The 72,089-nt window shown below is 37.3% G+C and overlaps 5 protein-coding genes and 1 pseudogene across 6 annotated transcripts; all 6 read left to right on the plus strand.

The window, feature by feature from the left end:
- The first annotated feature begins 826 nt into the window (after positions 1–826).
- Positions 827–1,786, plus strand: LOC129151245 (olfactory receptor 52N4-like). Its single transcript, XM_054725410.1, has one exon. It carries the CDS (start codon positions 827–829, stop codon positions 1,784–1,786), a length of 960 nt encoding a protein of 319 aa, XP_054581385.1.
- A 10,253-nt stretch (positions 1,787–12,039) lies between these two features.
- On the plus strand, positions 12,040–17,749 carry LOC103302843 (putative olfactory receptor 56B2; annotated as a pseudogene).
- On the plus strand, positions 17,356–25,270 carry LOC129147090 (putative olfactory receptor 56B2). 2 transcript variants are annotated; one of them, XM_054725484.1, is made up of 2 exons: positions 17,356–17,433; positions 24,245–25,270. In XM_054725484.1, the coding sequence occupies exon 2, from the start codon at positions 24,246–24,248 to the stop codon at positions 25,203–25,205; it is 960 nt and encodes a 319-aa protein (XP_054581459.1). In that variant the 5' UTR covers positions 17,356–17,433; position 24,245; the 3' UTR covers positions 25,206–25,270. The 2 variants fall into 2 exon arrangements, with proteins under 2 accessions (XP_054581459.1, XP_054581460.1); XM_054725485.1 differs by lacking the exon at positions 17,356–17,433 and adding an exon at positions 22,935–22,952 and having other exon boundaries at positions 24,255–25,270.
- An 8,624-nt stretch (positions 25,271–33,894) lies between these two features.
- LOC129151306 (putative olfactory receptor 56B2) lies at positions 33,895–35,922 on the plus strand. Its single transcript, XM_054725668.1, has 2 exons — positions 33,895–33,912; positions 34,972–35,922. The coding sequence occupies exons 1-2, from the start codon at positions 33,895–33,897 to the stop codon at positions 35,920–35,922; spliced, it is 969 nt and encodes a 322-aa protein (XP_054581643.1).
- A 15,940-nt stretch (positions 35,923–51,862) lies between these two features.
- LOC129151307 (putative olfactory receptor 56B2) lies at positions 51,863–53,892 on the plus strand. The gene is made up of 2 exons (XM_054725669.1): positions 51,863–51,880; positions 52,942–53,892. The coding sequence occupies exons 1-2, from the start codon at positions 51,863–51,865 to the stop codon at positions 53,890–53,892; spliced, it is 969 nt and encodes a 322-aa protein (XP_054581644.1).
- An 8,701-nt stretch (positions 53,893–62,593) lies between these two features.
- LOC129151308 (putative olfactory receptor 56B2) lies at positions 62,594–64,620 on the plus strand. The gene is made up of 2 exons (XM_054725670.1): positions 62,594–62,611; positions 63,670–64,620. Exons 1-2 carry the CDS (start codon positions 62,594–62,596, stop codon positions 64,618–64,620), a joined length of 969 nt encoding a protein of 322 aa, XP_054581645.1.
- The last annotated feature ends 7,469 nt before the right edge of the window (positions 64,621–72,089 follow it).

The following is a 72,089-nucleotide window of genomic DNA, read 5'->3' on the forward strand; positions in this document are numbered from 1 at the left end:
CCAATATATAATAAAAATAAAACACTAGGTAATAATTTAATAAAAACAATTTAAAAGGAAAAAGGAAGTAAAAGTCTAGACAAATTATTTTAAAATAAAAAAGTCAATGCTAAGTAACTACCTGTGGGAAGGTGGAATTTGACAGTCTAATGATGGAGTTGGATTATATTTTATTTTCATTATTATCCTATAGCACTATTTCTTTCTAACACATTTCTTTGACAAAATTGAAAATAAATAATTAAAATGAGGTGGTTAGAGAAGGGCTGAGTGTTGGTATTAAATGTACAACAATTCAGACATAAAGCAGCCTTATCTCCTTAGGGCCTCCATTTACTCAATAATAAGGTGCAAGTTTATAAATGTAATTCCTAGGCTTGTGATGAGTATTAAATGAGTAATTTTTGTCAACTTCCTCAAAGAGCATTTAGTATATGAATATGAATCATTAAGAGTAATAAATTAGTGAGGATTGTATCTATGTCCTTTTAGTTTTAAAATAATGCAGACAATATATGTGATTGAGCCTGGGACATAGTGGATGGTAAATATGTATTTATTTAATGAATTAGTAAATTAATGAATTAACAATAAAAACTTACTTGGTTTTAACTTGTTGAAGTAAATATTTTCTCTCATTTAAACTATTTGTTTTATATTAAAATGCAGATTTGACAAAGAGAGAAAAAGAGAGAGTGAGAGAAAGAACAGGACTAAAATTGTGTTTTGTTTGTTTTTTTTCTAATCCTGGAGGATCAGAAAACAAAATATAAACTAAGAAACACACAAAAACTATAAGCTGCTTAATGTTTCTAACAATCTAATCATGCTAACGCTGAACCAAACAGACATGACTCCAGCCTCATTCATTCTTAATGGAATCCCAGGACTAGAGGACATGCACCTCTGGATTTCCTTCCCATTCTGCACGATGTATGTTGTAGCTGTGGTAGGCAATTGTGGACTTCTCTGCCTCATCCGCTATGAGGACTCCCTGCACAGGACCATGTACTATTTCTTGGCCATGCTTTCCTTTACTGACCTTGTCATGTGCACTACTACAGTCCCTAAAGCCCTCTGCATCTTCTGGTTCCATCTTAAGGAAATCAGCTTTGATGAATGCTTGGTTCAGATGTTCTTTATCTACACCTCAACAGGGATGGAATCTGGGGTGCTCATGCTTATGGCCCTGGACCGCTATGTGGCCATCTGTTACCCTCTGCGCTACTCAGCTATCCTCACTAATCCTATCATTGCAAAGGCTGGCTTAGCCACTTTTCTGAGAGTGGCATTGCTTTTCATTCCTTTGATGTTCATCACCAAGAAATTACCCTACTGCAGAGGCAATATAATATACCATACCTACTGTGACCACATGTCTGTAGCCAAGTTATCTTGTGGAAATATCAAGGTCAATGTTATCTATGGTCTAATGGTTGCTCTCCTGATTGGGGGCTTTGATATCCTATGTATCACAATCTCCTACACCATGATCCTACGGACGGTGGTCAGCCTCTCCTCAGCGGATGCTCGGCAGAAGGCCTTCAGCACCTGTACTGCCCACATCTGTGCCATTGTTTTTTCCTACAGTCCAGCCTTCTTTTGTTTCTTTTCCCATCGATTTGGAGGTCACATAATTCCTGCCTCTTGCCACATCATTGTGGCTAATATTTACCTGCTCTTGCCTCCCACTATGAACCCTGTTGTCTATGGTGTGAAAACCAAACAGATACGAGACTGTGTCATACGGATCCTTTCAGGTTCTAAGATTACCAAATCCCCATAACATATGAAAGGGACATTTGTCATGGAAGGGAAGAGAAGCAAAGTGGAAGACGAGTGAAGAGGAAAAAAAGAAGGAAATAGAACAAAAGGAATACTTCTTTGGTCATTTAGTCAGGTCTAATAATGCCTTCTTGAGAATACTGTTTGGGCTGTGACAAGGGAGGGTTTGATTCATGCATTCCCATTGTCTTCAGAATCTCATCACTGGCATGCCCAGAGCCCTTCCTGTGAGTTTTACATCTTCTCATCCTGTGAAGGACTGATCTCATCATTAACCAGTTCCCAGAAACAAGAGCCTAATGGGATGCTGAGACAATGGAGGGAAATGAAATCGACTTTGATGAATGCCTGATTGAAGGAGGTTATCTACAATCAGATGCAACCTTGTCCTATTTTCAAATAGTGATTGGACTTTCCAGTTTGAAAGATACTTTCCTTTGGAAAAAAAAAAAAAGCTATATTTTTCTCATCAGTACCAAAATTCCTGTTTTTTCACTGTTGTCTTCCTGATGAAAACGTTATGAAATATCCATGAGGTCATTAGTTTAATGAGGTTTCAGGTTCTGGTTTTTAGAGGGTCCAAATTTGGTCTTTGTTCATTTTACTTATAATTTTTCCCTTCATCAGATTTATAAAAAGTCTATCTATCTTAATATTTTCAGAGTCCATTTTTGTTTTTATTAATCTCCTTTAATTTTCATAGGTGTTTTTCTCTTTTTATTGCCTTAATTTTTACCCTTGTCAATTATTTGAATTAATTCACTTGCTCTTTACCTGGACTTCTGCATAAAATATCTGCTTTACTATTGCTAATTTGTCTTTTTCTTTTGATAGAGGTTATAAAAGCTTAAAAGAAAGGAAAACTTCTTTGGATATGTGTTTCAATTATGTCTTCCTCATTTTATCATGAAGTTCTTTAAATATAATTTATTTTTATGAATTTCCCTTTTCCTCCCCCATAAGTTATTTAGTAGCATACATTTTATTTTAATTTTAAATATTTATTGTTGAAACTATTACATATGTCCCCCTTTTTCTCCAATTGACTCCTTCTAGCTCTCCCTTGTGCTCCCACCTCCCACCCGAGGCCTTCACTACCCTATTGTCAGTGTCCATGGGTTATGCATATATGCATACAAGTTCTTTGGTGGATCTTTTCCCTTCCACTCACCCTCCCCCACCTTTCCTCTGAGATTCCACAGTCTGTTTCATGTTTCTTTGTCTCTGGATCTATCTTGTTCATCAGTTAATTTTGTTCATTAGATTCCACATATAAGTGAGATCAGGTAAAGCTTGTTTTTCTCTGATTGGTTTATTTCACTTAGCATAATACTCTCCAGATTACATATATTTTAGATTCTTGCTGAATGGTTCTTTTGTTATTAAGTTCTAATTTTATCCTTTTATAGTCAGATAATATACTTTATTGATGTGTATTTGGGTGATTGAGATTTTCCTTTGCACCCAATGTATTTTGATTTATGTGCACACATCTTGTGGTCTTGTTAATAGATGAGTTTTCTCATTGCTTGTAGTGTTCTACATCTCCTCTTTGCTCATACTTGCTATGTTATTTGTGTCTTTTTTATTTACATCTGTCAAACATAAGGTTTAATGTCAATAAAGGGGTTTTCTCTAGATATTTTATCACCATGTTCGTATTTTCTTAAATATTCTTAGTTATATACTTTCTTATTGATTTTTCTCTCCAATCATAAGGTTCTAAATGGGAAGAAATGTTTCCTTCTTGTTCAGCATAGTAACTGCAGGCACAGTTCATGTGTATGTATGCATACATACACAGGACATTAAAATATTTGTTGAATAAATAAATACATTGATAAAATTATCAATTTTATAAAAATATAGAGGTGAAAAATAATAAGAAGAGGGACTTTAGGAATAAGACCATCATTCCAAATTCTGAAGAATAATAATATCTAAAGAGTAGACATTAGAATAAAAGACCATTCAAGGTACTTGAAAGAAATGAACAGTGGACAGAGAAGAAGAATGAACCTCACTACTTGCAAAAATCTTATCCATGAAACAAAAGAGAGTATTAGAGTAGTTTCTTTTAAAATGAGAATAAAATTAATTGATAATTAAACATGTTGAATAGTTTGAGGGAGGTAACAGTAGAAATTGTAATAGAGACCATGAAAATGAAAAATGGATAAGAAAATAAGTATCCAAAAAGAGAAGAATGACTATGGGTATTAGCACAAAGAGGAGCTGTCACTTCCACAATAGCAGGCAGGCTGCTGGAAAGAGGTGGAAATGTGGCTGAGCTTATGATTTTGGTTGTAAGAAGTTGGTAATACAGAAATTTTTATCTTCCTTTATCTTTCTTTTATCCTCTCATTCTTTGGTATATTAGTAGAACACACTCTAAAATGGAACATTTTCTCATGATATTATCAACATACTAGAGGCCCAGTGCATGAAAATTTGTGCATTTTGGGGAAGGGGGCGGCAATCCCTCAGCCTGGCCTGCACGCTCTTGCAGTCCAGAATCCCTCAGGGGATGTCCACCTGCCGACTTAGGCCCGCTCCCCGGGGGACCGGGCCTAAGCTTGCAGTCAGACATCCCTCTGGCAGCCCTGGGAGCCCTCAGGGGATGTCTAACTGATGGCTTAGGCCCACTTCCCCAGGGCCTAGGCCGTTGGACATCCTTAGTGCTGCCGAGGAGGCGGGAGAGGCTCCTGCCACAACCGCTGTGCTCACAGCCATCAGCCAGCTTGTGGCTGAGTGGAGCTCCCCCTGTGGAGCAGACATTAAGCATCTGCCCCCTCGTGGTCAGTGTGCATCATAAAGACCAATTGTTCCCGGTCATTGCACCATTAGGGTCAATTTGCGTATTACCCTTTTATTATATAGGATTGGCTTTTAAAAAAACTTAATCCTTAATTGTTGTTATTGCAAGAGAATAAAACTAACATCTTATACAAAAATTATATTTTACCTTATGTATCTTGCCATACTTCCTGCACATACAATTCCTTGTATTTGAAACGCAATTCTTTTTCTACTTTATCTTTTTAGGGGTCTCCTGTTCACCCTCCAAGGCCCATCTCAAAATGTACATCTTCTGAGAACCATTTTTTCTTATTTAATTACTTGTAACTACTTATTTTCATGTGCAGCTAATAATATAGAAGTGTACATATATTGTATCATGTTATGGTATAATGTTATATTAGGTTATGTTATCTATAATAATAAAAGCATAACATGCTAATTAGACTGGACGTTCTTCTGGACAAAACCAGGGCCGTAAGGGAAGCCCAGGTCCAGGTGTCAGAGGGAAGCCCGGGTCCCAGATGCCAGAGGAGTCTGGTGCCAGCAGCCAGGGGAAGGAAGGCCTACTCTTGCATGAATTCCATGCATCGGACCTCTAGTATATTATATTATATTTATTATATTATATTATATTTATTATATTATATTATATTATATTATATTATATTATATTATATTATATTATATTATATTATATTATTATATTATATTATATCATTATATCATTATAATATACTAGAGGCCCAGTGCACAAAATTTGTGCACGGGGGTGGGTTCCTCAGCCTGACCTGCAGCCTCTCCAATCTGGGAGCCCTCAGGGGAGCCCTCTCCAATCCGGGATCCCTGACAGCTTAAGCCTACTCCCTGTGGTTCTCTTTTTTTTTTTTTTTTTAATATATTTTATTGATTTTTTACAGAGAGGAAGGGAGAGGGATAGAGAGTTAGAAACATCGATGACAGAGAAACATCGATCAGCTGCCTCTTGCACACCCCCTACTGGGGATGTGCCCGCAACCAAGTTACATGCCCTTGACCGGAATCGAACCTGGGACCTTTGAGTCCGCAGGCCGATGCTCTATCCACTGAGCCAAACCAGTTTCGGCTCCCTGTGGTTCTCTGCTCTCTGCAGGGCCTGGCCACTCTGTGCCCACTGCCCAGAGACTCTCCATGACCCAGAGGCCCTCTGTGGCCAGGGTGGGATGCTTGCCTTGTTGTGGGCTTGATAACCAGTTGGAGGCATGCAGAAGGCAGCCAATTGGTGATTCTCTCTCACCAATGATGTTTCTGTCTCTCCCTCCTACTCCCTTCCACTTGGAAATCAATGAAAATATATTAAATTTTTAAAAAAGAAGAAAGATGAATAAAACAAAGCAAAAAACATCCATTTCCCTGATCATTGTCCCAACTCCTTGAGATTCTGCTTCCTGGCAAGTGTGAACAGTTTGGCTCAAGTAAACTCATAAATGTTCTCTACAGGTGTGAATGTTTTTACATGAACATTTGATATCTAGAACTTACCAACCCAAGTATTTTCAGAGTACCTTCTCTTTCTCAAAATTAGACAAATCCTAAAGATAAAAATTGCAAGAAAATCCTTTTCAATTTCTGAATATATGAAACTTTTAAAATGTAAGGAGGAAGAGATCTTGTCCTTTAAAAAACCCCACAAAACAAACAAACAAAAAAGGTAAAAGGTGAATGAGGAATATAGCTTATAATATTGTGATGCTTGCACAATGGCAGATGATTAGTAAAATTTGTGGAGTGATGGATTGATCACATTGTAAGGTATAAAAGTATCAAATCATTACATTGTACATCTGAGATTAATATAACAAATATAATATTATATACCAACTATCCTATATAATAAAAGCCTAATGTGCTAAGTGTCTGACCATTCGTTCGACCATTGAATTGACCATTCGAACAGTTGGTATGATGTGCACTGACCACAAGGGGGCAGACGCTCCGACCGGTAGGTTAGCTTGTTGCTGGGGTCCAGCCAATTGGGAATGGGCGAGATGGGCTGGACATGCCCTGGACAAATCCATGCACTGGGCCGGTTTTGTCCTCATCCCCACAGGCCATGCTACAGATGCCACTGGTGCATGAATCTGTACAGTGGGCCTCTAGTATATAAATAAATAAATATCAACAAAAACTTCCAAAGGCTGTCTTTAAAGAGAAAACCATCCTTGGGGAGGAGTGGTGAGTAGGGGCTGTCCAGAAGGAGATAAAGGGGGGGAGTGGGAAATGGGAGATATCTGTAATACTATTATCAATAACAACTAGAGGCCTGGTGCATGAAATATGTGCACTGGGGGGGAATCCTTCAGCCCAGCCTGCACCCTCTCCAATCTGGGACCCTAAGGGTATGTCTGACTGCTGGTTTAGGCCCAATCCCTATCGCCCTAACTGCTCTCTCCTTCAGGCCTGGTCCCCCCACCCAACTGCCCTCCCCTGCAAGCCTGGTACCCCCCAACTGCCCTCTCCTGCAGGCCTGGTGTCCCCCAACTTTCCTCCCCTGCCAACCTAGTTGCCCCCACTGCCCTGCTCTGCAGACCTGGTGCCCCCCAATTGCCTTCCCCTGCCAGCCTGGTCACCCTTAACTACCCTCCCCTGCCAGCCTGGTTACCCTTAACTGCCCTCCCCTGCCGGCCTGGTCACCCACAACTGCCCTCTCCTGCTAGCCATCTTGTGGGAGCCATCTTTGACCACATGGGGGCAGCCATCTTGTGAGAGGGCCTGAGGGTCAATTTGTATATTACCTCTTTATCATATAGGATATTAAAAAAAAAAAAATATATATATATATATATATATATATATATATATATATACACTTTTAAAGAGAGGGAAAACTATTCTGAAACTTAGACATTTAAACGCATTGACACCTGTATCTGATAAAAGCTAGTTCCATCAAAAACACATCAGGTTATTAGTTAAGTGATGTTATTATCATTATTGCCCTTAATTACATCTCAGCCCTGGGTTTGAATGACTTCAAACTGACCTTGGGATTTACAACTCTAGGGAAGTGGCTTTCTCTCTCCTACAGGCCCTTGAGTTTCTCTCTACTGGTCATAAAATCCTAGAATCTATCTGCCATAGCTATAAACCAGCTCTGTGTATATTGAAGTTCACTACTTAAGACGAGTTGAGTACAGCACCCCCATGGGTCCAGAGCAAGTCTTGTAATCAATCTTTGGCAGAGATTTAGGGATGCCTTACAGAAGAGAAAGACTCTTCTGTGCTAGAAGCATCTGAATAAAATCCTCCAACGACTCTATGGAAATCATGAAGTGCACTCTGTGCCAAATTAATCTAAATATCAGAAATTTTTTTATCAAATTTAATATGACAAAATGATAGGATTTCTATAACCACTGTGGCCTAAAATGTAAAAAAAAATAATACTAAGAAAGTATCATAACACCAATATTCTTTAAAATTACATTGTTTTGTCAATTTTATTTTATTAAATACTTTATATCTATATAATACTTCACAGAATTTTCTAAGCCTAAGATTTACCTCGGTAAATCAGAAGTCATCATTCTCCAGCTCCTTTGAGTTTCTAGACATATTTATGCACATGTTTTTCTTCCTGACTCCTCATAAGCAGGTTTAAGGTATCAGGCATCGATGACAACTATCCTGAGTGAGGAAACATCCCTCCAGGACATTATTTCAATTAGCCAAATACATATAATTCTCTTTCTATTTTTCAAGGGTTTTAATAGAATTTAATTCTTAACACAAGCCCAAGAGCTAGAACTGAATTATCTTATTTTATAGATTAGAACAGAGGATCCTAGAGGGTAAGGTAATTTTCAAGTTCATGGAGCCACATAGAGCTACAGTTTCACCACAAATACTTGAATTTTTGCTGAACTATAAGAATGACACATGTGTAGGTTTTAATGGGAAACTCTGTAATAGAAAGGACACTTCATCCTCTTAAATATCAGGCAAAATATAATATTAATATTTAGCAGAAATCATTGGATAAATAAATATAATCTATTGTAAGAATATATTGCAGAGTTTTCTTCCAAGTAATTTTTCATGTTTTACATGGTTTTCTTAAAGTTGTCTGGTATTTCAATTTAGGTGATTACATTTTCTAAGATGTGCATTTTCTAAGAGATGATTATATTTTCTAAGGAATCGGTAAGGAAAGATTCCCTTTCCTTACCGATTCCTTAGCCTTTGGGTCTCCAATATGTGAATAAAAATTGAGATAGTGGGCATCCCTGTCTTGTTCATTAAATAAGTAAACTTTGACTATTGCTGGGTAATACCATATTAAAGAAGTTCCCTTTTACCCAGTTTAAATTGATTTTTTAATTACAAATAGATAAAACTAAATACTTCTTTGACCTATTTGATATATATTAATTTTACTTTACTTGTAAAAATGACTTTGGGTGGTGAAGGAGGATAAACAGTGAAGAAAAGACACTTAACTTGGAATAGTGAACACCCAATATAATATACAGATGATGTATTATAGAATTGCACACTTGAAACTATGTAAACTTATTAATCAAAACCACCACAAAATTTTTAATTAAAATAAAATAATTTTAAAATGTTTCAATAGACTTTAGTTTTAGAGCAATTAGATTCAATGCAAAATTGAGCAAAAGGTAGTTCCTCAACAATTAAAAACAGAGTTACATCATCCTTGCTGGTAAATATGTGGAGAAAAGGGTACCCTTAGGCAATATTAGTGGTACTGAAAACAGATGCAGCCCCCATGGAAAACAATATGGAGATTCTTCAAAACCCCAAAAAAATAGTCATACTACATGACCTAGCAATTCCACTTTTGGGTATTTCTTCAGTGAAAACAAGAATATTAACTTAAAAAGATATATTCACCCTTATGTTTACTACAACATTATTTGCAACTAGAGGCCTAGTGCACTGATTCGTGCACCAGTGGGGTCCCTCAGCCTGGCATGAGGGGATCAGTGGACCTCCGCGTTGCCACAGCCTGGCCTTACCTGTCAGCTTGTCAGGCTCCAGCCCACTGTCCATGTCGATCACACACAGCATGAAGTAGTGCATGAAGCAGCAGGTGGCCAGGGAGGAGCCTGACTCCTGGCTGGGCACTGCTGCTCTCGCTCATCCCGGCCCCGCTGCACCTGCTGCCACCACTCTGGCGGGCAGGGGGAGTGTCCATGGGAGAGGCTTGCACCATTGTAGCTGTGCTCAGCCTGGTGTCTGGCTCCCATCTATCAGCTAAGCAACGCTCCCACTATGGGGCCACACTGACCACCAGGGAGGGGCAGCTCCTGTGTTGAGTGTCTCCCCCCTGGTCAGTGCAAGTCATAGCTACCAGAAGGTCATCTGCTCATCCAGTCATTCGGTCATCCAGTCACTTAGGCTTTTATATATATACTAGAGGCCCGGTGCACAAAATTTGTGCACGGGGTGGCGGGGGGAATCCCCCTCAGCCCAGCCTGCACCCTCTCCAATCGAGGACCCCTTGGGGGAGGTCCGACTGCCAGTTTAGGCCCCATTCACAGGGCAGCAACAGTTAGACATCCCTCTCACAATCCGGGATTGCTGGCTCCTAACTGCTTGCCTGCCTGCTGGCCTAATCGCTATCTAACTGCTCCCCTGATGGCCCCCAATTGTCCTGCCCTGCTGGCCTGGTGGCCCCCAACTGCCCTGCCCTGCTGGCTTGATGACCCCCAACTGCCCTCCCCTGCCCACCTGATTGCCTCTAACCACCTCTGCCTCAGCCCCCACCACCGTGGCTTTGTCTGGAAGGAAGGTGGATGTCCAGAAGATGTCTGGTGACCTAGTCTAATTAGCATATTACCCTTTTATTAGTATGGATGGTTACTGAGCAGTCCATTCTGGGGACCATGGGGAAGTGGCCTTATGACTCAGAGACCAGGGACTTGACAGGAAGCTGGGAGGTCTGGTCTCACTCAGCAGAGGATGGGCCTGGGATCATGGGTGAGGCATGGACTGTGTTTAGCTCCGAGGAGCCTCCCTTCTCCAGGCACCACTTGCTCAGTGGCCTCCCACACACACCCCGACATGGGTTCAAACACGCAACCTTTCAATGTACAGGACGAAGCTCCAACCAATGAAGCCACCTGGCCAGGGCAGTTATTCTTAGCTTTTATTTTATTTTTATTTTTTACTCTTTTTTATTAAATCTTTATTGTTGAAAGGTTTACATAGGTCCCCTTTCCCCCCATTAATCTTTTCCAGCCTACAACGCCCCCTCCCTAGGCCCTCACCACCCCATTGTCTGTGTCCAGGGATAATGCATATATGTACACAGACCATTGGTTGATCTCTTCCCACCCACCCACCGTCCCCCGCCTTCCCTCTGAGGTTCCACAGACTGTTCTTGCATCTATGTCTCTGTGTCTCTTTTTGTTCATCAGTGTATTTGGCTCATTAGGTATTAAAAGTGCTCTGGTTGTGATCACTTGGGTTTTCTAAAGATGCAGTCATATCATGTACAAATCTTTTTTCATTTTCCAAATTTACTTGTGGACACATTGGGAATATAGATACCAGAAACAGAAGTCTGTGAATAAGTTGGGAATAGGATGCTTTTTCTTTCGTTACGTTGTGTATGTGATCCTGTGCTCCCACCGTGTTGAGAACACTGAGTACTCTGGCTGCAGGGAAGCTCTCCTTGGCAACTCATCCACATAGAGCCATAGCCTCCCTCTCCATCAGCCGTAGCTCCCAGGACAGACGCATGCACCCCTCAGCAGAGGTGGGGGCACTTGGCCACCTCCCGCAGGCTTGCCCCCTATCATCACCCGATTGGGGCCCACCTTCTGCATATCACCCTCTTGTTCCTACTCCCAGGCCATTCCATGCACTTCCTCTCAATCAGCCCCCTCTCTCCTCCCATCATGTCCGGAGCCCCAGGTGCTGTCCCTGCGAGGTCTGTGACACTCCCTACCAAACCATTTCATCTCATTCTTTCATGGTGTCCAGTGCTTTTTCTGCCTTGTTAACTTGGTTTGAATCTGAACGGAAATGGCTCCATCTTCTATTCCATTTGTGTCCTTTCCACCCCTAAGTTAATGCTGTGTCCTTAGTATGTGGCTATGAGATGTCTCTATGACTGAGCTAGGAAACCTTTCATGTTTCTCTTTCCTTTTCTTTCATCTCAGGATAACTGAGCTCTGTGGTTTGTGTGGGAACAAAGGCTCTGGGAATTCAATGCTGAGCCCTCTGAACTCATTTTATTCTTTATTGTATCATTTAATTCCTGGGGTTGAATTAAACATGAAAACAGAAGAAAATATACCCTTAGATATAAAATCCGAGTTATTACCCGGAGATTTCTGCGGGAGCTGACACTGAGTTATGAGACCCATGTGTTTATTGGTCAGTTTCCTCACCTATGGAACGAAGGTTGAACCTGCCCCTCGGATCCTTTGGAGGTTGGATATGATGCATCCAGAGGGATTAACTGGCAGCTCGGAGAGTAAGATCAGAAGTCAACAGACACTTGTTTCCTTTCCCTGGACAGAGTTAGAAAAACACAACTCTTTATCATAACACCTGGAAGGGCTATGCCTGTGGGAGGAGGTGCAGGGAACCGGGGCTTCCCCCTTGCTCCTGCCCTGCCCTCCCTCCCTCCATCCCTGCACTGGCCCAGCCGCCATCAGGGAGCCGCCCATCTCTCAGGGAGGAGCATGCGCAGTTTCTTGCAGACACTGAAGCAGCTGGGGAGTAGGGAGGTGGTGGTTTTTCCCCCCTGAGGAGGCGCTGAAGTCCTTGTTGAAGTCTCTGCTCTGGAGCCTCTCAGCTGTGAGTCCTCGTCCAGGAAGGCTGTGCAGTGGAGGCTCCACGTGCCTTTCAGAAGAATGTCAGCTGGGGGAGGGTGCAGGAGGTCTGCCTTGCACCCGCCTGCCAATCCCCAGTCCCGCTTCGCTGCCACCCAGCCCGGTTCCCTATGGCTCTCCATTGGCCATCCAGCCTGATGGGAGCCTGTGGGCCAGGGGTGGGGGAAGTGGAGGGGAGGAACCAAGAGGTGCTCCATGCACTTCCTGGTTACCGGTAGGCCTTTCTGGTCGTGATGACCCTAGGCTTTTGGCCTCTGATGGCAGGGTAGCCGGGTGTCTGCGCAGTGCCTCTCAACGGCCGGATCCGCGGCACCTGAGGGAGGCTACCCTGCTGTTGAGAATCACAGGGGGCGGAACTCGCCTCTCAACGGCCGCTGAGGGGTGCTGCCACGGACACCTGGCTACCCTGCCATTGAGAGGCGCAGCGGGTGTCTGCTGCAGGCCCCCTCAGCGGCTGCGGATCCTGCCCCCTGCGCCTCTCAACAGCAGGGTAGCCCCCCCCAGTGGCCGGATAGGCCACCCCGAGTCCCGCCCCCCAGCCTCCCGCTGCCCAATCGTGGGTGTAGCAGAGTGATGGTAATTTACATGTTATTCTATTATTAGATAGGATAGATAACCAAGATATGGAAGGAACCTAGGTACCCATTGGTAAATGAATGGTTAAAGAAGATGTGGTTTATATACATACACACATATACAATGGAATATTATGCAGCAATCACAAAGAATAAAATCTTGCCATTTGCAACAACATGGATGGATCTTGAGGTTATTATGCCAAGTGAAATAAATCAGCAGAAAAAGACAAATACCAAATTTCACTTTCATCTTGAATTTAAAAAGAAGAAAACAAATGAACAAACAAATAAAAACAGACTTATAGTGCGCATGGAATGCCATTACTTGGGTTAGGATGAATATATCCACCAAGCGTATATCCACACTGCTCCTCTATGGTACTATAATTTTGAACCACAATATTTTTCAAATACTTTATGCTTTATATTAAATCCATAATATTTCAAAAATAAAAGGAAACAAGTAATAGCATACATTTGGTAGAAACATATCATGAAAATCTGTCTCAGATTTTACATTAAAAATAAATGAATATTTTAATTTGACATAGTCTCAATTGTTTATTTTTGCTTTTGTTGCTTTTACTTTTGGTGTCAAATAAAAAGTAATAATAATAATTACCAAGAGTGATACTAAGAAGCTTATTGCCTATGTTCTCCTCTAGGAGTTTTATAATTTAAGGTCTTACCTTCAAATATTTAATCTATTTTGAGTTAATTACTGCATATAATGTAAGATAGTGGTCCTTTTTAATTATTTTGCATTTGGCTTTCCAGTCTTCTCAACACAATTTATTGAATAGACTATCCTTTCTCCATTATATATTCTTGGCTCCCTTGTCATAAAGTAATCAACCATATATATGTGAACTTATTTCTAGGCTCTCTATTCTGTTACATTGATCTACAGTATATGTCTATTTGTAGGCTGATACTATACTGTTTTGATTATTATAGCTTTGTAATATAGTTTGAAAATAGAGAACATGATGCTTCCAGCTCTGTCCTACTTTCTCAAGATTGTTTTGGCTATTAAGGGTCTTTTATGCTTCTATACAAATTTTAGAATTATTTTTTCTATTTCTGTGAAAAATGAAATTGAAATTTTGATAGGAATTGCATTGAATATGTAAGATTACTTTGGGTAAGATGGACATTTTAACAAATTAATTCTTCCACTCCATGTGCTCAGGATATTTATTTATTTGTGTCTTCTCTAATTTCTTTGTTTGTTTGTTTGTTTGTTTGTTTGGAAACAATCAACAAAATGAAAAGGCATTCTATCAAATGGGAGAAAATATTTGCAAGTCATATATTGATGGGAGGTGAAGATCCACAATATATGAAGTATTCATACAACTCCATAACAACAACAAAAATCCAATTAAAAAACGGGTAGAGGAACTGAGTAGACATTTAACTAAAGACAAACAAATGGCCAATAGGTACATGAAAAGGTGCTCAGCACCATAATCATCAGGGAAATACAAATCTAAATCACAGTGAGATATAACCTCATACCTGTTAGGCTGTCAACCATCAAAAAGACGAGACATAGCCTGTCAGGTGTAGTTCAGTGACTGAGCTTCAACCTATGAACCAAGAGGTCCCTAGTTTGATTCCCAATCAAGGCACATGCTCAGGTTGCAGGCTTGATCCCCAATAAGAGGCATGCAGGAGGCAGCCAATCAATGATGTTTCTCTCTCATGAATGTTTCTATCTCTCTACCCCTCTCCCTTCCTCTCTTTATAAAAAATAAATAAATAAAAACATATTTTTTAAAAAGACAATAGAACGTGTTGGCAAGAATGTGGAGCAAGGGGAGCCCCACCCCTGGAGTTTTGATGAAATAGGTCTGGGGTAGGGCCAAAGTCTTTACAAGTTATGAAATGTTCTAACAAGTTATGAAATGTAACCCATTGATGCTCATGCTGCTGGGCTGGGACCTCAGACTGACACCTGGCTCTCAGATCTCAATCTTCTTTTAAGGGAAACTCTCTCTTTATTTTTCTTGGATTCTTCCACTGCTCCATCCTAAAGCTTATTTTTTCAAACTTTCACTAGTTCCTGATTAACTCTCTGACTAACAGAGATAGGCTTTTTAATGTCTCTCAGCCTTTGGCTTTCTAGTAATTTCATTGTGTTGTTTCTCTATTTAACCCCAAAATTTAGAATAATGGTTTATTAATAAAACACATTTATGTTTCTTGAAAAAATGAATGAATTAAGTAATTTCATATTAGTAATTTGATAGAGTAATTTCATATTAGAAATTTGATTTTTTAAATATATTTTTATTGATTTTAGAGAGGAAGGGAGAAGGAGAGATACATATAAACATCAATGATGAGAGAGAATCATTGATTGGCTGCCTCCTGCAAGCCACACAATGGGGATGGAGCTCACAACCCAGGCATGTTCCCCGACTGAGAATCGAACCATGACCTCCTGGTTCATAGGTGGCTGGGCAGTAATTTGATTTTTAAAACATCTCATTTTTAATTTTTCTTTATTTTTAATATTTTTTATTGATTTTAGAGAGGAAGGAAGAGGGAGAGATAGAAACATCCATGATGAAAGAGAACCATGGATCGGCTGCCTCCTGCAAGTCCCCCACAGGGGATTGAGCCCACAACCCAGGCATGTTCCCTTGACCAGAATCGAACCTGAGACCTTTCAGTTTGCAGGCCAAAGCTCTAGCCACTGAGCCAACCCGGCTACAGCAAAACATCTCATTTTTTAAATGTCTACTTTATTCATTATACTATGTGTATATCCTCCACATGACTATAAAAAAATAACTTTGTCCAACTAGAAAAAAGGACTCAAAACCAGAATCAACTGGATTTAAATACTGAGACTCCTAAAGCATATTTCTCTCTGCCGTGACAGCTTGGCTTTAAGCAAGTCATTGGCAATTTTAAAATGCAGCTTCCTCACTAAAAAATAGGTATATTAACCTCCATTATATATCATATTTTTAATATGTTTTTTAACTGATTTTTAGAGAGAGAAGAAAGGAGAAGGAGAGATAGAAATAGCGATGAAAAGATTGGCCACCTCTTGCACACCCCCACTGGGGATGGAGCCCACAATCTGGTCATGTGCCCTGACCAGGAATTGAACCTATCACCTCCTGATGCTCAACCACTGAACCACACTGGTGAGGCATGTTACATATTTTAATTAAAAGTAAATTATATTCATGAATACTTCAAAAATTTTTATGTTCTTGAAAAAAAGTTTTTAATATTCTATAATGTAATCTGTTACCTGAGTGTTACAATGCATAAATTTTTCCACTCTCAATTCTATACATTAAGACTCTAAGTAAAGATACTAACCCTTTAGAAAAGCCTAAGTTAAGAGGCCCAGTTGTGATACCAGGTTGTTTTCCTTTTGTCCAGTTTCCATGACTTAAAACATAGAATTTAATGACCAAGATTCTGATATCTCTAATGTTTTAATTCTCATTTATAAGAGGGGAGAAATAATAGGACTTGTCTTATGGAGTTGTTGTGATGATTAAAGAGGCAACAAAAATGTGCTATCATAGTTTCTGCTTCATTTAGAAATGTTCAACAAAAGTTAATGGCAAGTACTACTATGTGTAATACTTTAAACAATAAAATAAAAAAATAAAAAAGTTAAAGGCAAAATGAGAATAATAATTGATGATGAAACCTCCCCCTCTTTTTGGTAGAATGAACCTAGGAAATTCATTTGAAAATACTATCACAGATATCCTTAAGAATAGTAAAATTGAATATTGTTCCTCTTAGTGAATAGTGTTGCAGAATCTCAGAGATACCAACATCACTAAGCTCCAGGTCTCAGTTCATTCTGAAGGAATTTCTAAGCATTAACAACTGGCAACACTGGCTTTCAGAGCCCAGGGTTCTGCTCTATCTCTTAGCTCAGGGCCAACATTCTTATCCTGATCAATATCAATCAAGGGGCAATAATGTGCCAGGCTATGTATCATTTCCTGGGCATGATGGCTGTGGTGGACCTGGGCCTGGCTACCATTATCATGCCCAAGATATTGGTAATTTTATGGTCAAAGTTAAGGCCACCAGTCTTCCCAATTGTTTTCTGCAGAAGTATGTCATACTTTGTTTTATGGGCATGGGGTCAGGTATCCTTGCCTTCTTGGCAATAGACAGATATGTAGCTATTTGTCAACCACTACGCTATCAATAATTACTGAATCTTTTGTGGTCAAAGCAACTGTCTTCATGGCACCCAGAAACACCATAACTACTATCTCAGTGCTGGATTGGCTGCTCAGAGACACGACTACTCACAGAAAAAAAAAATAGAGCATTGTCTGTGCTCTAATCTCAGCATCACTAGTCTATCCTGTGAAGACACTACAATCAACAGCATCTACCAGCTACTTCTGACATGGACATTCTTGGTATGTAATCTGGGTTTGATTATTTTATCATATGCTTTGATACTTCACTCTGTGCTAAGCTGAACTCAGCAGAAGCTGCATCCAAGGCTCTAATTACCTGCACGCCCCACCTCATCTTAATCCTATTCTTCTGTGCAGCTGAAATTTATTTCCATCACCCATAGTGCAACAATGGCAATTCCCATTTTCCAGTACTACTCAATGTACTGCATCATGTCATTACTCCTGCCCTCAACCCATGGTGTATGCAGTCAAGAATCACAAGCTCAGGCAGGGTTTATATAGGCTTCCTAAGCTATGCATCAATGGCAGCTAATATGGAGAAGTTGTTCACTTATGTACTTTCCTTGCATATCTGTCTATTCTCCTAATGTTGAAAATGGCAGAACTAAAGAATATGTACACAGTGGCAGCTTTTCAGTTAGTATAATGAATCAGTGGATATCTATGAAACTTAAAAAGAAAAGTGGTTAAACTAATATTTAAAATCTGTATTACCAAGTAAAAGTCAACAAAAAGAATAACACAATAATGCTGATTTTCTAAAAGAAATCATGGAAAGGACAATTGAAATATGCATTTTATTTTCTTATTGAGAATTCCAGACACTGTTGAGGACAGTTAGATAGAGAAGATATCTGCCAATTGCTTCATTTTAATTGGCATTTAATTTATGTATATTTGATTTAATTATTAATAGCGTAAGATTTAATCTGCCATTAGTCTGTTTGTTTTCTAATGTGTGGTATCTTTTTAAATAGACAAATGAGTTGAAAAGACCTTTCCTTAAATGTGCAATGGCCAACAAACACAAGAAAAAATGTTCAACATCATTAGTCATTAGTAAAAAATCAATAAAAACCGCAGGATACCACTATGTTCCTAAATTGACTGTAACTTTTTAAATTAGCCAGTGGTGGAGATTTTATGGAAGCTTTAGAAGTGAGGATGTAAAAATCACACAAGAGATGTGGAAAAGAATGTAACAGTTACTCAAAAAGTTGAGCACAATTATGGTATAACTCAGCAAGTCAATTCCTAGGTGTACTTCAAATAATTGAAAACATATATTACAACAAAAGCAGGTATACAAATGTTCATAGTAGTATTATTGACCCAAAATGGGCCAAATGTCCATCAGCTGCTGAGAGGATGAAGCCTTATTATAAAGGGATTATTATTCATCTATAAAAGGAGGAAGTACTGATACATACTGTGACATGAACTCTGAAAGCATTCTGTTAAGTGAAAAAAGCCAAACACAAAAAGGTACATGTTGTATTATTCCACTTACATGGAATGTCCAGAATAGGTATAACCATTGAATCAGAAAGCAAATTAGCTTTTGCCAGGAGCTGGAGGGAAAGGGCTTTAAAGAGTGACTAATGAAATGTTATGGGGTTTTCTTTTGAGGTAATGGAATTGTTCTAAAATTCTATAGTGCTGATTGAATTTGCACAGAATTTCAAAAGTACTAGAAGACACTCAATTGTACATTATCGAATGGTTTAAATGGGCAATTGTTTGACAGGTGAATTTCACTCCCCAAAAAAAGATAAAGCAGAAAAATTACTGCTAAAGTGTTCTCTAAATATGTATTTGCTATACCATTTTCTTTAAAATAAAAGAATATATATGTCTAAAAATTCAAAAAGGTTAAAGAAATTGTGTAGATAACTATGATGTACTTTTATATGATAATATTACTGAAACATCCTGTTTTTAATGTGATCTTTATAAAATATTAATTGAAAATAGTAGCATTTTTAATCAAATATGGTATTATACAATCTTTTTAAAAAAACATACACAGCACAGTTATATTTAGAAATGTACCAGAAGATACCTCTACTGGTAGATTGTGAGTTCTATTTATCTCTTTCTTACTCATTTTATATTTTCTAATTAATGAAAATGTACAGAAATGACTCTTACTATAAATTAAAGTCATATAAAATAGTGTCAATTATTGTGTTTTATTATTATTGCTAATATCACCATCCATCATGATCTCAAAATTGGAGCATCAAGATATTCCTCACATATATGTATGTATAATAATTTGAACTTTTGATAAATCTCTAAAATGACATGGTATTCATTGACAACATTACTTGAAGGAAAAATAAATAGGAGGACATATGTGTGTGAAAGTGATGGAAACTTCCAGAAACATTATAAGTTGTTTCCACTTGTGTCCTAAAGGGTCTTCCATAAAAAGAAACAAACTCTTCAATAAATATTAAGATTACTAATTTTCATTATAATTTCTTATGTTCATTCTTTTTCCCCAGATATAATTCTTCACATACAAGCACACTGATATAGATACATGCATAAGAAATTATTCTCTTATTTGTAGATCATCTTGTTGACAAGCAAGAATTTAAAACTTCCACTCTTCCTCCTCCAATAGTGTTAACTTGATTCTTATACCAGCGCCTGTGTCTCTAATATTCTGCAAGATCCCCAGGAAATATACAACACATTTTTTTCTTTAAACACTCAGCTCATAATATGATATCAAGGGAGTTAGAGGTTAATGTCCATGCTAGTATATATATGGCAGAGTCATGAGGTTTACTAACCAATACCCAGAGCACCTGGACCTAATTGCATTCAGCCAACTGTTTATCAAGAATCTCAGGTATTAAAGGGCACACAAAAGTGGGACCACAGACAAGATTTTTAATGTTAGTTGTAAGATAAATTGGAGGGTCTTTGAGTGTTTATGAATTGATTGTAGTCTCAGAAATACAGATTTGATTACATACACACATTTGAAGGCATATGTGTTGAAAAAGATTGGGGCTTTTTTTGGAGAATATTTGTTGCCCAATTCTCAGATTGCAATACAGTGTCTCTTACCATCTTAAGTATGAACATTTTTGTTATTTTCTAACCTATTAGAGATTATTGATTCTGTCATAGTGGAAGTTCGGTATGATTCACCACCATGATTCACAAGAAGAAATGTAACAAGTAGAGAACAGTTCTCAACTGTGGTCAGAATGCTCTTGTTTTTCAGCTGCCCTCCAACTGATCTCAGAATGAGAATCTAATTAACTTGCTCTTATTCTAGACAGTTATTTGTGCCTGGTTCATGCACTTTATAGGGCAAAACACACCTAGAGGAATCTACTCACCTATTAACAAAAGACCTGGGATAGTAAAATTAAGGATCATCTCGTGATAAGCCATGAGGCTCAGAAATGAAAATAGACAGCAAACAATATTACTACTAAACTATACTGTCTAAATGACAATATTTGCATATTAATGTTACTATGTCAACACATCTGCCCACCCACAACATAATCTGGGTCCATTTTCCTTGCAGAAAAGTTAAGATTTAAAGTATGAAAATCATTTAAATTTATTTTAGAAATAGTCTAACATAATTTGTGGTTAGTATCATATTATTTTGTATATGTTTTATCTTTAACTCAGGGTTTTGCAACTGTATTGGATATGAATGTGAACCATTCATATAACAATAACATCAATTTTATTAATCAACACTAGGAAAATAATACAAGAGAGACATCAGTAAAATATTGATCTCATATATAGAAAATATCTTCTTAAGAATAAAATTGAAAAAAAAGAATAAAATTAAAGTCTCTCAGATGTATATTTTTTATTCTTAATATATGGGCATTATGCTTTCCCTAACTTTTGTACTTCCTTCTGTTGCATGTACACAGTGTTAAGAATCAACTGTTCAAATGTATTGTAAGGGAGTAATGAGTAATGATGCCATTTTCCTAACATTTTGACAATTTGTATGCTCCAGTCAAATATTGGTAATTTGTATAACTAGTCAAATATTTATCAATAAAACATTTCAGTTGTTTTTCCACTTTAATTAATTATAAGTGCATGGAGCTCTATATGTTTATACATACGTAGGACTTGTTATACTTTTCTTTCCTTATGACAGTTTTTAAGAGAAATGTAAAAATAAGATGTTGTATACAAATGTGAAGTAGAAATTTTCAAGCCAGACAAAAAGAAACTTGATGACAATTTTGATACATAAGAAAGAATTCTTGTATTGTAAACTCATATATATATATATTGATTTCAGGGAGGAAGGGAGAGGGATGGAGAGATAGAAGCATCAACAATGAGAGAGCATCATTGCTTGGCTGCCTCCTATATGCCCCTACTGAGGGGGATCGAGTCTGCAACCCGAGCATGTGCCTTGGCTAAAGTTGAATCTGGGACCCTTTAGTCCAGAGGCCTACGCTATACCTGCAAGTTACAAGGCTTTTGTTAGTCTTGTAATTATTAGCTTCAATCTTCCAAACAGGAAATTGATGGCTAGCTAGTAAGTTGCCATTTATTTAAATGTATTTAGCATTTTAAAAATTCCTGCCATGAACTAATGAATGGAAAAGAATAATTTCAATAATTTTAGTATTTTGTTTGTGGAAAAACTTATCAAACTTGGAAATGAAACTATTTAACAAAATCAACATTAACTGCACCATGTCAATCAATCATGTCATCTAGTATTTCTCAAAGTGATCTTGATCCAACCTTTAATATTTGATTTCCATTTTGTCTGACATTAATATTTCCTCATTGAAATGGGACCATGTGTTTGGTTTTTTAGTATAATTTTTATTAGTCAAAAAAACATTATGCATACTTTGTGTATGGTTTACTGTGCACATTTTTTATTATTTAAAATATATTTCAATTTTTACATGTAGGTACTTATAGCATAAATTTGAATATAAAAATCTCTGTAATGTATGACCAATTTGCAGTATATTTTAATTAATTGATCCCTATTGTACAAACCAAAATATTTCCTTTGTGTGCTGACTTATTCTATTTCCTCTCTTTTGAAAATTTATTTTGATTTATCTATGTTATGAGGGGAAATCATTTTCTTTATTAAATTAGGTTTTATGTTGATTCATAAAATAAATATCATTATTTTATTTTTTTCTGGTGGTTCCCCTTATACTTTCTTAAAAAATATTGCTTAGACCACAATATAAAAATTCTTAAAACTTATTATGAAAATTGAATTATTGTCACATTAATTTGTACATTTATCATAAACATCTTTTAACATCTAGAATGTGTGTGATTTCATGCTAAACACTGCAAATAAAAATGTAAATACAATATGTCTACATATTAGAGGTTTGGGTAAAATGTGATAGATCCAAGAATATAAATAAGTTTTAAATACCATCATGTTAAAATACAAAAAATAGATTGACCCATCAACAAATATATTCCTTGCCTATGAGGCCTACCACTTTTCCAATTCCATCATGTTAACAAGATTTAAAGGATGACTTTCTATCTTCCCTGAAGGAAACTTCAGTCTTCCTAAAGAAGGTGATGGTTGAGGCTAGATTTGTGGTGTGAATGCACAAAAGAAAAGAGAGGGTTGCTAAATCACCAAGCTAAGAATAGCAGTGTAATGTGAGAAGAGAATAGCAAACAGTAACAGTAGAGAACTCTAATCTGGCAGAATGCTAACCATACTTCAGGTCTAAGAGCCTTTGCCTTTTCCTCTTTGAAAAATGTCCTGATCTACAAATTTTTGCATCATTGCTATTCTGTCTATGACTGCATGACTCAGTTTGTGATGCTACCAGATCAGTCTTGAAGAGCATGCTTATTATTTCATCTTCCTTGGGTCACTTTGCTGTTTCCAAAATAGTTGCGTGTTGAAATATATAACCTTTTATCCTTTACTGTGAATAGAGATAAAACAGGGATGTAGGGATACAAGCAGAGTCAGGAAACACTTCATCTCTTTGTTTCAACCATTATTGTAGATTAAAAATTGATGTATTTTTCAAAAATGTTTGTTCTTTTTTATTAATATATATTTTATTGATTTTTTACAGAGAGGAAGGGACAGGTATAGAGAGTTAGAAACATCGATGAGAGAGAAACATCGACCAGCTGCCTCCTGCACACTCCCTATACTGAGGATATGCCCGCAGCCAAGGTGCATGCCCTTGACCAGAATCGAGCCTGGGATCTTTCAGTCCACAGGCCGACGCTCTATCCACTGAGCCAAACCGGTTTTGGCATGTTTGTTCTTCAAAAATGTTTTTTTTTTTTTAAGTTTTTTTTAATAGTATAGGATATTATCTGTTAGTTACCTAAGTGCTTTCATGCATAAATTACACTCAATTCTATACAGTAAGACTCTAAATAAAGAAACTCTTTAGCAAAACCAAAGTTAAGAGGCAAGGCTATAACATCAGATCATTCTCCTCTTGTGCAATTTCCATGACTAAGAATATAGAAGGTGATGAACAAGGCCCTGATATCTCTAATATTCTAACCCATAATTATAAGAGGGTGGAGATAATGTGACCTGCCTTAGAGAGTTTTTGTGATGATTAATTGTGTTAACAAAAATGTGCTACCACAGTTCCTGCTTCATTACAAATAACCAATAAATGTTAGTGCAGAATGAGAATAATGAAGATTAATAATGAAGAATCCCCGTCTCAATGTAGTGTTTACCAGAGGAAAAGTAAGTGGGGAGGGGGTAAAAGTTAAAGGGGGTCAAATACAAGATGATGGAAAGAGACTTGACTTTTAATGGTGGGAACACATGCATTATATAAATAATACATCCCAGAAGTACAAACTGGAAACCTATATAATCTTAATAAATTTAATTAAGAAATAAAATAATTACTATGAAAAACAAATAAAGTAAAAAATTTAAAGTTCTTAATTGTCTATTACTTCTCTTCAAATACTATCATTTATATTCTTCAAAATTGTAACCTTGAATATTTTTTTTCCCTTAATAAAGAATGTTCCAGAATCTCAAAGCCTCCAACATCTCTAAGATCCAGATCTCTGAATTTATTCTGATGGGATTCCCAGGCATTCACAGCTGGCAACACTGGCTCTCCCTGCCATTGGCTCTGCTCTACCTCTTAGCCCTCAGTGCCAACATCCTTATCCTGATCATCATCTATCAAGAGACAACACTGCACCAGCCTATGTACCATTTCCTGGGCATCCTGGCTGTGGTAGACATGGGCCTTGCCACCACTATCATGCCCAAGATATTGGCCATCTTATGGTTCAATGCTAAAGCCATCAGTCTCCCTGAGTGCTTCCTGCAGATGTATGCCATACATTGTTTTGTGGGCATGGAGTCCGGTATCTTTGTATGCATGGCTATAGATAGATATGTAGCTATTTGTCGACCACTACGCTACTCATCAATAATTACTGAATCTTTTGTGGTCAAAGCAACTGTGTTCATGGCACTCAGAATCACCATAAGTACCATCCCAGTGCCTGTATTGGCTGCTCAGAGGCACTACTGCTCCCAGAACCAAATAGAACACTGTCTGTGTTCTAATCTCGGTGCCACTAGTCTATCCTGTGATGACAGAACCATCAACAGCATTTACCAGCTTCTTTTGGCCTGGACGCTCATGGGAAGTGACCTGGGTTTGATTATTTTATCATATGCTTTGATACTTCACTCTGTGCTGAAGCTGAATTCAGCAGAAGCTGTGTCCAAAGCCCTAAGTACCTGCACGTCCCACCTCATTCTGATCCTATTCTTCTATACAGTTGTCATTGTCGTTTCCATCACCCACAGTGCAACAAAAGCAGTTCCCATCATTCCAGTGCTACTCAACGTACTGTACAATGTCATTCCTCCTGCCCTCAATCCCATGGTGTATGCTCTCAAGAACAAGGAGCTCCGGCGGAGTTTATACAAGTTTCTTAAGCTAGACATCAAGAGCAACTAATATACTAGTACAGAGGATGCTTGTTTTTATAAGATATATACTCAATGTAATATCCAGCAAGTGCCTAATAGCAGAACAACTAAAGAAAAGTGGCACTGTTTCAGCTTTCAGTTATTATAATGTATCAGTGGCAAAAACTAAAACATAAAGTGGGCCCTGGCCAATCTTCTCAATGGTTAGAGCATCAGACAGTGCAGTTTTCCTCCAGCACTGGGGACCAAGGCTTTGGCTCTGGCCACGACCTTCCGCCTTCTTTCAGGGTCGGGGCTTGGACCCCGGCGGCGGCAGCATGGGGCGGGCGCTGCCCGGTCCCGTGCCGCCATCCGCGATCGGGGTGGCACCGCCACCCGGGTCCCTCAGCGACAGGAGGGACCCGGCCTCCGCCGCTCCCACCACGATCGCTGAGGGGTGGGACCCGGGCACTGCCGCCACTCCCACCGCTATCGCTGAGGGACCCTCAGCGATCGCTATCGGAGCGCCGACGCTGCCCAGGTCCCTCAGCGATGGGGGACAGGGCAGCGCGTGGGGGCTGCCATCTTTGCTGGGTTAATTTGCGTAGCGCCCTGATTGGCTGTGGGCGTAGCGAAGGTATGGTCAATTAGCATATTACTCTTTTATTATGTAGGATGTCACCCCAATAAATCTAATAAAACAAACAAAGAAAAAATGGTGACACATTTGAAATTTTGGCTTTTCAACAAATTCTGTTTTTTAATATATTTTATTGAATTTTTACAGAGAGGAAGGGAGAGGGATAGAGAGTTAGAAACATCCATCAGCTGCCTCCTGCACACCCCCTACTGGGTATGTGCCCGCAACCAAGGTACATACCCTTGACCGGAATCGAACCTGGGACCCTTGAGTCTGCAGGCCCACGCTCTCTCCACTGAGCCAAACCGGCTAGGGCTCAACAAAATTTTAATAAAAAACAGTAACATTATGTTGCCTCTTGTCTCAAGGAATATAAAGGAAATTCAAAGAAATACTATTAAATACTATTTATCTTCTTTTTCTATACCATGTCTGCACTTTTTTTTCCCCTGTGGAATATCTTTCTACATTTCTCAGTTCACAAGAATGAAAATACTTATTGCCAAAATTGATTATTCCTTAGTTCAAGACACTTTATAATCAGTTGGAAAAATTTTTTTATTACAAATGCCCATTGAAATTTTTTTTAGTTTTATGTTTTGTTTGAGAAATGCTTTCTGAAATAAGTAATCATTGTCCAAGAGCCATTTTCTCCATGCATCACTCCATAGGGGAATAAATATTTATTTGGATACCAGTAAAACAAGAATTTAAAATCATGAGAATAGTAAACCTTTTTAAAATTTCTTTATTGATTAAGGTGTTACATATGTGTCCTTATTCCCCCATTACCTACGATCCCCCCCCCCCACACTTATGCCCTCACTCCCCTATTGTCTGTGTCCATTGGTTAGGCTTATATGCAGGCATCCAAGTCCTTTGGTTGATCTCTCCCCCTTACCCCCACCCTCCCCCACCTTCCCTCTGAGGTTTGACAGTCTGATAGATGTTTCTCTGTCTCTGAATCTGTTTTTGTTCATTAGTTTATGTTGTTCTTTATATTCCATAAATGAGTGAGATCATGTGATATTTATCTTTCTCTGACTGGCTTATTTTACTTAGCATAATGCTCTCCAGGTACATCCATGCTGTTGCAAATGGTAAGAACTCCTTCTTTTTTACTGCAGTGTAGTATCCTATTGTGTAGATGTACCACAGTTTTTTAATCCACTCATCTGCTGATGGGCATTTAGGCTGTTTCCAAATCTTAGCTATTGTGAATTGTGCTGCTATGAACATAGGGGTGCTTATATCCTTTCTGATCGGTGTTTCTAGTTTCTTGGGATATATTCCTAAAAGTGGAATCACTGGGTCAAATGGGAGTTCCATTTTAAGTTTTTTGAGGAAACTCCATACTGGCTGCACCAGTCTGCATTTCCACCAGCAATGCACGAGGGTTCCTTTTTCTCCTCATCCTCACCAGCACTTGTCCTTTGTTGATTTGTTGATAATAGACATCTGACAGGTGTGAGAAGTGTCCTCATTGTCGTTTTGATTTGCATCTCTTGGATGATTAGTGCATTTGAGCATGTTTTTATGTGTCTCTTGGCCTTCCTTCTGTCTTCTTTCAAAAAGTATCTATTTAGGTCCATTGCCCATTTTTTATTGGGTTGTTTATCTTCCTTTTGTTAAGTTGCATGAGTTCCCTGTAAATGTTGGAGATTAAACCCTTATCAGTGATAACATTGGCAAATATGTTCTCCCATGCAGTGGGCTTTCTTGTTTTGTTGGTGGTTTCTTTTGTTGTGAAAAAGCTTTTTATTTTGATGTAGTCCCATTTGTTTATTTTCTCTTTATTTTCCATTGCCCTAGGCGCAGTATCAGTGAAGAAATTGCTTTAGCATATGTCTGCGATCTTGCTGCCTGTGGGTTCCTCTAATATTTTTATGGTTTCCTGTCTTATGTTTAAGTCCTTTATCCATTTTGAGTTTATTTTTGTGTATGGTGTAAGTTGGTGATCTAGTTTCATTTTTTTGCATGTATCTGTTGAATTTTCCCAACACCATTTATTGAAGAGACTGTCTTGACTCCATTGTATGTTCATGCCTCCTTTGTCAAATATTAATTGAGCATAGTGGCTTGGGTTGATTTCTGGGTTAATAGCATTTTATAGTTGAGCACATTGGTTTATAAAGTCAGTGCTAATCTTTTCCTGTTTTCTGAAAAAAAAAAGATTGGTTTTACCTCTTTTATATGTTGAAATTATTTATATGGCATGATTTGAAAAGTTTTCTACTGCTTAAAACTAGTGGTTAAAAAACACTTATATAGAAATCCTAAGCTAAATCATGTCCTATCCAAAATACAAAAAAAAAAAAAAAAAATGAGAGAGAGAGAGAAAAGAGAAGCAATCAGAATTAAAACTTTGAAAAAGGCTATTATATAGGAAAGATTAAATTAAAACAAGAGATTTTATAAAATAATTTTTGAAAAATCTTAAAATATATAATATAATACTGTGGTAAAATGAATGATTCAAGTTCATAATCTCAAAACAAATAATAACTAAGGAAGGTCTTTTAGAAACACAGGATAAAGAAGAATTTTCTCAAGAAAAATATTAAAAAGTCCTGGAGTCTTATTATTTTCATCAAAAGCTTTCAGACTAGATCCTTGTCTCAGAATATAGAATAAATGTGGAAAGCTAAATCCCCTCAAAAACTATTAATGAAGATTCCGTCTTATCCAATATAAACTTTCATAGTCATTTGGGGTCTAAAAATAATACACCAAGAGAAGACATAAAAATTATAAACATTTTGAGACATAGGTCATGTTTTTCCACATAGAGATTTGAGAAAATTAATAGAAATGATGGGAATTAATTAAAGCTCAACATTGTCATTTGGTAAAATCTGAATACTAAAATCTTTAATGTTTTCCAGAAGTAATTAGAGATATAATGGAAATTGCACATGGCCATGTTATGTTAAGTTGCAGCTAATATATAAAATTTTAGCCCATCAAATCTTCTGTCCTTGATTATTCTGAATTGAGAAAACCCAGACTTGCCAGGTTTAGACTTGTAGATAGATAATCTAAGCCCCACAATACCTATGTGCGATCAGTAGATGCTCATATAACTTGATTGGCTATGACCCAGTAGACACATCTGAAAGGACTTCTTGGAAGAAGAAAAATTATAAGAGGATTGAAGAAAATATGTTTTATTTAAACAAGGTCTATGATTTGGAAATTGGTCAGGTATTAATGACTGGCTTGGGAATTTAGGCAGGTAATGTAGACAGAGTATAGAGTACAGTATAAAAGTAAGACCAGGGTTTTGTTATTATGTTTGTACTATGCTTACATCCTTTCAATTCAGTCACAGGCTCAAGACCTCTAAGTAGAATCAAAGAACATAGTCTGGGTACAAAGAGATGAGTTTTCTCCTAAAATTATTATTCATGGTATGCAAAAAAATACTTGTTCATCTTTTGTCTCTGGCTGACAATAAAACCACTATGATCTTGTATAGGGCATCTTTCTTAATCATTAAGGTAACATGCTTTGCAATTGACCATTATGCATGGAGCCAACAGTACCAGCCTGACACCAAGATACTTCATCCTCAATGGGATTCCTGGGCTGGAAGCCTCACACATCTTGATCTCCCTGCCATTCTGCTTCATGTACATCATTGCTCTTGTGGCGAACAGTGGACTCAAAGCTACATTTCTAGAACTTTTCAGTCATGAGGAGGCCCTACACCGACCCATGAATTACTTCCTAGCCTTTGTCGTTTACAGATGTTAGTGTGTGTATTTCATTTGTCCCTGATATGTTAGGTATATTTTGGCTTAGTCTCAAAGAGATTGACTTTGATGCCTGCCTTATGCAAATGTTTTTCATCCACATGCTGACAGGCATAGAGTCTGGTAAAGCAAAAAACAAATTAACAAACAAATAAAAAAAGAACACATAATGGAGCAAAGATAGTCTATTCAATAAATTGTGCTATAAAATTGGACAAATACATGCAAAAAAAATAAACTAGACCACCTCTTAGACCATACACAAGAATAAACTCAAAATGGATTAAAGACATAAATGTTAGACTCAATATCATAAAAATTCTGGAAGAAAACATAGGCAATAAAATCTCAGACATTTCTCATAGCAATATTTTTTTCTGATATATCTCCTCAGGCAAGGGAAACAAAAGAAAAATTCCGGGCATGTGCCCACAACCAAAGTACACGCCCTTGACCAGAATCGAACCTGGGACCTTTCAGTCCGCCGGCCCAGGCTCTATCCACTGAGCCAAACAGATTAGGGCATGTTTATTACTTTTAAAAAAGATGAAATGAATAAAGTTGGATGAATACCAAACTGTTTTAAAATATCAATTCAAGTAGAACTTCAATTTTTTAAAAGAAGTGTTCATCACTCAAAAACAAATACGTTTTGCCAGGAGCTGGAGGGGAAGGGCATTAAGGAATGACTGATGAATGGCTATGGGGTTTCCTTTGGAGGTAATGGAATTGTGCTAAAACTACATAGGAATGATTGTTGTACAGCATTGCAGAAACACTGAAAGACAATTGCACATTTTTCAAATGGTTTAAATGGGCAATTTTTTGATGTGCATTTCACCCCCCTCCAAAAAAAAAAGGTAAAGTAGAAAAAACACTGCTAAAGTATTTTCTACATATATATTTGTTGTATAATTTTGTGTAAAATTAAAGAATACATATGTCTAAGAACATTAAAATGTTTAAAGAAATTGTGTAGACAACCGATGTACTTTTAATCATAGTATTACCAGACCATCTTGTTTTGAATGTCATTATGGTATAATATTAATTGAAAATGGCAGAACTTTTGTTCTAGTATGGTATTGCCCAATCTTTCTAAAAAACATACTGTATAACAAAGGCATATAAAGAAGTGTACCAGAAGATACCTCTTCATATAGATTATGAGTTCTATTTATCTCTTTCTTAATCATTTAAAATTTTCCAATTAATAAAATTATACAGGAACTAGAGGTCATGTGCATGAAATCATGCACAGGAAGGGTCCCTAGGCCTAGCCTGCAATCAGGGCCATCTTGTGCCCATTTGCCAGTCCCCAGTCCCTTCCCACTGCCACTCACCCCAGTTCCTCATGGTTCCCCATTCTCCATCCAGTGATCGGAGCCTGCAGGCAGGGGTAGGGGAGGAACCAAGAGATGGTCAATGCACCTCATAGTGACTGGTCAATCAGTTGCTCTGGCCATTATGGTTGCTGGCCTTTTAATATATAGGATGACTCTTAGTATTTAATTCAAGTCTTATAAAATAGTATCTTATAATTATTGCAAAAATCACTATCCATTATAATCTCAAAATTGGAGCATCAAGGTAATCCTGACATATATGTATGCATAATAATTTGAAGTTTTGAAGGAAAAATAAATAGGAGAACATATATGTGTGACAGTGATGGAAACTTTCTGAAACATAAGTTCTTTCCACTTGTGTCCTAAACATTCTTTCAGAAGGAAACAAACTCTTCCATAAAGATTAAAATCACCAACTTTCATTATAATTTCTTGTTCATTCTTTTCCCCACCCCCAGATATAATTCTTCACACACAAGCACACTGATATAGATGCATGCATGAAATTATTCTCTTATTTGTGGATCATAGGGTAGACAGTAAGAATTTAAAACTTTCACTCTTTTCCTCCTCCCATAGTGTTTAGCTTGATTTCTAAACCAGCACCCATGTCTCTAATATTCTGTAATATTCCCTGGATATCTACAACACATTTTTCTTTAAAAACTCAGCTCAATAATATGATATCAAGGGAATTAGAGGTTAATGGCCGTGCAAGTATATATATGGCAGTCATGATGTTTTTTAAATAATACCCTGAGCACCTGACCTAACTGCATTCATCCTACTGTTTCTCTACCAAGAATCTCAGGTATTAAAGGGCACACAAAAGTGGGACTGCTTAAGATTTTTGTTGTAGTTAGTACTAAGATTAATTGTAGAGTTTTTATGAATTGATTATAGTCTTAGAAATCCATGAATTTAATTGCATACACACATTTGAAGGCATAAGTGTTGTAAAAGATAGGTGAGGGGGGCTGGAGAATGTTAATTCCCCAATTTTCAGAATAAAATTCAGTGTCTCTTTCCATTATGAATATAAACATTGTTGTTATTTTGCCAACCCGGAAGGGATTATTGCCTCTGTCAAAGTGGAAGTCAGGTACGATTCACCATCATGATTCACAAGAAATGGAACAGCTAGAGAATGATTCTCAATTTTGGTCAGAACACTCATGCTTTTTAGCTGCCCTCCCATTGATCTCTGAATATGAATCAAATTTAGTTGCTTTTATTCTATACAGAATTATTTGTGAGTGTTTCATCCACGTTATAGGGCAAAACCCAGCTGGAGGAACCCACTATCCTATTGACAAAAGACCTTGAATGGTAAAATTGAAAATCATCTAGTGAGAAACCATGAGGCGTGGAAATGAGAATAGAGAACAGGCAATCTTAAACTGTACACAGGACATTGAAGGTTAGCTAATAAGTTGCTATTGATTTACGTGTACAATTTAAAAATCTCCACCATGAACTAATGGAGTGAAAAGAATAATTTCAGTATTTCTATTATTTTGCTTATGGAAAACCTTAGCAACCCTGGAGAGGAAACAATTTAATGCAATCAGCATAAACTCCACTGTTAATTCAATCACATCATTTACTGTTTCTCAAAGTGATCTTGATCCAATCGTCATTTATTTAACTTCCATTTTGTCTGACATTAATAATTCCCAACTGATTTGGAGCCAGTTGTTTTTTTCTTAGTATAATTTTCCTTCACCAAAAAATCTTTATGCATACTTTGTGTATGGTTTGCTTTGCACATTTTTAATTATTTAAAATATATATTTTTTAATTTTTACATGTATGTACTGATAGCATACATTTGTATTTAAAATCTCGGTGAAATATGACCAATTTGTAGTATATTTTAATTAATTTATCTTTATTGTCCAAACCAAAACATATTCATTGTGAGCTGACTTAGTCAATTTCCTCTCTTTTGAAAATTTCTTTTGATTGATCTATTTTAAGAGAGAGAAAATTATTTACTTTAGAAATTTAGGTTTTATGTTAATTCATGAAATAGACATCATCACTTCATTTCTTCAGGTGATTCCCCTTATGCTTTCAGAACACATATTGCTTACACTACAATATAATAATTCTTAAAAGTTTATTATGAAAATAGAATTAGTTCTATATTAATTTATACATTCATTCAAAAACATCTATTGAGATCTAATATGTGTAAAATGTCTTGGTAAAAACTTCAAATAGAAATGTAAGTACAATATGTCAAAATATTAGAGGTTTGGATAAACTTTGGTTGATTTAAGAATATAAATAGGTTTTATAATACCATCATGTTACACTTTAAAAAAAGGGATTGACTGCTGTTGTAAAAAGGAAGGAACTACCAATTGCAACAGCATGGATGGAGCTGGAGAGCATTATGCTAAGTGAAATAAGTCAGTCAGAGAAAGATAAATATCACATGCTCTCACTCATTTCTGGATTATAATGAACAACATAAACTGGTGAACAAAAATAGATCTAGAGATAGAGAAGCATGGATCAGATGCTCAAACATCAGAGGGAAGTCAGGGGAGGGTGGGACTAAGGGAGAGAGATCAACCAAAGGACTTGTATGCATGCATATAAGCATAACCAATGGATACAGACACCTGTGGGGGGGGGTTGAGGGCATGAGTGGAGAGGTTGGGGTATAATGGGGAGATAAGGACACATTTGTAATACCCTAATAATAAAGGAAATAAAGGGATTGATCCATCAACAAATATATTCCTTTCCTATGAAACCTGCCACTTTTCCAATTACTTCATGTTAACAAGATTTAAAGGATGACTTTTTACCCTCTCTGAAGGAGAATTGAGACTTCCTAACAAAGATAATGATTTTACCTAGATTCAGTGGTGGGAGTGCACAAAAGAAAATAGAGGGTTGCTAAATCACCAAGCTAAGAATAAGCAGTGTAATGTGAGAATGAATAGCAAATAGCAACAGTAGAGAACTCTAATCTGCAAAATGCTAACCATGCTTCAGGTCTAAGAGCCTTTGCCTTTTCCTCATTGAAAAACTTCCTGAGCTCCTACACATTTTTGCTCTGTTACTATTCTGTCCGCTACTGCTTGATTCAGTTTGCGATGATACTACATCAGTCTTAGAGGAGCATTATAACTATGTCTTTCTTGGGTCACTTTGCTGTTTCCAAAATAGTTGCTTGTTGAAATATATAACCTTTCAACCTTCATTGTGAATAGAGATAAAACCCGGATAACAGCTGAGTCAGTAAACACTTCATATCTCTGATTCAACCACTGTTGTAACATTAATATTATTGATGTATTCTTCAAAACTGTTGATGTTCTTAAAATAAGTTCTTTTCAATAGTCTTGATCTGATGTGTTATCTAAGTGTTTCCATGCATAAATTTCTTTACTCTCAATTCTATACATTAAGGCCCTAAATAAAGTCATCCTTTAGCAAACTAAAGGTAAGAAGCAAGGCCACACAGCAGGTCACTTTCGTGTTGTCCAGTTTCCATGACTTACAATATGGAAGGGAATGAACAAGGCCCTGATATCTCTGATACTCTAACCCATAATTATAAGACGATGAAGATAATGTGACCTGCCTTAGAGAGTTTTTGTGATGATTGTGTTAACAAAAATGCACGATTACAGTTTCTGCCTCATAAATATCCAATAAAGTTAGTGCAGAATGAGAATAACCAAGATTAATAATGAAGAATCCTCATCTCAATGAAGTGTTTACCAGAGGGAAAGGAGATTTGGAGGTGGTAAAAGTTAAAAAGGGTCAAATACATGATGATGGAAGGAGATTTTGAGTGGTGGGAACACATGCCAATATCCAGATAATGTATCCTAGAGCTGTACCCTTCAAACTCATATAATCTTATCAACCATTGTCATTTCAATAAATTAAACTAAAAAATAAAAAGAATTACCATAAAAATAAACAAAGAAAATAAATAATTTTTAAAAATCTTAATCTTCGAATCACTCCTGTTTAAATACGGTCATAGATATTTTTCAGAATGGTAATCTTGAATATTTTTTCTCTTACTAAAGAATGTTCCAGAATCTCAAAGCCTCCAACATCTCTAAGATCCAGATCTCTGAATTTATTCTGATGGGATTCCCAGGCATTCACAGCTGGCAACATTGGCTCTCCCTGCCATTGGCTCTGCTCTACCTCTTAGCCCTCAGTGCCAACAACCTTATCCTGATCATCATCTATCAAGAGACAACACTGCACCAGCCTATGTACCATTTCCTGGGCATCCTGGCTGTGGTAGACATGGGCCTTGCCACCACTATCATGCCAAAGATATTGGCCATCTTATGGTTCAATGCTAAAGCCATCAGTCTCCCTGAGTGCTTCCTGCAGATGTATGCCATACATTGTTTTGTGGGCATGGAGTCCGGTATCTTTGTATGCATGGCTATAGATAGATATGTAGCTATTTGTCGACCACTACGCTACTCATCAATAATTACTGAATCTTTTGTGGTCAAAGCAACTGTGTTCATGGCACTCAGAAACTCCATAACTACCATCCCAGTGCCTGTATTGGCTGCTCAGAGGCACTACTGCTCCCAGAACCAAATAGAACACTTTCTGTGTTCTAATCTCGGTGTCACTAGTCTATCCTGTGATGACAGAACCATCAACAGCATTTACCAGCTTCTTTTGGCCTGGACGCTCATGGGAAGTGACCTGGGTTTGATTATTTTATCATATGCTTTGATACTTCACTCTGTGCTGAAGCTGAATTCAGCAGAAGCTGCGTCCAAAGCCCTAAGTACCTGCACGTCCCACCTCATTCTGATCCTATTCTTCTATACAGTTGTCATTGTTATGTCCATCACCTATGGTGCTGCAATGTCAGTTCCCATCATTCCAGTGCTACTCAATGTACTGCACAGTGTCATTCCTCCTGCCCTCAATCCCATGGTGTATGCTCTCAAGAACAAGGACCTAAGGCAGGGTTTATATAAGGTTCTTAAAGTACACATCAAGAACAACTAATGCCTAGAGGATGCTTCTTTTTCTCATTTCTCCAGATATATACTCAATGTAATATCTAGGAAGTGCTTAATGGCAGAAGAACTTAAGAAAAGTGGTACTGTTTCAGCTTTCAGTTATTATAATGTATCAGTGGCAAAAACTAAAACATAAAGTGGGCCCTGGCCAATCTTCTCAATGGTTAGAGCATCAGACAGTGCAGTTTTCCTCCAGCACTGGGGACCAAGGCTTTGGCTCTGGCCACGACCTTCCGCCTTCTTTCAGGGTCGGGGCTTGGACGCCAGCGGCAGCAGCAGCGTGGGGCGGGCGCTGCCAGGCCCCGTGCCGCCATCCGCAATCGGGGCGCCACCGCCACCCGGGTCCCTCAGCTATAGGAGGGACCTGGCCTCAGCTGCTCCAACCATGATCACTGAGGGGCGGGACCCGGGCACTGCTGCTGCTCCCACCACAATCGCTGAGACACCCTCAGTGATCGCTATCGGAGCGCCGACGCCGCCCAGGTCCCTCAGCAATGGGGGACAGGGCAGCGCGCGGGGGCTGCCATCTTTGCTGGGTTAATTTGCGTAGCACCCTGATTGGCTGTGGGCGTAGCGAAGGTATGGTCAATTAGCATATTACTCTTTTATTATGTAGGATGTCACCCCAATAAATCTAATAAAACAAACAAAGAAAAAATGGTGACACATTTGAAATTTTGGCTTTTCAACAAATTCTGTTTTTTAATATATTTTATTGAATTTTTACAGAGAGGAAGGGAGAGGGATAGAGAGTTAGAAACATCCATCAGCTGCCTCCTGCACACCCCCTACTGGGTATGTGCCCGCAACCAAGGTACATGCCCTTGACCGGAATCGAACCTGGGACCCTTGAGTCTGCAGGCCCACGCTCTCTCCACTGAGCCAAACCGGCTAGGGCTCAACAAAATTTTAATAAAAAACAGTAACATTATGTTGCCTCTTGTCTCAAGGAATATAAAGGAAATTCGAAGAAATACTATTTGAATTTCCATTTTTTATGTATCTTCTTTTTCTATACCATGTCTGCACTTTTTTTTCCCTGTGGAATATCCTTCTACATTTCTCAGTTCACAAGAATGAAAATACTTATTGCCAAAATTGATTATTCCTTAGTTCAAGACACTTTATAATCAGTTGGAAAAATTTTTTTATTACAAATGCCCATTGAAAATTTTTTTAGTTTTATGTTTTGTTTGAGAAATGCTTTCTGAAATAAGTAATCATTGTCCAAGAGCCATTTTCTCCATGCATCACTCCATAGGGAATAAATATTTATTTGGATACCAGTAAAACAAGAATTTAAAATCATGAGAATAGTAAACCTTTTTAAAATTTCTTTATTGATTAAGGTGTTACATATGTGTCCTTATTCCCCCATTACCTACGATCCCCCCCCCCCACACACTTATGCCCTCACTCCCCTATTGTCTGTGTCCATTGGTTAGGCTTATATGCAGGCATCCAAGTCCTTTGGTTGATCTCTCCCCCTTACCCCCACCCTCCCCCACCTTCCCTCTGAGGTTTGACAGTCTGATAGATGTTTCTCTGTCTCTGAATCTGTTTTTGTTCATCAGTTTATGTTGTTCTTTATATTCCATAAATGAGTGAGATCATGTGATATTTATCTTTCTCTGACTGGCTTATTTTACTTAGCATAATGCTCTCCAGGTACATCCATGCTGTTGCAAATGGTAAGAACTCCTTCTTTTTTACTGCAGTGTAGTATTCTATTGTGTAGATGTACCACAGTTTTTTAACCCACTCATCTGCTGATGGGCATTTAGGCTGTTTCCAAATCTTAGCTATTGTGAATTGTGCTGCTATGAACATAGGGGTGCATATATCCTTTCTGATTGGTGTTACTAGTTTCTTGGGATATATTCCTAAAAGTGGAATCACTGGGTCAAATGGGAGTTCCATTTTAAGTTTTTTGAGGAAACTCCATACTGTTCTCCACAGTGGCTGCACCAGTCTGCATTTCCACCAGCAATGCACGAGGGTTCCTTTTTCTCCTCATCCTCACCAGCACTTGTTGTTTGTTGATTTGTTGATAATAAACATCTGACAGGTGTGAGAAGTGTCCTCATTGTCGTTTTGATTTGCATCTCTTGGATGATTAGTGCATTTGAGCATGTTTTTATGTGTCTCTTGGCCTTCCTTCTGTCTTCTTTCGAAAAGTATCTATTTAGATCCATTGCCCATTTTTTATTGGGTTGTTTATCTTCCTTTTGTTAAGTTGCATGAGTTCCCTGTAAATGTTGGAGATTAAACCCTTATCAGTGATAACATTGGCAAATATGTTCTCCCATGCAGTGGGCTTTCTTGTTTTGTTGGTGGTTTCTTTTGTTGTGAAAAAGCTTTTTATTTTGATGTAGTCCCATTTGTTTATTTTCTCTTTATTTTCCATTGCCCTAGGCGCAGTATCAGTGAAGAAATTGCTTTAGCATATGTCTGCGATTTTGCTGCCTGTGGGTTCCTCTAATATTTATATGGTTTCCTGTCTTATGTTTAAGTCCTTTATCCATTTTGAGTTTATTTTTGTGTATGGTGTAAGTTGGTGATCTAGTTTCATTTTTTTGCATGTATCTGTTGAATTTTCCCAACACCATTTATTGAAGAGACTGTCTTGACTCCATTGTATGTTCATGCCTCCTTTGCCAAATATTAATTGAGCATAGTGGCTTGGGTTGATTTCTGGGTTAATAGCATTTTATAGTTGAGCACATTGGTTTATAAAGTCAGTGCTAATATTTTCCTGTTTTCTGAAAAAAAAAATTGGTTTTACCTCTTTTATATGTTGAAATTATTTATATGGCATGATTTGAAAAGTTTTCTACTGCTTAAAACTAGTGGTTAAAAAACACTTATATAGAAATCCTAAGCTAAATCATGTCCTATCCAAAATACAAAAAAAAAAAAAAATGAGAGAGAGAGAAAAGAGAAGCAATCAGAATTAAAACTTTGAAAAAGGCTATTATATAGGAAAGATTAAATTAAAACAAGAGATTTTATAAAATCATTTTTGAAAAATCTTAAAATATATAATATAATACTGTGGTAAAATGAATGATTCAAGTTCATAATCTCAAAACAAATAATAACTAAGGAAGGTCTTTTAGAAACAGAGGATAAAGAAGAATTTTCTCAAGAAAAATATTAAAAGGTCCCGGAGTCTTATTATTTTCATCAAAAGCTTTCAGACTAGATCCTTGTCTCAGAATATAGAATAAATGTGGAAAGCTAAATCCCCTCAAAAACTATTAATGAAGATTTCGTCTTATCCAATATAAACTTTCATAGTCATTTGGGGTCTAAAAATAATACACCAAGAGAAGACATAAAAATTATAAACATTTTGAGACATAGGTCATGTTTTTCCACATAGAGATTTGAGAAAATTAATAGAAATGATGGGAATTAATTAAAGCTCAACATTGTCATTTGGTAAAATCTGAATACTAAAATCTTTAATGTTTTCCAGAAGTAATTAGAGATATAATGCAAATTGCACATGGCCATGTTTTGTTAAGTTGCAGCTAATATATAAAATTTTAGCCCATCAAATCTTCTGTCCTTGATTATTCTGAATTGAGAAAACCCAGACTTGCCAGGTTTAGACTTGTAGATAGATAATCTAAGCCCCACAATACCTATGTGCGATCAGTAGATGCTCATATAACTTGATTGGCTATGACCCAGTGGACACATCTGAAAGGACTTCTTGGAAGAAGAAAAATTATAAGAGGATTGAAGAAAATATGTTTTATTTAAACAAGGTCTATGATTTGGAAATTGGTCAGGTATTAATGGCTGGCTTGGGAATTTAAGCAGGTAATGTAGACAGAGTGTAGAGTACAGTATAAAAGTAAGACCAGGGTTTTGTTATTATGTTTGTACTATGCTTACATCCTTTCAATTCAGTCACAGGCTCAAGACCTCTAAGTAGAATCAAAGAACATAGTCTGGGTACAAAGAGATGAGTTTTCTCCTAAAATTATTATTCATGGTATGCAAAAAAATACTTGTTCATCTTTTGTCTCTGGCTGACAATAAAACCACTATGATCTTGTATAGGGCATCTTTCTTAATCATTAAGGTAACATGCTTTGCAATTGACCATTATGCATGGAGCCAACAGTACCAGCCTGACACCAAGATACTTCATCCTCAATAGAATTCCTGGGCTGGAAGTCTCACTCATCTTGATCTCCCTGCCATTCTGCTTCATGTACATCATTGCTCTTGTGGCGAACAGTGGACTCAAAGCTACATTTCTAGAACTTTTCAGTCATGAGGAGGCCCTACACCGACCCATGAATTACTTCCTAGCCTTTGTCGTTTACAGATGTTAGTGTGTGTATTTCATTTGTCCCTGATATGTTAGGTATATTTTGGCTTAGTCTCAAAGAGATTGACTTTGATGCCTGCCTTATGCAAATGTTTTTCATCCACATGCTGACAGGCATAGAGTCTGGTAAAGCAAAAAACAAATTAACAAACAAATAAAAAAAGAACACATAATGGAACAAAGATAGTCTATTCAATAAATTGTGCTATAAAATTGGACAAATACATGCAAAAAAAAAAAATAAACTGGACCACCTCTTACACCATACACAAGAATAAACTCAAAATGCATTAAAGACATAAAAGTTACACTCAATACCATAAAAATTCTGGAAGAAAACATAGGCAATAAAATCTCAGACATTTCTCATAGCAATATTTTTTTCTGATATATCTCCTCAGGCAAGGGAAACAAAAGAAAAATTCCGGGGATGTGGCCACAACCAAAGTACACGCCCTTGACCAGAATCGAACCTGGGACCTTTCAGTCCGCAGGCCCAGGCTCTATCCACTGAGTCAAACCGGTTTCGGCATGTTTATTACTTTTAAAAAAGATGAAATGAATAAAGTTGGATGAATACCAAACTGTTTTAAAATATCAATTCAAGTAGAACTTCAATTTTTTAAAAGAAATGTTCATCACTCAAAAACAAATACGTTTTGCCAGGAGCTGGAGGGGAAGGGCATTAAGGAATGACTGATGAATGGCTATGGGGTTTCCTTTGGAGGTAATGGAATTGTGCTAAAACTACATAGGAATGATTGTTGTACAGCATTGCAGAAACACTGAAAGACAATTGCACATTTTTCAAATGGTTTAAATGGGCAATTTTTTGATGTGCATTTCACCCCCCTCCAAAAAAAAAAGGTAAAGTAGAAAAAACACTGCTAAAGTATTTTCTACATATATATTTGTTGTATAATTTTGTGTAAAATTAAAGAATACATATGTCTAAGAACATTAAAATGTTTAAAGAAATTGTGTAGACACCCGATGTACTTTTAACCATAGTATTACCAGACCATCTTGTTTTGAATGTCATTATGGTATAATATTAATTGAAAATGGCAGAACTTTTGTTCTAGTATGGTATTGCCCAATCTTTCTAAAAAACATACTGTATAACAAAGGCATATAAAGAAGTGTACCAGAAGATACCTCTTCATATAGATTATGAGTTCTATTTATCTCTTTCTTAATCATTTAAAATTTTCCAATTAATAAAATTATACATGAACTAGAGGCCCGGTGCACGAAATCATGCACAGGTAGGGTCCCTAGGCCTAGCCTGCAATCAGGGCCATCTTGTGCCCATTTGCCAGTCCCCAGTCCCTTCCCACTGCCACTCACCCCAGTTCCTCATGGTTCCCCATTCTCCATCCAGTGATCGGAGCCTGAAGACTGGGGTGGGGGAGGAACCAAGAGATGGTCAATGCACCTCATAGTGACTGGTCAATCAGTTGCTCTGGCCATTATGGTTGCTGGCCTTTTAATATATAAGTGATACTTGACTTAGTATTTAATTCAAGTCTTATAAAATAGTATCTTATAATTATTGCAAAAATCACTATCCATTATAATCTCAAAATTGGAGCATCAAGGTAATCCTGACATATATTTATGCATAATAATTTGAAGTTTTGAAGGAAAAATAAATAGGAGAACATATATGTGTGACAGTGATGGAAACTTTCTGAAACATAAGTTCTTTCCACTTGTGTCCTAAACATTCTTTCAGAAGGAAACAAACTCTTACATAAAGATTAAAATCACCCACTTTCATTATAATTTCTTGTTCATTCTTTTCTCCACCCCCAGATATAATTCTTCACACACAAGCACACTGATATAGATGCATGCATGAAATTATTCTCTTATTTGTGGATCATAGGGTAGACAGTAAGAATTTAAAACTTTCACTCTTTTCCTCCTCCCATAGTGTTTAGCTTGATTTCTAAACCAGCACCCATGTCTCTAATATTCTGTAATATTCCCTGGATATCTACAACACATTTTTCTTTAAAAACTCAGCTCAATAATTTGATGTCAAGGGAATTAGAGGTTAATGGCCGTGCAAGTATATATATGGCAGTCATGATGTTTTTTAAATAATACCCTGAGCACCTGACCTAACTGCATTCATCCCACTGTTTCTCTACCAAGAATCTCAGGTATTAAAGGGCACACAAAAGTGGGACTGCTTAAGATTTTTGTTGTAGTTAGTACTAAGATTAATTGTAGAATTTTTATGAATTGATTATAGTCTTAGAAATCAATGAATTTAGTTGCATACACACATTTGAAGGCAGATAGGTGAGGGGGGCTGGAGAATGTTAATTCCCCAATTTTCAGAATAAAATTCAGTGTCTCTTTCCATTATGAATATAAACATTGTTGTTATTTTGCCAACCCGGCAGGGATTATTGGCTCTGTCAAAGTGGAAGTCAGGTATGATTCACCATCATGATTCACAAGAAATGGAACAGCTAGAGAATGATTCTCAATTTTGGTCAGAACACTCATGCTTTTTAGCTGCCCTCCCATTGATCTCTGAATAAGAATCTAATTTATTTGCTTTTATTCTATACAGAATTATTTGTGAGTGTTTCATCCACGTTATAGGGCAAAACCCAGCTGGAGGAACCCACTATCCTATTGACAAAAGACCTTGAATGGTAAAATTGAAGATCATCTAGTGAGAAGCCATGAGGCGTGGAAATGAGAATAGAGAACAGACAGTGTTAAACTGTACACAGGACATTGAAGGTTAGCTAATAAGTTGCTATTGATTTACGTGTACAATTTTAAAAATTTCCACCATGAACTAATGGAGTGAAAAGAATAATTTCAGTATTTCTATTATTTTGCTTATGGAAAACCTTAGCAACCCTGGAGAGGAAACAATTTAATGCAATCAGCATAAACTCCACTGTTAATTCAATCACATCATTTACTGTTTCTCAAAGTGATCTTGATCCAATCGTCATTTTTTTAACTTCCATTTTGTCTGACATTAATAATTCCCAACTGATTTGGAGCCAATTGTTTTTTCTTAGTATAATTTTCCTTCACCAAAAAATCTTTATGCATACTTTGTGTATGGTTTGCTTTGCACATTTTTAATTATTTAAAATATATTTTTTAATTTTTACATGTATGTACTGATAGCATACATTTGTATTTAAAATCTCTGTGAAATATGACCAATTTGTAGTATATTTTAATTAATTTATCTTTATTGTCCAAACCAAAACATATTCATTGTGAGCTGACTTAGTCAATTTCCTCTCTTTTGAAAATTTCTTTTGATTGATCTATTTTAAGAGAGAGAAAATTATTTACTTTAGAAATTTAGGTTTTATGTTAATTCATGAAATAGACATCATCACTTCATTTCTTCAGGTGATTCCCCTTACGCTTTCAGAACACATATTGCTTACACTACAATATAATAATTCTTAAAAGTATATTATGAAAATAGAATTAGTTCTACATTAATTTTCATTCATTCAAAAACATCTATTGAGATCTAATACGTGTAAAATGTCTTGGTAAAAACTTCAAATAGAAATGTAAGTACAATATGTCGAAATATTAGAGGTTTGGATAAACTTTGGTTGATTTAAGAATATAAATAGGTTTTTTTTTTTTTTTTTTAATATTTTTATTGAGGTATTATATGTGTACATATCTTACCATTACCCCCCCCCACCCCACACCCACACATGCCCTCCCCCCCAGAGTTTTGCGTCCATTGTTTATGCTTATATGCATGCATACAAGTCCTTCGTTTGATTTCATAACTCCCCCACCTTTCCCAAACTTTCCCCCTGTACTTTGAAAGTCTGTTTGATGCTTTACTGTCTCTGTATCTATCTTTTTGTTCACCACTTTATAATGTTCTTTACTATCCCTAAATGAGTGAGATCATGTGGTATTTTTCTTTCATTGACTGGCTTATTTCACTTAGCATAATGTTCTCCAATTCCATCCAGGTTGCTGCAAATGATGAGAATTCCTTCTTTTTTATGGCAGCATAGTATTCCATTGTGTAGATGTACCACAGTTTTCCGATCCAGTCATCTGCTGATGGGCACCTAGGCTGTTTCCAAATCTTAGCTATTGTAAATTGTGCTGCTATGAACATAGTGGTGCATATATCCTTTCTGATTGGTGTTTCTAGTTTCTTCGGATATATTCCCAGGAGTGGGATTACTGGGTCAAATGGGAGTTCCATTTTCAGTTTTTTGAGGAAACTCCATACTGTTCTCCACAGTGGCTGCACCAGTCTGCATTCCCACCAGCAGTGCACGAGGGTTCCTTTTTCTCCGCATCCTCGCCAACACTTGTTGTTTGTTGATTTGTTGATGATAGCCATTCTGACAGGTGTGAGATGGTACCTCATTGTTGTTTTGATTTGCATCTCTCGGATAATAAGTGACTTTGAACATGTTTTCATGTGTCTCTTGGCCTTCCTTCTGTCTTCTTTTGAAAATATTCTGTTTAGGTCTGTTGCCCATTTTTTTATTGGATCATTTATCTTCCTCTTATTAAGTTGCATAAGCTGCCTGTAGATGTTGGAGATTAAACCTTTATCAGTGATAGCATTTGCAAATATGTTTTCCCATGCAGTGGGCTTTCTTGTTGTTTTGTTGATGGTTTCTTTTGCTGTAAAAAAGCTTTTTATTTTGATGTAGTCCCATTTGTTAATTTTCTCTTTAGCTTCCATTGCCCTAGGGGCAGTGTCAGTGAAGAAGTTCTTGTGGCATATGTCTGAGATTTTGTTGCCTGTAGATTCCTCTAGTATTTTTATGGTTTCCCGTCTTATGTTTAAGTCCTGTATCCATTTTGAGTTTATTTTTGTGTATGGTGTAAGTTGGTGATCTAGTTTCATTTTTTTGCATGTATCTGTCCAGTTTTCCCAACACCATTTATTGAAGAGACTGTCTTGACTCCATTGTATGTTCATGCCTCCTTTGTCAAATATTAATTGAGCATAGTGGTTTGGGTCGATATCTGGGTTCTCTATTCTGTTCCATTGATCAATATGTCTGTTCTTGTGCCAGTACCAGGCTGTTTTGAGAACAGTGGCTTTGTAATACAGCTTGAAATCTGGTATTGAGATCCCACCTACTTTATTCTTCTTTCTGAGGATTGCTGAGACTAGTCGGGGTCTTTTTTTATTCCAGATGAATTTTTGGAGAGTTCTTTCTAGGTCTGTGAAATATGCTGTTGGTATTTTGATGGGGAGTGCATTGAATCTGTAGATTGCTTTGGGTAGTATGGACATTTTAATGATGTTGATTCTACCAATCCAGGAACATGGTATGTTCTTCCATCTGTTTACGTCTTCCTCTATCTCTTTTTTCAGTGTCCTGTAGTTTTCTGCGTATAGGTCTTTTACCTCCTTAGTTAAGTTTATTCCTAGGTATCTTAATTTTTTTGGTGCGATGGTAAATGGGATTGCTTTTTTAGTCTCTCTTTCTGTAAGTTCATTATTGGTGTATAGAAAAGCCATAGATTTCTTGGCGTTAATTTTGTATCCCGCTACATTGCCGAATTCATTTATTAAGTCTATTAGTTTTTTGATGGAATCTTTTGGGTTTTTTATGTACAATATCATGTCATCTGCAAATAAGGACAGCTTCACTTCTTCTTTTCCAATTTGGATGCCTCTTATTTCTTCTTCTTGCCTAATTGCGATAGCTAATACTTCCAGTACTATGTCAAACAGGAGTGGTGAGAGTGGGCATCCCTGTCTTGTTCCTGTTCTTAGGGGAAATGGTTTTAGTTTTTGCCCATTGAGTATGATGTTTGCTGTGGGTTTATCATAAATAGCTTTTATTATGTTGAGGTATGAGCCTTCTATTCCCACCTTGTTGAGAGTTTTTATCAAGAAAGGGTGTTGGATTTTGTCAAATGCTTTTTCTGCATCTATTGATATGACTATGTGATTTTTATCTCTCAATTTGTTTATGTGATGTATCACGTTTATTGATTTGCAGATATTGTACCATCCTTGCATTCCTGGAATAAATCCTACTTGGTCATGGTGTATGATCTTTCTGATGTACTGCTGGAGCCGATTTGCTAGAATTTTGTTGAGGATTTTGGCATCAATGTTCATGAGGGATATTGGCCTGTAATTCTCTTTCATTGAGTTGTCTTTATCTGGTTTTGGTATTAGGGTGATGCTGGCTTCATAGAAGGAGCCTGGAAGTGTTCCTTCCTCTTGAATTTTTTGGAATAGTCTGAGGAGGATAGGTTTTAGTTCTTCCTTGAAAGTTTGATAAAACTCTCCTGTGAAGCCATCAGGCCCCGGGCTTTTGTTTGCCGGAAGCTTTTTGATGACTGCTTCAATTTCTTCCATAGTTACTGGCATGTTGAGCTGTTTAGAATCTTCCTGATTGAGTTTTGGAAGGTTGTATTTTTCTAGGAATATGTCGATTTCCTCTAGGTTGTCCAGTTTGTTGGAATAGAGTTGTTCGTAGTATTTTGTAACAATCCTTTGTATTTCGTCGGGGTCTGTTGTTATTTCACCTCTTTCATTTCTGATTTTGTTTATTTGGGTCCTCTCTCTTTGCTTCTTGGTGAGCCTGGCTAGAGGTCCATCAATCTTGTTTATCCTTTCAAAGAACCAGCTCTTGGTTTTGTTGATCTTTTGTATTGTTTCTTTGGTCTCTATGTCGTTTATCTCCGCTCTGATCTTTATTATTTCTTTCCTTCTGCTTACACTGGGCTTATCTTGTTGCTCTCTCTCTAACTCTTTGAGTTGTTGGGTTAGGTAATTTATTACCATTGTTTCTTGTTTTTTGAAGTAGGCTTGTAGAGCTATGAACTTCCCTCTCAGGACTGCTTTCATTGTGTCCCATAGATTTTGGATTGTTGTGTTTTCATTGTCGTTTGTTGCCATGATGTTTTTTATTTCTTCCTTGATGTCTTTGGTAACCCAGTCATGGTTTAATAACATGCTGTTTAGTCTCCAAGTGTTTGATTTCTTTGGGTTGTTTTTATTGTAGTTGATTTCCAGTTTTATGCCACTGTGATCTGAGAAGATACTTGATATGATTTCTATCTTCTTGAATTTGGAGAGACTTTGCCTATGTCCTAACATATGGTTTATCTTTGAAAATGACCCATGTGCACTTGAGAAGAATGTATATTCTGTGGCTTTGGGGTGAAATGTTCTGAAGATGTCGATTAATTCCATCTGTTCTAGTGAGTCATTTAGGATTGATGTTTCTTTGCTGATTTTTTGTTTAGAGGATTTGTCCAATGGTGATAGTGGGGTATTGAAGTCTCCTACTATGATTGTATTACTGTCAATCTCTCCTTTGATATCTTCCAGGAGTTTTTTAATGTATCTTGGTGCTCCTGTATTGGGTGCATATAAGTTTACCAGAGTTATTTCTTCTTGTTGGATTTCTCCCTTTAGTATTATGAAGTGGCCTTCATTATCTCTTGTTATGTCCTTCACTTTGAGATCTAATTTGTCAGATATAAGTATTGCAACCCCAGCTTTTTTTTCATTTCCATTTGCCTGGAAAACCTTTTTCCATCCCTTTACTCTCAGTCTGTATGCATCCTTTTTTTTGAGGTGGGTTTCCTGTAGACAGCAGATATCTGGGTTTTGTTTACTTATCCAGTCTGTTACCCTGTGTCTTTTGATTGGGGCATTCAATCCATTTACATTTAAAGTTATTATTGATAGGAACTTATTTGACGCCATTTTTATTCTATACCCCTGTGTACCTTTTTTGCTTCCTATTTCTTTCTTTTTTTTTTTTTTTTTTACAGCAGACCCTTTAGCATTTCTTTCATTGCTGGTTTGTTGGTGATAAACTCCCTTAGTCCTTTTTTGTCTCTGAAGCTCCTGATTTCACCTTCAATTTTGATTGATAGCCTTGCTGGGTACAGTATTCTTGGATTTAGACCCTTCCTTTGCATGACTTGGTATATTTCATTCCATTCCCTTCTGGCCTGATGAGTTTCTGTTGAGAAATCAGTTGCTAGTCTGATGGGGGTTCCTTTGTATGTAACTGTCTGTCTCTCTCTGACCGCTTGTAAGATTCTTACTTTGTCGTTGGTGTTTGCCAACTTAACTATAATGTGCCTTGGCGTCGGTCTTTTGGGGTTCATTTTGCTTGGAACTCTGTGAGCTTCTTGGATTTGTGTGGGTTTTTTCTTCCCTATATCAGGGAAGTTTTCTGTTATTATTTCTTCAAACAGGTTTTCTATTCCTTGCTCAGTTTCCTTTCCTTCTGGCACCCCTATTATCCTGATGTTGTTTTGTTTTGTATTGTCCTGAAGTTCCCTTACGCTCTCCTCAATCTTTCTAATTTTTGTTTCTAGAAGCTGTTGTAATTGGGTATTTTTTTCCATCTTGTCTTCTAGCTCACTTATGCGGTCCTCTGCTTCATCTAGTCTACTCTTGATGCTTTCTATTGAGTTCTTTACAGCAGCGATGTCATTTTTCATTTCTTCTTGGTTCTTCTTCATTTCTTCTTGGTTCTTACTCATATTGTCGAATTTGTCTTCCATCCTTTTCAGCCACTTTATGACCATTTCTCTGAATTCTTTCTCTGATAGGTTGTTTGCCTCTAAATCGTTTACTTCCTTTTCTGGTGATGCCTGCTTCTCTTTCCTGTGGGGGCTGTTTCTTTGTCTCCTCATGGTCTCTCTTCTCCGGATGTCTGGTTATATAGATTTCTCTCTCTGGCGTTGATTTAAAGGTATAAAATACAACACAACCAGGCACAACAGACAAGGCACTGAACAGAATTGTATTCACGATATTAATAACCTCCAATAAAGGTAACCACCAGAGAAAGACAAATTAGGGAATAGGAGTGGAAGAGGGAGAGTAAAAAGAAAGAACAACAACGAAGAAAAAAAAAAAAACAACAACAAAGAGTGTGAATCTGAACTTGGGAAAAGAGCAGAAAGAAAGAAAAGAAATAACAGAAAAGAAAAAGAAAAGAAAAAAAAGTAAGAGAGACAAGAATGGTACTAAGAGAGAAAAGGGGAACAAACTATATATATGGGGAGTAAACTCCACTAGAACAACCACTATTCCCAGCAAATTCCAGCAACACGAGCCTGGAGATTAATACAAACTGCAACAGCAGCTAATATCAAGTGAGGCAAGGGAAAACAAAAGTAAAAAACAAACAAAAACAAAGCAAACAAAAGAACCAACCAAACCAACAAAAAGAATAATCAAAACAATCTCCTAAAAAAGCATAAAAATTCAATCTAATCAACATTCAAGCAAACAACAACAAAAGGCCCGAGAGAAAAATAATTTTTTAAAGGTAGCGTAGAGAGAGGTTTGTATGGATTTGGAGCAGGGGGTTGGGATTAGATATATAAGTAGGGTGAAGTTTTAGCAGGGAGTAAACTGAAAAAGTAGGGAAAATCTAAAGCCAGAAAGGGTTAAGATAAACTGGGGAACAAGGGGGAAAGGTTAGGAGGAGAGTGATGGCATAATGTTAGCTTTGAGATAGGGTAAAGCGATTGTAAGGGAAAGATGCAAATCGAATGTAGGACACTAATCCAAAAATAAAAGAAAGAGAAAATCAAATGACATTAAAAAAAAAAAAAAGTAAAATAATAGTAATAATATTGCTGATTGGAAATAAAAATGTAATAATTAAAAAGGTGAAAATCAAGTGAGGAAAAAGAAAAAATATTAGTTTCTTAAGTATAAGATGCAAAAAAGAAAATAAAAAAATATGAGAATAAAAAATTTAAAAAATTGAAAAAAGAATTGAAAATTAAAAAATAGGAAGACTAAAATGTGCAGTAGCGGCTGTCATTCACTTCCTCTATTATTCTGTTTGGTACGCCTTTTTCCCAGTCTGGGCGGTATATCAGTTCAGCTTCATTCCAGGGCTCCTCAGTGTTGGAAGCCAGTCCTGCTTTTTAAGCCAGCCCTGTCTTAATTTCTCGTATTTATTTTTTATTACACCAGAGACAATTAGCGTTTCAGCCCCTGGGTGGCAGTGTTTCTGAATTGACTTCCTGGCCTCTCTAGCTCTTTTTTCTTTTTTTTTTTTTCCCCTTCTATGGCACTCACTACCGGTTTGTAGAGGTGTGCGCCTCAGAGCTGCCTCTCTGATGGTCACACGCAGCTCTGGCCCCAGGTTCCGAAAAAACACCTTCCCCCTGCAGTCTTTCAGGGTTTCCACCTGGGTTTGCCTCTGTATTGGGTTTAGCAATCAGAGTCGGAAAGAGCCCAGGTGTGCGGACCGTGGGTCTGTGCCCCAGACTAAGGAGCCTGCACTCCTTTGAAAATTCTTAGTCTGACCCTCCTCGTCAGATTAAAATGAGTTGCTTTCAAGAGGTCACTTCTGTTAGCAGCTCAGAAGACCCCCCTCCTCATTCACGGATCACGGCAGTTCCAACTGCCGCTGATTTTTCTAGGCACAGACCTCCCGGCTCCTGCCGGTCCTGCGGCTGCCGCACTTCCCTCACCCAGGGCTTCCCTCACCCACCGCGGGGATTAGAAACCGCAGCTTATTTCAGACAAAATCTGACCTTTCCGTGGTGCAGTGAAGAGTTTCTTTGAATCCAAATGTTTGCGCTGATAGGGGACCGGTGGTCTGGTGCTCCCAGCAGTTCAGTGTTTGCAGTTGTCGCGGAAAGTCAGGTTTCCCCTAAAATCCTCCTTTCCTTGCAAGATGGCACGGCGCCCGGCGAGCCCGCAGCTCCAAGAGGGGACCCTACCTGAGGATATTTTTAAAAATATATATTTTATTGATTTTTTTTTACAGAGAGGAAGGGAGAGGGATAGAGAGTTAGAAACATCGATGAGAGAGAAACATCCATCAGCTGCCTCCTGCACACCCTCTACTGGGGATGTGCCATAAATAGGTTTTATAATACCATCAGGTTACACTGTAAAAAAAGGGATTGACTGCTGTTGTAAAAAGGAAGGAACTACAAATTGCAACAGCATGGATGGAGCTGGAGAGCATTATGCTAAGTGAAATAAGTCAGTCAGAGAAAGATAAATATCACATGCTCTCACTCATTTCTGGATTATAATGAACAACATAAACTGGTGAACAAAAATAGATCTAGAGATAGAGAAGCATGGATCAGATGTTCAAACATCAGAGGAAAGTCAGGGGAGGGTGGGACTAAGGGAAAGAGATCAACCAAAGGACTTGTATGCATGCATATAAGCATAACCAATGGATACAGACACCTGGGGGGGGGGCGGTTTGAGGGCATGAGTGGAGGGATGGGGGTATAATGGGGAGATAAGGACACAATTGTAATACCCTAATCAATAAAGGAAATAAAGGAATTGATCCATCAACAAATATATTCCTTTCCTATGAAACCTGCCACTTTTCCAATTACTTCATGTTAACAAGATTTAAAGGATGACTTTTTACCCTCTCTGAAGGAGAATTGAGACTTCCTAACAAAGATAATGATTGTACCTAGATTCAGTGGTGGGAGTGCACAAAAGAAAATAGAGGGTTGCGAAATCACCAAGCTAAGAATAAGCAGTGTAATGTGAGAATGAATAGCAAATAGCAACAGTAGAGAACTCTAATCTGGCAAAATGCTAATCATGCTTCAGGTCTAAGAGCCTTTGCCTTTTCCTCATTGAAAAACTTCCTGAGCTCCTACACATTTTTGCTCTGTTACTATTCTGTCCGCTACTGCTTGATTCAGTTTGCGATGATACTACATCAGTCTTAGAGGAGCATTATAATTATGTCTTTCTTGGGTCACTTTGCTGTTTCCAAAACAGTTGCTTGTTGAAATATATAACCTTTCAACCTTCATTGTGAATAGAGATAAATCCAGGATAACAGCTGAGTCAGTAAACACTTCATATCTCTGATTCAACCACTGTTGTAACATTAATATTATTGATGTATTCTTCAAAACTGTTGATGTTCTTAAAATAAGTTCTTTTCAACAGTCTTGATCTGATGTGTTATCTAAGTGTTTCCATGCATAAATTTCTTTACTCTCAATTCTATACATTAAGGCCCTAAATAAAGTCATCCTTTAGCAAACTAAAGGTAAGTAGCAAGGCCACACAGCAGGTCACTTTCGTGTTGTCCAGTTTCCATGACTTACAATATGGAAGGGAATGAACAAGGCCCTGATATCTCTGATACTCTAACCCATAATTATAAGACGATGAAGATAATGTGACCTGCCTTAGAGAGTTTTTGTGATGATTGTGTTAACAAAAATGCACGATTAAAGTTTCTGTCTCATTATAATATCCAATAAAGTTAGTGCAGAATGAGAATAACCAAGATTAATAATGAAGAATCCTCATCTCAATGAAGTGTTTACCAGAGGGAAAGGAGATTTGGAGGTGGTAAAAGTTAAAAAGGGTCAAATACATGATGATGGAAGGAGATTTTGAGTGGTGGGAACACATGCCAATATCCAGATAATGTATCCTAGAGCTGTACACTTCAAACTCATATAATCTTATCAACCATTGTCATTTCAATAAATTTAGCTAAAAAATAAAAAGAATTACCATAAAAATAAACAAAGAAAATAAATAATTTTAAAAAATCTTAATCTTTGAATCACTCCTGTTTAAATACGGTCATAGATATTTTTCAGAATGGTAACCTTGAATATTTTTTCTCTTACTAAAGAATGTTCCAGAATCTCAAAGCCTCCAACATCTCTAAGATCCAGATCTCTGAATTTATTCTGATGGGATTCCCAGGCATTCACAGCTGGCAACACTGGCTCTCCCTGCCATTGGCTCTGCTCTACCTCTTAGCCCTCAGTGCCAACAACCTTATCCTGATCATCATCTATCAAGAGACAACACTGCACCAGCCTATGTACCATTTCCTGGGCATCCTGGCTGTGGTAGACATGGGCCTTGCCACCACTATCATGCCCAAGATATTGGCCATCTTATGGTTCAATGCTAAAGCCATCAGTCTCCCTGAGTGCTTCCTGCAGATGTATGCCATACATTGTTTTGTGGGCATGGAGTCCGGTATCTTTGTATGCATGGCTATAGATAGATATGTAGCTATTTGTCGACCACTACGCTACTCATCAATAATTACTGAATCTTTTGTGGTCAAAGCAACTGTGTTCATGGCACTCAGAAACTCCATAACTACCATCCCAGTGCCTGTATTGGCTGCTCAGAGGCACTACTGCTCCCAGAACCAAATAGAACACTTTCTGTGTTCTAATCTCGGTGTCACTAGTCTATCCTGTGATGACAGAACCATCAACAGCATTTACCAGCTTCTTTTGGCCTGGACGCTCATGGGAAGTGACCTGGGTTTGATTATTTTATCATATGCTTTGATACTTCACTCTGTGCTGAAGCTGAATTCAGCAGAAGCTGCGTCCAAAGCCCTAAGTACCTGCACGTCCCACCTCATTCTGATCCTATTCTTCTATACAGTTGTCATTGTTATGTCCATCACCTATGGTGCTGCAATGTCAGTTCCCATCATTCCAGTGCTACTCAATGTACTGCACAGTGTCATTCCTCCTGCCCTCAATCCCATGGTGTATGCTCTCAAGAACAAGGACCTAAGGCAGGGTTTATATAAGGTTCTTAAAGTACACATCAAGAACAACTAATGCATAGAGGATGCTTCTTTTTCTCATTTCTCCAGATATATACTCAATGTAATATCTAGGAAGTGCTTAATGGCAGAAGAACTTAAGAAAAGTGGTACTGTTTCAGCTTTCAGTTATTATAATGTATCAGTGGCAAAAACTAAAACATAAAGTGGGCCCTGGCCAATCTTCTCAATGGTTAGAGCATCAGACAGTGCAGTTTTCCTCCAGCACTGGGGACCAAGGCTTTGGCTCTGGCCACGACCTTCCGCCTTCTTTCAGGGTCGGGGCTTGGACGCCAGCGGCAGCAGCAGCGTGGGGCGGGCGCTGCCAGGCCCCGTGCCGCCATCCGCAATCGGGGCGCCACCGCCACCCGGGTCCCTCAGCTATAGGAGGGACCCGGCCTCAGCTGCTCCAACCATGATCACTGAGGGGCGGGACCCGGGCACTGCTGCTGCTCCCACCACAATCGCTGAGACACCCTCAGTGATCACTATCGGAGCGCCGACGCCGCCCAGGTCCCTCAGCAATGGGGGGACAGGGCAGCGCGCGGGGGCTGCCATCTTTGCTGGGTTAATTTGCGTAGCGCCCTGATTGGCTGTGGGCGTAGCGAAGGTATGGTCAATTAGCATATTACTCTTTTATTATGTAGGATGTCACCCCAATAAATCTAATAAAACAAACAAAGAAAAAATGGTGACACATTTGAAATTTTGGCTTTTCAACAAATTCTGTTTTTTAATATATTTTATTGAATTTTTACAGAGAGGAAGGGAGAGGGATAGAGAGTTAGAAACATCCATCAGCTGCCTCCTGCACACCCCCTACTGGGTATGTGCCCGCAACCAAGGTACATGCCCTTGACCGGAATCGAACCTGGGACCCTTGAGTCTGCAGGCCCACGCTCTCTCCACTGAGCCAAACCGGCTAGGGCTCAACAAAATTTTAATAAAAAACAGTAACATTATGTTGCCTCTTGTCTCAAGGAATATAAAGGAAATTCAAAGAAATACTATTTGAATTTCCATTTTTTATGTATCTTCTTTTTCTATGCCATGTCTGCACTTTTTTTTCCCCTGTGGAATATCTTTCTACATTTCTCAGTTCACAAGAATGAAAATACTTATTGCCAAAATTGATTATTCCTTAGTTCAAGACACTTTATAATCAGTTGGAAAAATTTTTTTATTACAAATGCCCATTGAAATTTTTTTTAGTTTTATGTTTTGTTTGAGAAATGCTTTCTGAAATAAGTAATCATTGTCCAAGAGCCATTTTCTCCATGCATCACTCCATAGGGGAATAAATATTTATTTGGATACCAGTAAAACAAGAATTTAAAATCATGAGAATAGTAAACCTTTTTAAAATTTCTTTATTGATTAAGGTGTTACATATGTGTCCTTATTCCCCCATTACCTACCATCCCCCCCTCCACTTATGCCCTCACTCCCCTATTGTCTGTGTCCATTGGTTAGGCTTATATGCAGGCATCCAAGTCCTTTGGTTGATCTCTCCCCCTTACCCCCACTCTCCCCCACCTTCCCTCTGAGGTTTGACAGTCTGATAGATGTTTCTCTGTCTCTGAATCTGTTTTTGTTCATCAGTTTATGTTGTTCTTTATATTCCATAAATGAGTGAGATCATGTGATATTTATCTTTCTCTGACTGGCTTATTTTACTTAGCATAATGCTCTCCAGGTACATCCATGCTGTTGCAAATGGTAAGAACTCCTTCTTTTTTACTGCAGTGTAGTATTCTATTGTGTAGATGTACCACAGTTTTTTAATCCACTCATCTGCTGATGGGCATTTAGGCTGTTTCCAAATCTTAGCTATTGTGAATTGTGCTGCTATGAACATAGGGGTGCATATATCCTTTCTGACTGGTATTTCTAGTTTCTTGGGATATATTCCTAAAATCACTGGGTCAAATGGGAGTTCCATTTTAAGTTTTTTGAGGAAACTCCATACTGTTCTCCACAGTGGCTGCACCAGTCTGCATTTCCACCAGCAATGCACGAGGGTTCCTTTTTCTCCTCATCCTCACCAGCACTTGTCGTTTGTTGATTTGTTGATAATAGACATCTGACAGGTGTGAGAAGTGTCCTCATTGTCGTTTTGATTTGCATCTCTTGGATGATTAGTGCATTTGAGCATGTTTTTATGTGTCTCTTGGCCTTCCTTCTGTCTTCTTTCGAAAAGTATCTATTTAGGTCCATTGCCCATTTTTTATTGGGTTGTTTATCTTCCTTTTGTTAAGTTGCATGAGTTCCCTGTAAATGTTGGAGATTAAACCCTTATCAGTGATAACATTGGCAAATATGTTCTCCCATGCAGTGGGCTTTCTTGTTTTGTTGGTGGTTTCTTTTGTTGTGAAAAAGCTTTTTATTTTGATGTAGTCCCATTTGTTTATTTTCTCTTTATTTTCCATTGCCCTAGGCGCAGTATCAGTGAAGAAATTGCTTTAGCATATGTCTGCGATTTTGCTGCCTGTGGGTTCCTCTAATATTTTTATGGTTTCCTGTCTTATGTTTAAGTCCTTTATCCATTTTGAGTTTATTTTTGTGTATGGTGTAAGTTGGTGATCTAGTTTCATTTTTTTGCATGTATCTGTTGAATTTTCCCAACACCATTTATTGAAGAGACTGTCTTGACTCCATTGTATGTTCATGCCTCCTTTGTCAAAGATTAATTGAGCATAGTGGCTTGGGTTGATTTCTGGGTTAATAGCATTTTATAGTTGAGCACATTGGTTTATAAAGTCAGTGCTAATCTTTTCCTGTTTTCTGAAAAAAAGATTGGTTTTACCTCTTTTATATGTTGAAATTATTTATATGGCATGATTTGAAAAGTTTTCTACTGCTTAAAACTAGTGGTTAAAAAACACTTATATAGAAATCCTAAGCTAAATCATGTCCTATCCAAAATACAAAAAAAAAAAAAAAAAATGAGAGAGAGAGAGAGAAAAGAGAAGCAATCAGAATTAAAACTTTGAAAAAGGCTATTATATAGGAAAGATTAAATTAAAACAAGAGATTTTATAAAATCATTTTTGAAAAATCTTAAAATATATAATATAATACTGTGGTAAAATGAATGATTCAAGTTCATAATCTCAAAACAAATAATAACTAAGGAAGGTCTTTTAGAAACAGAGGATAAAGAAGAATTTTCTCAAGAAAAATATTAAAAGGTCCCGGAGTCTTATTATTTTCATCAAAAGCTTTCAGACTAGATCCTTGTCTCAGAATATAGAATAAATGTGGAAAGCTAAATCCCCTCAAAAACTATTAATGAAGATTTCGTCTTATCCAATATAAACTTTCATAGTCATTTGGGGTCTAAAAATAATACACCAAGAGAAGACATAAAAATTATAAACATTTTGAGACATAGGTCATGTTTTTCCACATAGAGATTTGAGAAAATTAATAGAAATGATGGGAATTAATTAAAGCTCAACATTGTCATTTGGTAAAATCTGAATACTAAAATCTTTAATGTTTTCCAGAAGTAATTAGAGATACAATGCAAAATGCACATGGCCATGTTTTGTTAAGTTGCAGCTAATATATAAAATTTTAGCCCATCAAATCTTCTGTCCTTGATTATTCTGAATTGAGAAAACCCAGACTTGCCAGGTTTAGACTTGTAGATAGATAATCTAAGCCCCACAATACCTATGTGCGATCAGTAGATGCTCATATAACTTGATTGGCTATGACCCAGTGGACACATCTGAAAGGACTTCTTGGAAGAAGAAAAATTATAAGAGGATTGAAGAAAATATGTTTTATTTAAACAAGGTCTATGATTTGGAAATTGGTCAGGTATTAATGGCTGGCTTGGGAATTTAAGCAGGTAATGTAGACAGAGTGTAGAGTACAGTATAAAAGTAAGACCAGGGTTTTGTTATTATGTTTGTACTATGCTTACATCCTTTCAATTCAGTCACAGGCTCAAGACCTCTAAGTAGAATCAAAGAACATAGTCTGGGTACAAAGAGATGAGTTTTCTCCTAAAATTATTATTTATAGTATGCAAAAAAATACTTGTTCATCTTTTGTCTCTGGCTGACAATAAAACCACTATGATCTTGTATAGGGCATCTTTCTTAATCATTAAGGTAACATGCTTTGCAATTGACCATTATGCATGGAGCCAACAGTACCAGCCTGACACCAAGATACTTCATCCTCAATAGAATTCCTGGGCTGGAAGTCTCACTCATCTTGATCTCCCTGCCATTCTGCTTCATGTACATCATTGCTCTTGTGGCGAACAGTGGACTCAAAGCTACATTTCTAGAACTTTTCAGTCATGAGGAGGCCCTACACCGACCCATGAATTACTTCCTAGCCTTTGTCGTTTACAGATGTTAGTGTTGTGTATTTCATTTGTCCCTGATATGTTAGGTATATTTTGGCTTAGTCTCAAAGAGATTGACTTTGATGCCTGCCTTATGCAAATGTTTTTCATCCACATGCTGACAGGCATAGAGTCTGGTAAAGCAAAAAACAAATTAACAAACAAATAAAAAAAGAACACATAATGGAGCAAAGATAGTCTATTCAATAAATTGTGCTATAAAATTGGACAAATACATGCAAAAAAAAATAAACTAGACCACCTCTTACACCATACACAAGAATAAACTCAAAATGGATTAAAGATATAAATGTTAGACTCAATACCATAAAAATTCTGGAAGAAAACATAGGCAATAAAATCTCAGACATTTCTCATAGCAATATTTTTTTCTGATATATCTCCTCAGGCAAGGGAAACAAAAGAAAAATTCCGGGGATGTGGCCACAACCAAAGTACACGCCCTTGACCAGAATCGAACCTGGGACCTTTCAGTCCGCAGGCCCAGGCTCTATCCACTGAGCCAAACCGGTTAGGGCATGTTTATTACTTTTAAAAAAGATGAAATGAATAAAGTTGGATGAATACCAAACTGTTTTAAAATATCAATTCAAGTAGAACTTCAATTTTTTAAAAGAAGTGTTCATCACTCAAAAACAAATACGTTTTGCCAGGAGCTGGAGGGGAAGGGCATTAAGGAATGACTGATGAATGGCTATGGGGTTTCCTTTGGAGGTAATGGAATTGTGCTAAAACTACATAGGAATGATTGTTGTACAGCATTGCAGAAACACTGAAAGACAATTGCACATTTTTCAAATGGTTTAAATGGGCAATTTTTTGATGTGCATTTCACCCCCCTCCAAAAAAAAAAAAGGTAAAGTAGAGAAAACACTGCTAAAGTATTTTCTACATATATATTTGTTGTATAATTTTCTGTAAAATAAAAGAATACATATGTCTAAGAACATTAAAATGTTTAAAGAAATTGTGTAGACACCCGATGTACTTTTAATCATAGTATTACCAGACCATCTTGTTTTGAATGTGATTATGGTATAATATTAATTGAAAATGGCAGAACTTTTGTTCTAGTATGGTATTGCCCAATCTTCCTAAAAAACATACTGTATAACAAAGGCATATAAAGAAGTGTACCAGAAGATACCTCTTCATATAGATTATGAGTTCTATTTATCTCTTTCTTAATCATTTAAAATTTTCCAATTAATAAAATTATACAGGAACTAGAGGCCTGGTGCACAAAATCATGCACAGGTAGGGTCCCTAGGCCTAGCCTGCAATCAGGGCCATCTTGTGCCCATTTGCCAGTCCCCAGTCCCTTCCCACTGCCACTCACCCCAGTTCCTCATGGTTCCCCATTCTCCATCCAGTGATCGGAGCCTGCAGGCTGGGGTGGGGGAGGAACCAAGAGATGGTCAATGCACCTCATAGTGACTGGTCAATCAGTTGCTCTGGCCATTATGGTTGCTGGCCTTTTATTATATAGGATGACTCTTAGTATTTAATTCAAGTCTTATAAAATAGTATCTTATAATTATTGCAAAAATCACTATCCATTATAATCTCAAAATTGGAGCATCAAGGTAATCCTGACATATATTTATGCATAATAATTTGAAGTTTTGAAGGAAAAATAAATAGGAGAACATATATGTGTGACAGTGATGGAAACTTTCTGAAACATAAGTTCTTTCCACTTGTGTCCTAAACATTCTTTCAGAAGGAAACAAACTCTTACATAAAGATTAAAATCACCCACTTTCATTATAATTTCTTGTTCATTCTTTTCTCCACCCCCAGATATAATTCTTCACACACAAGCACACTGATATAGATGCATGCATGAAATTATTCTCTTATTTGTGGATCATAGGGTAGACAGTAAGAATTTAAAACTTTCACTCTTTTCCTCCTCCCATAGTGTTTAGCTTGATTTCTAAACCAGCACCCATGTCTCTAATATTCTGTAATATTCCCTGGATATCTACAACACATTTTTCTTTAAAAACTCAGCTCAATAATTTGATGTCAAGGGAATTAGAGGTTAATGGCCGTGCAAGTATATATATGGCAGTCATGATGTTTTTTAAATAATACCCTGAGCACCTGACCTAACTGCATTCATCCCACTGTTTCTCTACCAAGAATCTCAGGTATTAAAGGGCACACAAAAGTGGGACTGCTTAAGATTTTTGTTGTAGTTAGTACTAAGATTAATTGTAGAGTTTTTATGAATTGATTATAGTCTTAGAAATCCATGAATTTAATTGCATACACACATTTGAAGGCAGATAGGTGAGGGGGGGCTGGAGAATGTTAATTCCCCAATTTTCAGAATAAAATTCAGTGTCTCTTTCCATTATGAATATAAACATTGTTGTTATTTTGCCAACCCGGCAGGGATTATTGGCTCTGTCAAAGTGGAAGTCAGGTATGATTCACCATCATGATTCACAAGAAATGGAACAGCTAGAGAATGATTCTCAATTTTGGTCAGAACACTCATGCTTTTTAGCTGCCCTCCCATTGATCTCTGAATAAGAATCTAATTTATTTGCTTTTATTCTATACAGAATTATTTGTGAGTGTTTCATCCACGTTATAGGGCAAAACCCAGCTGGAGGAACCCACTATCCTATTGACAAAAGACCTTGAATGGTAAAATTGAAGATCATCTAGTGAGAAGCCATGAGGCGTGGAAATGAGAATAGAGAACAGACAGTGTTAAACTGTACACAGGACATTGAAGGTTAGCTAATAAGTTGCTATTGATTTACGTGTACAATTTTAAAAATTTCCACCATGAACTAATGGAGTGAAAAGAATAATTTCAGTATTTCTATTATTTTGCTTATGGAAAACCTTAGCAACCCTGGAGAGGAAACAATTTAATGCAATCAGCATAAACTCCACTGTTAATTCAATCACATCATTTACTGTTTCTCAAAGTGATCTTGATCCAATCGTCATTTATTTAACTTCCATTTTGTCTGACATTAATAATTCCCAACTGATTTGGAGCCAATTGTTTTTTCTTAGTATAATTTTCCTTCACCAAAAAATCTTTATGCATACTTTGTGTATGGTTTGCTTTGCACATTTTTAATTATTTAAAAAATATTTTTTTAATTTTTACATGTATGTACTGGTAGCATACATTTGTATTTAAAATCTCTGTGAAATATGACCAATTTGTAGTATATTTTAATTAATTTATCTTTATTGTCCAAACCAAAACATATTCATTGTGAGCTGACTTAGTCAATTTCCTCTCTTTTGAAAATTTCTTTTGATTGATCTATTTTAAGAGAGAGAAAATTATTTACTTTAGAAATTTAGGTTTTATGTTAATTCATGAAATAGACATCATCACTTCATTTCTTCAGGTGATTCCCCTTATGCTTTCAGAACACATATTGCTTACACTACAATATAATAATTCTTAAAAGTTTATTATGAAAATAGAATTAGTTCTACATTAATTTGTACATTCATTCAAAAACATCTATTGAGATCTAATACGTGTAAAATGTCTTGGTAAAAACTTCAAATAGAAATGTAAGTACAATATGTCAAAATATTAGAGGTTTGGATAAACTTTGGTTGATTTAAGAATATAAATAGGTTTTATAATACCATCATGTTACACTTTAAAAAAAGGGATTGACTGCTGTTGTAAAAAGGAAGGAACTACCAATTGCAACAGCATGGATGGAGCTGGAGAGCATTATGCTAAGTGAAATAAGTCAGTCAGAGAAAGATAAATATCACATGCTCTCACTCATTTCTGGATTATAATGAACAACATAAACTGGTGAACAAAAATAGATCTAGAGATAGAGAAGCATGGATCAGATGCTCAAACATCAGAGGGAAGTCAGGGGAGGGTGGGACTAAGGGAGAGAGATCAACCAAAGGACTTGTATGCATGCATATAAGCATAACCAATGGATACAGACACCTGGGGGGGGGGGCGGTTTGAGGGCAGGAGTGGAGGGATGGGGGTATAATGGGGAGATAAGGACACATTTGCAATACCCTAATCAGTAAAGGAAATAAAGGGATTGATCCATCAACAAATATATTCCTTTCCTATGAAACCTGCCACTTTTCCAATTACTTCATGTTAACAAGATTTAAAGGATGACTTTTTACCCTCTCTGAAGGAGAATTGAGACTTCCTAACAAAGATAATGATTTTACCTAGATTCAGTGGTGGGAGTGCACAAAAGAAAATAGAGGGTTGCTAAATCACCAAGCTAAGAATAAGCAGTGTAATGTGAGAATGAATAGCAAATAGCAACAGTAGAGAACTCTAATCTGCAAAATGCTAACCATGCTTCAGGTCTAAGAGCCTTTGCCTTTTCCTCATTGAAAAACTTCCTGAGCTCCTACACATTTTGCTCCGTTACTATTCTGTCCACTACTGCTTGATTCAGTTTGCGATGATACTACATCAGTCTTAGAGGAGCATTATAATTATGTCTTTCTTGGGTCACTTTGCTGTTTCCAAAATAGTTGCTTGTTGAAATATATAACCTTTCAACCTTCATTGTGAATAGAGATAAAACCCGGATAACAGCTGAGTCAGTAAACACTTCATATCTCTGATTCAACCACTGTTGTAACATTAATATTATTGATGTATTCTTCAAAACTGTTGATGTTCTTAAAATAAGTTCTTTTCAATAGTCTTGATCTGATGTGTTATCTAAGTGTTTCCATGCATAAATTTCTTTACTCTCAATTCTATACATTAAGGCCCTAAATAAAGTCATCCTTTAGCAAACTAAAGGTAAGAAGCAAGGCCACACAGCAGGTCACTTTCGTGTTGTCCAGTTTCCATGACTTACAATATGGAAGGGAATGAACAAGGCCCTGATATCTCTGATACTCTAACCCATAATTATAAGACGATGAAGATAATGTGACCTGCCTTAGAGAGTTTTTGTGATGATTGTGTTAACAAAAATGCACGATTACAGTTTCTGCCTCATAAATATCCAATAAAGTTAGTGCAGAATGAGAATAACCAAGATTAATAATGAAGAATCCTCATCTCAATGAAGTGTTTACCAGAGGGAAAGGAGATTTGGAGGTGGTAAAAGTTAAAAAGGGTCAAATACATGATGATGGAAGGAGATTTTGAGTGGTGGGAACACATGCCAATATCCAGATAATGTATCCTAGAGGTGTACACTTGAAACTCATATAATCTTATCAACCATTGTCATTTCAATAAATTTAACTAAAAAATAAAAAGAATTACCATAAAAATAAACAAAGAAAATAAATAATTTTTAAAAATCTTAATCTTCGAATCACTCCTGTTTAAATACGGTCATAGATATTTTTCAGAATGGTAACCTTGAATATTTTTTCTCTTACTAAAGAATGTTCCAGAATCTCAAAGCCTCCAACATCTCTAAGATCCAGATCTCTGAATTTATTCTGATGGGATTCCCAGGCATTCACAGCTGGCAACACTGGCTCTCCCTGCCATTGGCTCTGCTCTACCTCTTAGCCCTCAGTGCCAACAACCTTATCCTGATCATCATCTATCAAGAGACAACACTGCACCAGCCTATGTACCATTTCCTGGGCATCCTGGCTGTGGTAGACATGGGCCTTGCCACCACTATCATGCCCAAGATATTGGCCATCTTATGGTTCAATGCTAAAGCCATCAGTCTCCCTGAGTGCTTCCTGCAGATGTATGCCATACATTGTTTTGTGGGCATGGAGTCCGGTATCTTTGTATGCATGGCTATAGATAGATATGTAGCTATTTGTCGACCACTACGCTACTCATCAATAATTACTGAATCTTTTGTGGTCAAAGCAACTGTGTTCATGGCACTCAGAAACTCCATAACTACCATCCCAGTGCCTGTATTGGCTGCTCAGAGGCACTACTGCTCCCAGAACCAAATAGAACACTTTCTGTGTTCTAATCTCGGTGTCACTAGTCTATCCTGTGATGACAGAACCATCAACAGCATTTACCAGCTTCTTTTGGCCTGGACGCTCATGGGAAGTGACCTGGGTTTGATTATTTTATCATATGCTTTGATACTTCACTCTGTGCTGAAGCTGAATTCAGCAGAAGCTGCGTCCAAAGCCCTAAGTACCTGCACGTCCCACCTCATTCTGATCCTATTCTTCTATACAGTTGTCATTGTTATGTCCATCACCTATGGTGCTGCAATGTCAGTTCCCATCATTCCAGTGCTACTCAATGTACTGCACAGTGTCATTCCTCCTGCCCTCAATCCCATGGTGTATGCTCTCAAGAACAAGGACCTAAGGCAGGGTTTATATAAGGTTCTTAAAGTACACATCAAGAACAACTAATGCATAGAGGATGCTTCTTTTTCTCATTTCTCCAGATATATACTCAATGTAATATCTAGGAAGTGCTTAATGGCAGAAGAACTTAAGAAAAGTGGTACTGTTTCAGCTTTCAGTTATTATAATGTATCAGTGGCAAAAACTAAAACATAAAGTGGGCCCTGGCCAATCTTCTCAATGGTTAGAGCATCAGACAGTGCAGTTTTCCTCCAGCACTGGGGACCAAGGCTTTGGCTCTGGCCACGACCTTCCGCCTTCTTTCAGGGTCGGGGCTTGGACGCCAGCGGCAGCAGCAGCGTGGGGCGGGCGCTGCCAGGCCCCGTGCCGCCATCCGCAATCGGGGCGCCACCGCCACCCGGGTCCCTCAGCTATAGGAGGGACCCGGCCTCAGCTGCTCCAACCATGATCACTGAGGGGCGGGACCCGGGCACTGCTGCTGCTCCCACCACAATCGCTGAGACACCCTCAGTGATCGCTATCGGAGCGCCGACGCCGCCCAGGTCCCTCAGCAATGGGGGACAGGGCAGCGCGCGGGGGCTGCCATCTTTGCTGGGTTAATTTGCGTAGCGCCCTGATTGGCTGTGGGCGTAGCGAAGGTATGGTCAATTAGCATATTACTCTTTTATTATGTAGGATGTCACCCCAATAAATCTAATAAAACAAACAAAGAAAAAATGGTGACACATTTGAAATTTTGGCTTTTCAACAAATTCTGTTTTTTAATATATTTTATTGAATTTTTACAGAGAGGAAGGGAGAGGGATAGAGAGTTAGAAACATCCATCAGCTGCCTCCTGCACACCCCCTACTGGGTATGTGCCCGCAACCAAGGTACATGCCCTTGACCGGAATCGAACCTGGGACCCTTGAGTCTGCAGGCCCACGCTCTCTCCACTGAGCCAAACCGGCTAGGGCTCAACAAAATTTTAATAAAAAACAGTAACATTATGTTGCCTCTTGTCTCAAGGAATATAAAGGAAATTCAAAGAAATACTATTTGAATTTCCATTTTTTATGTATCTTCTTTTTCTATGCCATGTCTGCACTTTTTTTCCCCTGTGGAATATCCTTCTACATTTCTCAGTTCACAAGAATGAAAATACTTATTGCCAAAATTGATTATTCCTTAGTTCAAGACACTTTATAATCAGTTGGAAAAATTTTTTTATTACAAATGCCCATTGAAAATTTTTTTAGTTTTATGTTTTGTTTGAGAAATGCTTTCTGAAATAAGTAATCATTGTCCAAGAGCCATTTTCTCCATGCATCACTCCATAGGGAATAAATATTTATTTGGATACCAGTAAAACAAGAATTTAAAATCATGAGAATAGTAAACCTTTTTAAAATTTCTTTATTGATTAAGGTGTTACATATGTGTCCTTATTGCCCCATTACCTACGATTCCCCCCCCCCCCCACTTATGCCCTCACTCCCCTATTGTCTGTGTCCATTGGTTAGGCTTATATGCAGGCATCCAAGTCCTTTGGTTGATCTCTCCCCCTTACCCCCACCCTCCCCCACCTTCCCTCTGAGGTTTGACAGTCTGATAGATGTTTCTCTGTCTCTGAATCTGTTTTTGTTCATCAGTTTATGTTGTTCTTTATATTCCATAAATGAGTGAGATCATGTGATATTTATCTTTCTCTGACTGGCTTATTTTACTTAGCATAATGCTCTCCAGGTACATCCATGCTGTTGCAAATGGTAAGAACTCCTTCTTTTTTACTGCAGTGTAGTATTCTATTGTGTAGATGTACCACAGTTTTTTAATCCACTCATCTGCTGATGGGCATTTAGGCTGTTTCCAAATCTTAGCTATTGTGAATTGTGCTGCTATGAACATAGGGGTGCATATATCCTTTCTGACTGGTATTTCTAGTTTCTTGGGATATATTCCTAAAATCACTGGGTCAAATGGGAGTTCCATTTTAAGTTTTTTGAGGAAACTCCATACTGTTCTCCACAGTGGCTGCACCAGTCTGCATTTCCACCAGCAATGCACGAGGGTTCCTTTTTCTCCTCATCCTCACCAGCACTTGTCGTTTGTTGATTTGTTGATAATAGACATCTGACAGGTGTGAGAAGTGTCCTCATTGTCGTTTTGATTTGCATCTCTTGGATGATTAGTGCATTTGAGCATGTTTTTATGTGTCTCTTGGCCTTCCTTCTGTCTTCTTTCGAAAAGTATCTATTTAGGTCCATTGCCCATTTTTTATTGGGTTGTTTATCTTCCTTTTGTTAAGTTGCATGAGTTCCCTGTAAATGTTGGAGATTAAACCCTTATCAGTGATAACATTGGCAAATATGTTCTCCCATGCAGTGGGCTTTCTTGTTTTGTTGGTGGTTTCTTTTGTTGTGAAAAAGCTTTTTATTTTGATGTAGTCCCATTTGTTTATTTTCTCTTTATTTTCCATTGCCCTAGGCGCAGTATCAGTGAAGAAATTGCTTTAGCATATGTCTGCGATTTTGCTGCCTGTGGGTTCCTCTAATATTTTTATGGTTTCCTGTCTTATGTTTAAGTCCTTTATCCATTTTGAGTTTATTTTTGTGTATGGTGTAAGTTGGTGATCTAGTTTCATTTTTTTGCATGTATCTGTTGAATTTTCCCAACACCATTTATTGAAGAGACTGTCTTGACTCCATTGTATGTTCATGCCTCCTTTGTCAAAGATTAATTGAGCATAGTGGCTTGGGTTGATTTCTGGGTTAATAGCATTTTATAGTTGAGCACATTGGTTTATAAAGTCAGTGCTAATCTTTTCCTGTTTTCTGAAAAAAAGATTGGTTTTACCTCTTTTATATGTTGAAATTATTTATATGGCATGATTTGAAAAGTTTTCTACTGCTTAAAACTAGTGGTTAAAAAACACTTATATAGAAATCCTAAGCTAAATCATGTCCTATCCAAAATACAAAAAAAAAAAAAAAAAATGAGAGAGAGAGAGAGAAAAGAGAAGCAATCAGAATTAAAACTTTGAAAAAGGCTATTATATAGGAAAGATTAAATTAAAACAAGAGATTTTATAAAATCATTTTTGAAAAATCTTAAAATATATAATATAATACTGTGGTAAAATGAATGATTCAAGTTCATAATCTCAAAACAAATAATAACTAAGGAAGGTCTTTTAGAAACACAGGATAAAGAAGAATTTTCTCAAGAAAAATATTAAAAGGTCCCGGAGTCTTATTATTTTCATCAAAAGCTTTCAGACTAGATCCTTGTCTCAGAATATAGAATAAATGTGGAAAGCTAAATCCCCTCAAAAACTATTAATGAAGATTTCGTCTTATCCAATATAAACTTTCATAGTCATTTGGGGTCTAAAAATAATACACCAAGAGAAGACATAAAAATTATAAACATTTTGAGACATAGGTCATGTTTTTCCACATAGAGATTTGAGAAAATTAATAGAAATGATGGGAATTAATTAAAGCTCAACATTGTCATTTGGTAAAATCTGAATACTAAAATCTTTAATGTTTTCCAGAAGTAATTAGAGATACAATGCAAAATGCACATGGCCATGTTTTGTTAAGTTGCAGCTAATATATAAAATTTTAGCCCATCAAATCTTCTGTCCTTGATTATTCTGAATTGAGAAAACCCAGACTTGCCAGGTTTAGACTTGTAGATAGATAATCTAAGCCCCACAATACCTATGTGCGATCAGTAGATGCTCATATAACTTGATTGGCTATGACCCAGTGGACACATCTGAAAGGACTTCTTGGAAGAAGAAAAATTATAAGAGGATTGAAGAAAATATGTCTTATTTAAACAAGGTCTATGATTTGGAAATTGGTCAGGTATTAATGGCTGGCTTGGGAATTTAAGCAGGTAATGTAGACAGAGTGTAGAGTACAGTATAAAAGTAAGACCAGGGTTTTGTTATTATGTTTGTACTATGCTTACATCCTTTCAATTCAGTCACAGGCTCAAGACCTCTAAGTAGAATCAAAGAACATAGTCTGGGTACAAAAAGATGAGTTTTCTCCTAAAATTATTATTTATAGTATGCAAAAAAATACTTGTTCATCTTTTGTCTCTGGCTGACAATAAAACCACTATGATCTTGTATAGGGCATCTTTCTTAATCATTAAGGTAACATGCTTTGCAATTGACCATTATGCATGGAGCCAACAGTACCAGCCTGACACCAAGATACTTCATCCTCAATAGAATTCCTGGGCTGGAAGTCTCACACATCTGGATCTCCCTGCCATTCCGCTTCATGTACATCATTACTCTTGTGGCGAACAGTGGACTCAAAGCTACATTTCTAGAACTTTTCAGTCATGAGGAGGCCCTACACCGACCCATGAATTACTTCCTAGCCTTTGTCGTTTACAGATGTTAGTGTGTGTATTTCATTTGTCCCTGATATGTTAGGTATATTTTGGCTTAGTCTCAAAGAGATTGACTTTGATGCCTGCCTTATGCAAATGTTTTTCATCCACATGCTGACAGGCATAGAGTCTGGTAAAGCAAAAAACAAATTAACAAACAAATAAAAAAAGAACACATAATGGAGCAAAGATAGTCTATTCAATAAATTGTGCTATAAAATTGGACAAATACATGCAAAAAAAAATAAACTAGACCACCTCTTACACCATACACAAGAATAAACTCAAAATGGATTAAAGATATAAATGTTAGACTCAATACCATAAAAATTCTGGAAGAAAACATAGGCAATAAAATCTCAGACATTTCTCATAGCAATATTTTTTTCTGATATATCTCCTCAGGCAAGGGAAACAAAAGAAAAATTCCGGGGATGTGGCCACAACCAAAGTACACGCCCTTGACCAGAATCGAACCTGGGACCTTTCAGTCCGCAGGCCCAGGCTCTATCCACTGAGCCAAACCGGTTAGGGCATGTTTATTACTTTTAAAAAAGATGAAATGAATAAAGTTGGATGAATACCAAACTGTTTTAAAATATCAATTCAAGTAGAACTTCAATTTTTTAAAAGAAGTGTTCATCACTCAAAAACAAATACGTTTTGCCAGGAGCTGGAGGGGAAGGGCATTAAGGAATGACTGATGAATGGCTATGGGGTTTCCTTTGGAGGTAATGGAATTGTGCTAAAACTACATAGGAATGATTGTTGTACAGCATTGCAGAAACACTGAAAGACAATTGCACATTTTTCAAATGGTTTAAATGGGCAATTTTTTGATGTGCATTTCACCCCCCTCCAAAAAAAAAAAAAAAGGTAAAGTAGAAAAAACACTGCTAAAGTATTTTCTACATATATATTTGTTGTATAATTTTGTGTAAAATTAAAGAATACATATGTCTAAGAACATTAAAATGTTTAAAGAAATTGTGTAGACAACCGATGTACTTTTAATCATAGTATTACCAGACCATCTTGTTTTGAATGTCATTATGGTATAATATTAATTGAAAATGGCAGAACTTTTGTTCTAGTATGGTATTGCCCAATCTTCCTAAAAAACATACTGTATAACAAAGGCATATAAAGAAGTGTACCAGAAGATACCTCTTCATATAGATTATGAGTTCTATTTATCTCTTTCTTAATCATTTAAAATTTTCCAATTAATAAAATTATACAGGAACTAGAGGCCCGGTGCACAAAATCATGCACAGGTAGGGTCCCTAGGCCTAGCCTGCAATCAGGGCCATCTTGTGCCCATTTGCCAGTCCCCAGTCCCTTCCCACTGCCACTCACCCCAGTTCCTCATGGTTCCCCATTCTCCATCCAGTGATCGGAGCCTGCAGGCTGGGGTGGGGGAGGAACCAAGAGATGGTCAATGCACCTCATAGTGACTGGTCAATCAGTTGCTCTGGCCATTATGGTTGCTGGCCTTTTATTATATAGGATGACTCTTAGTATTTAATTCAAGTCTTATAAAATAGTATCTTATAATTATTGCAAAAATCACTATCCATTATAATCTCAAAATTGGAGCATCAAGGTAATCCTGACATATATTTATGCATAATAATTTGAAGTTTTGAAGGAAAAATAAATAGGAGAACATATATGTGTGACAGTGATGGAAACTTTCTGAAACATAAGTTCTTTCCACTTGTGTCCTAAACATTCTTTCAGAAGGAAACAAACTCTTCCATAAAGATTAAAATCACCCACATTCATTATAATTTCTTGTTCATTCTTTTCCCCACCCCCAGATATAATTCTTCACACACAAGCACACTGATATAGATGCATGCATGAAATTATTCTCTTATTTGTGGATCATAGGGTAGACAGTAAGAATTTAAAACTTTCACTCTTTTCCTCCTCCCATAGTGTTTAGCTTGATTTCTAAACCAGCACCCATGTCTCTAATATTCTGTAATATTCCCTGGATATCTACAACACATTATTCTTTAAAAACTCAGCTCAATAATTTGATGTCAAGGGAATTAGAGGTTAATGGCCGTGCAAGTATATATATGGCAGTCATGATGTTTTTTAAATAATACCCTGAGCACCTGACCTAACTGCATTCATCCCACTCTTTCTCTACCAAGAATCTCAGGTATTAAAGGGCACACAAAAGTGGGACTGCTTAAGATTTTTGTTGTAGTTAGTACTAAGATTAATTGTAGAGTTTTTATGAATTGATTATAGTCTTAGAAATCCATGAATTTAATTGCATACACACATTTGAAGGCAGATAGGTGAGGGGGGCTGGAGAATGTTAATTCCCCAATTTTCAGAATAAAATTCAGTGTCTCTTTCCATTATGAATATAAGCATTGTTGTTATTTTGCCAACCCCGCAGGGATTATTGGCTCTGTCAAAGTGGAAGTCAGGTATGATTCACCATCATGATTCACAAGAAATGGAACAGCTAGAGAATGATTCTCAATTTTGGTCAGAACACTCATGCTTTTTAGCTGCCCTCCCATTGATCTCTGAATAAGAATCTAATTTATTTGCTTTTATTCTATACAGAATTATTTGTGAGTGTTTCATCCACGTTATAGGGCAAAACCCAGCTGGAGGAACCCACTATCATATTGACAAAAGACCTTGAATGGTAAAATTGAAGATCATCTAGTGAGAAGCCATGAGGCGTGGAAATGAGAATAGAGAACAGACAGTGTTAAACTGTACACAGGACATTGAAGGTTAGCTAATAAGTTGCTATTGATTTACGTGTACAATTTTAAAAATTTCCACCATGAACTAATGGAGTGAAAAGAATAATTTCAGTATTTCTATTATTTTGCTTATGGAAAACCTTAGCAACCCTGGAGAGGAAACAATTTAATGCAATCAGCATAAACTCCACTGTTAATTCAATCACATCATTTACTGTTTCTCAAAGTGATCTTGATCCAATCGTCATTTATTTAACTTCCATTTTGTCTGACATTAATAATTCCCAACTGATTTGGAGCCAATTGTTTTTTCTTAGTATAATTTTCCTTCACCAAAAAATCTTTATGCATACTTTGTGTATGGTTTGCTT

Source organism: Eptesicus fuscus, chromosome 13 (assembly GCF_027574615.1).
Source record: "Eptesicus fuscus isolate TK198812 chromosome 13, DD_ASM_mEF_20220401, whole genome shotgun sequence".
NCBI classification, from domain to species: domain Eukaryota; kingdom Metazoa; phylum Chordata; class Mammalia; order Chiroptera; family Vespertilionidae; genus Eptesicus; species Eptesicus fuscus.

Coding starts and splice junctions, on each gene's coding strand:
- LOC129151245 (XM_054725410.1), top strand. CDS start 827: ATGCTAACGCTGAACCAAACAGACATGACTCCAGCCTCATTCATTCTT.